The sequence below is a fragment of the Schistocerca cancellata genome, chromosome 3 (genome assembly GCF_023864275.1).
Source record: "Schistocerca cancellata isolate TAMUIC-IGC-003103 chromosome 3, iqSchCanc2.1, whole genome shotgun sequence".
NCBI lineage: Eukaryota > Metazoa > Arthropoda > Insecta > Orthoptera > Acrididae > Schistocerca > Schistocerca cancellata.
In genome coordinates, this window is record NC_064628.1 from 126,529,259 (window position 1) to 126,601,347 (window position 72,089).

The window sequence follows — 72,089 nt, forward strand, 5'->3', positions numbered from 1 at the left end:
TTGCAAAATATTCTATCAGTTCTTTCTCAAATTTCAGCCCCTGTAATTCAGTTATCATGCTCCAATTTAATTTTATGTACGTGTTCTGCTTTACAGTCTAACTTTTCTTCTATAATCTCTAAGAATTCATCTACTGCTGTGATATACTTAAATCATAAATCTAATCTTTTTCCAGTCTATCCATTCTACCATTTAACTGTGAAATCTTTTACACTACTGTCCATTTGGTCTAATCTGTTTTCAGTTTGTGTAAATCCATTATTTATATGAGTGAGCTTGTTGTCTATTTGAGCAAATCTGTTATTAATGTGAGAAAAGCTGTCTAACATCATTTGCATTAATGCTTTCATAGTCATATTTTCCTCTATCAAAGTCATGTTCTTAATCTGAAAGTTACTTACTAAAATAATATTAGACAAATTAGTATGCTAATGGATAAATATTACTCTTAATTACACGCATGTCTGTTGTTGATTGGAAGTTAAATTTTAACTGAAAATGCTGTAGTATTGAGGTTCCCTATCTGATTTACAAATGCCTTTACGGCCACAAATCATGTCACTTTACTCACTCCTAGTCTATCTGTAGTGGGTCAAGGTGCATCACATCATCTATCAGCTGCTGTCACTGCAGTTGGTGCAGCTGCATTCTGTTACTGTTGTGAAGGTGACTACATACTGTGTATTGCAAATGTCATCTCATAGCGATATGCTGATCTCCAACTCCATGGGTGACAACGGAATCTTCACTGCATGACAGCTCCATGAATGACTGCCAACTTGCGCTGAACTGCTCAAAATGTTGGTTGCAGTGTCTGGTTCTGCTTATCTGAAGTCTTGTTAGTGGATAATGTGCTTGTGCATGTTCTCATCCCCCTCAGGAGACACCGCCTTAACGAAACACTGTCCGTGTGGGCGAGGGGGTTTGTGTGATCCAATGAAGTGGAGGGCTATGCCGGCGGTGGTGTAACTACCGGCAGGGCCTCCCAAGCCGGACAGGTCTCCATAGAGGATCCAGACAAAGTGTGTCTCACAACGTCCCGTGTAGTGTCCTGTCCTATCCTATTCTGTTCCGTCCCATCCTATACATTCCCTTCATTTCCTTTTCCTCCTTGTGATTGTGTGGCAGCAGACACAGTCCCCTAATGTGGACAGCGGAAGATCCTTGGAAACCAGAACAACGTTGATGCACATAGGACTTACTGCGAAGGGATGGATAGCATTCTGTAGTCGTGGTGAAGACAAGCTTAGGCCCTGAAATAAAACCTTGGCAGGTGTCCAGGCCATGAGGTGGCAGCCCCACCAGGACACTCGGGGGCTGTGGGCTGATAACCCGCACCACCAAAAAACACATATCACAGAAACTAAAAGGAGAAACAGCCGGATGGATCTTAAGGATATGACCTTTGGCCTGAAAAGGAAAACCCGTATCGGTTTTTGGAATGTAAGGACGTTGAGAGAGGCAGGAAGGCTAAGACAAGTTGAAAAAGAGATGGAGAATTATCGACTAGATATATTGGGACTAAGTGAAGTAAGGTGGCCAGAATCTGGGGAATTCCAAACACAAAATTGTGGAGTGTTGCTGTATGCGGGTCAGACCGGTGAGGACGCGATGCACAAGAATGGTGTAGGGCTCTTACTATCTAAAAGTAGCAAGAAGAGCTTACTGGAGTCGAAACCAGTCTCAGAACGGATAATAACCACACGATTTAAAACAAATGTGCAATATGTCACTGTAATTCAATGCTATGCACCTACTGAAATAGCTAAAGGAGAATTAAAAGATGCATTTTATACAGAGCTTAACGGAGTTCTTAGACAGATAAATTCTAGGGACATAAAAATTTTAATGGGTGACTTGAACGCAAAAGTTGGTTCAGAAAATGAAGGGCTTGAACATATCTTGGGCGTGCATGGCATGGGGATCAAGAATGTAAATGGTGAACTGTTGTTAGATACATGCGCTCAACATGACCTAGTCATTGGAGGCACATTGTTTCCACATCGTAACTGCCATAAGATAACATGGGTTTCTCCAGACCACGTTACCAAAAATCAAATAGACCACATAGTCATAAGCCGCAAGTTCCGACACTCTCTGTTAGATGTCAGAAATAGAAGAGGGGCAGACGTTGGAAGTGACCACCACCTAGTTTTGGCAGAATTCAGACTGAAGATAGTGGCAAATAGAACCAAGCTCAATCATAGGTGCAAGAAAATAGAGGTGGCAAGATTAAAAGACCAACAGATCAAAGAAACATTTGCCCTTGAACTACAAAACAGATTCCAGGTCCTCTCTGAAGAAAACTTTAAGGAAGAGGGAATTGAAACGTGCTGGCAAAAAATCAAGAACTGTTATTTAGATGTGGGAGAAAAAATCCTAGGATTTAAGGCACATCAAAGGAAGGAATGGATCTCCGATGCTACGTGGAATGAAATCAGCCACAGGAAAGAACTAAAACTTAAGTTAAATTTTTGTAAGACAAGAGCGCAGAAGAGCGAAGCGCATAAAGTGAAAACATTGCTACGTCGAGATAAAAGGAAATGGATAGATGAGCAAGCAAAATTAGCAGAAGAGGCAGCAAGACAAGGAAATATGAAAGACCTCTACAACATTACCAAACGGTTGTCAATGAAGAACTTCAGACATGAAGGACCAGTTAAGAACAAGAATGGTGTGATGCTTACAACTCAACAGGCACAGCTACAGAGATGGGAGGAGCACTTCAGGGAACTGTTAAATTGTGAAGACAACCAAGAGAAACAAGTACGAGATGTTCCAGAGGAAGTCGAAGAAGGCCAAAATATAAATTTGCAGTGCCCCACAATGGACGAAATTAGGATTGCCTTGAAAACACTAAAAAATTCAAAGGCTCCAGGCCTAGACAACATAGCACCGGAGCTCTTAAAAGCCAATACTGAAAGTACTGTTAAAATGCTCCATCCTTTGCTGAAGCATATTTGGCTTGAAGAGAAATCTCCAAAGGAGTGGAAAAATGGCTTGGTGGTAAAGCTCCCAAAAAAGGGAAATTTGTCAGACTGTAACAACTGGCATGGTATTACATTGTTGTCAGTGCCCAGTAAGGTCCTCACCAGAATTATTTTAAACAGAATCAAAGAATCCCTTGTAAAGCGACTGCGTAAAGAACAGGCCGGTTTTAGGGCACAACGCAGCGGTGTTGATCTTATTAACACTCTTAGGATCATCTTAGAGCAAAGCAAAGAATTCCAAGCAACCATGTACCTGACATTCATTGATTTTCAAAAGGCCTTCGATTCCGTGAAACATAAAGTGCTCTGGCAGGTGTTGCGGAAGTATGGCATACCACAGAAGATCTTAAACATCATAAAAGATCTATATGATGGCTACGAATGCTGCATACTCCACAAGGGAAATATGACAGAGCCCATAAAAGTAACAACTGGAGTCCGGCAGGGTTGCATTTTGTCACCAACACTTTTTCTGCTCATTCTAGACTCTGTTATGAGAAGAGTCACAGCAGGCAGGAGACAGGGAATCCAGTGGGGGATCCACGAACGTCTGGAGGATTTGGATTTTGCTGACGACATAGTTTTATTAGCTCCAAGGCTGACTGATATGCAAGCTAAATTAAGCTTGCTGAAAGAAGAAGCAGAGACTGCTGGCCTCAAGATAAATACAGGCAAAACAAAGGAAATGAGAGTAAATTCAGGTAACATGGAGATGCCCCTGTTAATAGGTGAGCAGCGAGTGGAGACTGTCAACTCATTCCTGTATCTGGGTAGTATAGTGGCGGAAGATGGTGGAGCTGGAGATGACGTGAAAAACCGCATTAAAAAGGCAAATGCTGCCTTCATACAATTGTATCCAATATGGAAAAATAGAAATATCACATACAAAACAAAAATCCATATTTTTAATACAAATGTGAAGGCTGTCCTTCTGTACGCCAGTGAAAGCTGGAAAATGGATAAAAAGATAACAACCCAGTTACAAAGCTTCATAAATAGATGTCTTCGACGCATCATGAATATCTGGTGGCCAGAAAAAATATGTAATGAGGAGCTCTGGCGAATAACAAACCAGATACCTAAAGAAGACCAGATACGAGAGAGAAAGTGGGGCTGGTTGGGGCACACCTTGAGAAAACCAGATGGGGCCATCGAGAAAAAAGCATTGGAATGGAATCCCCAGGGAACAAGGAAGAGAGGAAGACCAAGGGGCACATGGAAGAGGACAGTGGAAGGGGAAGCAAAAAGAGTTGGCAAGACCTGGGCAGAATTGAGGCAAATGGCCAAAGACAGAGACGGATGGCGAGTTCTCCTGGATGCCCTATGCCCCCATAGGGGCCAAAGGAATTAAGTCAAGTCAAGCATGTTCTCATAAATATTATCACAGAAGAAGCTGAGTAGCACTGTCACCGTGGTGTAGCGGTTCTGATACTAGACTATTGCATGGAGAGCTGTGAGTTCAACACTCACCTGGATTGTAGAATTTTAATTTATATATTCAGTTTGAGTACATTCTAGAAGTATCCACAAATGTCAAGAATCATTGTACTGGAATGTTCGGTAACTGTATATATACCATGTGTGTTCTGGCCGGAGGCAGTTCGCTCCACGCTCTTGTATGTGCAAGTACTGAATAAACCTTCGTTAAGTGAAGTTAGTGATCATCATTCATCTAATTACACCTTCTTCTATGTGAAGTTGGGTATTGGAACTTGTGATAGCACACATTTTTGACGACACAGTGGCTCCCATCAGGCCACTACAGAGTCGATGTTTACATGGTGAGAAACCCGAAGTCGAGGCATATTCAACAGATCACAATCTATAGGAGACAGAAGAAGAAGAAGAAGAGGACATTACGATGACAGCAACTGTGTGCCACCACATGAGACATCCTTCTGGGTTCTCTGGAGACAATGGCCAAGATCCAAACATGTGGCTGAAAGAACATGAGCGTAAAGCCAGATTTAACAAATGGGATGACACTGTGTGTTTGGCTAACGTATTTTTGTTCTTGGAGGGCACTGCCAAGAAATGGTATGAGAACAACGAGGAGAAGTTCAGAAGCTGGGAAGTATTCCAGGTGGAACTGCGCAATTATTTCAGTGACCCACAACAACAGAAGTGCAAGGCTGAAAATAAATTAAAGTGCAGGGCACAGCATCCAGGAGAAACTACAGCATTCAAGATGTCTTGGAGCTGTGTAAAATAGTGGATACTAGAATGAAGGAGGAAGATAAGGTTGCACATCTCATGAAGGTTGTTGCTGAGGACATGTATCAAGCCGTACTCCTGAAGGAGGTTTTGACAGCAGACGACTCCATAAAATGGTGCCAGTACAGCGAGACAATGCCTCAAAAAAGAATTACGTTGTATCAATGTCTGTGATGGAGGAAGGAATTGATTTCACAAGTGTTCTTCGTCAGATAGTGAGAGAGGAAGTTCAGAAGGCACTTGGATTGTATGGCGAGCAAAATACCAAGACACTTCAAGAGGTCATAAGGGAGGAAGTGGAACAGACATTGAACCCAGTCTCTCATCCTTCATTTCCCTTTAAAACGGTGAAAAAGTCAAGACCCAGGCAAAGTTACATTCCCAAAATGCTGCATGAGGAACCAGTTTGGGCACCAAGGAAGACTGACGTCTGGAGAGCCCAGGATAACGAACCAGTATGTTTCCACTGCGGACAACTGGGACATGTGGTGCGCTATTGGCAAGACCGATCTTAGCCGACGCCAACTCCAGGATGATGAAGATGAACAAGCAGATGTGGGTGAAGGACGATGTAGGTCACCATCGCCGCAAGCTAGACACTGGAGAGGACACTCCTCAATGCACCGATCAAGGTCTCCATCACCGTTTAGAAGCTCCAGCTAATCACCTAGACGCTGCAACCTGGAAAACTAAAGGGTGCGACCTTCCTTGGAGGTGAAGCCACTGAAGAGAAAAATCCTCCGCCATCGATCACTACAAAAATGATAGGAAACTATGTTGATATCCTCACGGATGGCCGAACAGCCCAAGCTCTTGTGGTCTCTGGAGCATCATATTCAGTCATTTCGGAGAAGTACCATCGTCAGTTGCAGAAAACCGTATTTGTTGACAACAAAACATCTCTGCTGAAGGTGGCTAATGGGAAATACGTAAAACCTAAAGGAAGATGTGTCATTCGCGTGGGTGTAAGTGGCCATACACAGCTCTTAGAATTCATTGTCTTACAAGAGTGTAGTCATGACGTCATTCTCAGATGGGACTTTTTGAAAGCTTCTCAGACAATTATAGATTGTGGTCGTTCGAAGATTACGCTACACAAGATGAGATACTGTGGACAGGAAAATGCGCATCAAAGTGTGTGGAGACTACGTGTGCTGGATGAAATGATCATTCCTGCAGTCAGCACTAGAAAGGTGACTGTCATGTGTCATGCCGTGCATCAACACATGGATCTTGCAGTGGAATGTAAGAGAAGCATAACACTGAAGTATAACTTGGTCATCCCAGCCTCTGTCATCTCTAAGAAGAGATTCGGTGAATTGTGGATAGTTAACTGTCGCTGAGAACTGCAGATCCTTCCAAGACGCATGTGCGTAACAAACGCTGAGCTGTTAACTGCCAAACAGCTGAGCATCATAGAAGCCTCCCATGCCGAGTCTTTGGGCGAAACTGGCGCTACCACTATGAGACAAGATCTTCTAGCTCGACTATCACCATATCTCACTAAGGAACAACAGAAGAAGCTACTTGCCACTCTTCAAGAGTTCTCTGAATGCTTCAATCCACAGGTGAAGAGCAAATTAGACAAATAAATGATGAAGCACTGAAGACCACCAACACTTTGATGAAGATAGTGACTGTCTCGATGCACTCCAGGATCTCTCTGCTGAGCAGAAGGACGCCAAGATATCTCAAATTATGCTTTCCTTACATTGGTCAGAGGATGTGAAAGGACAATTTGAGGTAGTTAATGGATTACTTTGCAAGAAAAACTTTGACCCGTTTGGAAAGAAGTGGCTTCCAGTGATTCCTAAACACATGCACTTAGACGTTCTACAGTAATTCCATGACACACCTGAGGCTGTACATTTAGAATTTATTAAGGCACATGATAGGATCCGCAAGAGATTTTTCTGGCCTGGTTTATTTAGGAGTGTCCATCACTATGTGACACACTGTTGAGAGTGCCAGAGGTGAAAGGCAGTTCCTCAGAAACCACCTGGCTGACTCATACCAATTCCACCAGCCAAAATACCTTTCCAGCATGTTGGGATTGATCTCCTCAGATGATTTCCAACATCTGCTAGTGGCAACAGATGGATTATTGTTTGCACTGATTATCTGACATGCTATGCCTTTACAGAAGCCGTGAAAACAGCCGAAGCATTCGAAGTAGCCAAATTCATCGTGGAAGGCATTGTATTAAAACATGGTACCCCAAGGTCACTAATTACAGATTGAGGGAAAGTTTTTCAGTCGACTCTTATGACAGAGATAAACTGTCGGTGGAACATTACTCATCACATTACGACTGCCTACCATCCGCAAACTAACAGGCACACTCAACACCTTAATAAGACCATGGTCGACATGCTATCAATGTTCGTCAATGTTGAACAGAGCAACTGGGATGAGGTGCTACCTTTCGTGACATTTGCCAAACAAGACACCACAGGATTTACGCCATTTTTCCTGGTACATGGGCGTGAGGCGACTACGACGATGGACACTGTGTTTCAGTTATATCCTGATGACAAGGACGATGACTACATCGGCCTGGTGTTAACCAGAGCTGAGGAAGCTCAGCAGCTAGCTCGACTCTGCATGCTGCAAGCTCAAGAAACGATCGCCAAAGGTGTGACGCAAGTCACCACCCTGTTGTCTACCAGCCTGGTGACCTCGTCTGGATCTTCACTCCCGTTCAGAAGGTTGTTCTCTCTGAGCAGCTCCTCAGGTGCTACTTTGGACCTTATAAGGATGTAAAACAGTTGTTTGATGTTACTTATGAAGTTGAAGATTTCAACCCCGACACAAGACAGCGAAAGATCAGAGATACGGTCCACGTCCTTCGAATGAATCCCTATAAAGGTCCTGCAACCCAGGGTAAATTTGAAGCTCCAGCGACAGGCAACAAGTGGAAAGGTGATGAACAGCGTAGCTGCAAAGGAAGTTCTAAGAAGATCACTGCCAGGGCAAACATCAGGAGTCGGAGTATGCAGGACCAGTGACTCGTTCCCAGACTAGGAGGACATAACATCAAGACACTGTTCTCTTAAGGAGGGAGCAATGTCACAGAAGAAGCTGAGTAGCATTAGTCACCATGATGTAGTGGTTATGATACTAGACTGTTGCATGGAGGGTTGTGAGATCGAAACTCACCTGAACTGTAAAATTTTAATTTCTATATTCAGTTCAAGTAAATTCTAGAAGTATCCACAAATGTCAAGAATCATTGTACTGGAATGTTCTGTAACTGTATATATGCCATATGTGTTCTGGCTGGATGCATTTTCCTCCACGCTCTTGTATGTGCAAATGCTGAATAAACCTTCGTTAAGTGAAGTTAGTGTTCACCATTCATCAAATTACACCTTCTTCTATGTGACAATATAGCACAAGTTCCTCTTGGTAGTGATTGTATAAATTGTTGGATGTCTTCACTTGAACCACTCAGATTGACTATGAATGGTCCTGATTTTGCTAATATCTTCAATTGCAATTAACAATCGTTTGTAAAATATTATTGTTTCTTGTTAGTCTTATTGTTTATTTGCTTAGCAGCATCTTATTTATTGAGCTGCTATGCAGAACTCCCTCATAAAATTTCTTATAAATGAATCATAAAATGTTAATAAACTGTTCAATTCTTTTTCTCAAATAGTATGTGACATGTTCTTGATGTTTGAAGAACTTTTCCAGCAATTTTAATGTTATACAGTTGCTCATCCTTGAACAGCTTATGTCAGTGCAATCACTTAAAATTATGACTGCTGAACTTTTTATTTTTATTAGTTTTGAATTTTGTGTAGTCTTGTTAATAATGGTCAGTTAATGTCACAATCTTGGAGTACACTACTTGTTATATCTTCAAAATTGTTGAAAATAATTTTCAGAATTCCAATGTCGCTCATTAATTCTTGGCTCAGACTCCTTCACCTGGAGCAAAATTCTTCTTGTAAGGTGTTCACCACATGTGAGTGTTCTGCAGGCTACAGTTACAATGTATTTTGACCCTGCACCTTATTCTTCAGAATGTAAACTACTTATATTAATCGTTAAGTAGTCCAGGACTGAAGTGTAACAAACAGATTTACTGCTTATTATATAAATTGAAGGTGGAGGGGAAAGAAAGGAAAGGAAAGGGAAGGAACTAATGACATCAGCTGCATTGGGACTTTTGCATAATGAGCAGTGACAAGTGAAAATGTGTGCTGGGCTTGAACCCAGGATCTCCTGCTTACTAGGCAGTTGCATTAACCACTTCACCACCCAGACAAAATGTTTATCGCAAATGCATGGACAGTCTCTGAATGCTCCTCGGCCAACTCACATTCCCACCTAGCAGCTCCCGTCCATATTCCCACTGGAGGTCTGACAGAAAAGACACCACTCATTCAAATAATTGATTCACCTTGATGGACAATGAATCCACGACCTTCAGTGAGAATGCACATTCATATTTGACCTCCAGCAGGAATCTAAAATTGAAGAACATGAACAGGTACTGCAGATAGGTCACACTAGGTGGGAATGCGAGTTGGCTGGGGAGCATGCCGAGATAGTCAACACATTTGCAATAAATACTGCATCCAGGTTGTGCAGAACTGAACGCAACTGCCTAATATGCAGGAGATCCTGAGCTTGAGTACCGATTTGGTACACATTTTCACTCATTGCCACTGATTCCGCACAAAATACAATGCAACTGATATCATTAGTTCCTTTTCTTTCCTTTCCTTTCTCCCCCTCCACCTTCAATTTACATAATATGTATCACAGCTGTGGATTTCATGAGGTGTCTGTTCTTTAGGACTTGTCTAAAAGAAAAGACACCACACATTCATATAAAATTTATTGCTGTATTTCAATACAAAAGACCTTTACAATGTAAAGATCTTAAATGGCTGAATCCATCTAATATCCAACTGTCATGCCTTTTTTATACAACAATTTAATGTTATTCCAAGGAAGGTCTCTGCTTGATATATTCTGTGGAGGTCTCTTTGCAACACCTGTGCAGAGTTAAAAGCATCGGTCACTGTGTCCACAACACAACACAAAGACCAACATAAATCTCAAACAGAAATTATGAAATAAAGGCAGGAACTCAATCTAGTATATGTTACATAAATAAATCACTGATTTACCAAATTGAAACCTTTTTTAGCGGTAACTCATGTCAATTCAGTGAAACAATGTAGTATGTTTTCTCATTCATAATCAATGCCAAGAACACAGATATTTTAAATTAAAAAAAAAAAAGATATTCATGATATCTCCCAAATGAAAACTTCAGAATTTCTGTGATGGCTCAACCAACATGATGAGGCCATGTTGGTTAATGCTACAAAACCTGATCACAAACATCCAGAGAGTTCCCCCCCGAAAGTGGTGAAAAGGTTGTTACCTCTCTTTAGGAAGCATGGTTTTGTCTGATTTCTTGAAAAATATAACTCCAGTGTGGTTGCACCCACAGTATCACTATGTGTATATTCAATATATACACATAAGAAAAATACAATGAAAAAACAGTAGGGAGATGTATTAATGGAGATTAAGCCCAGGAAGGTGTTGGGATGTGAGGATTTGTTGGAGAGCAAGTTCCACAGTACTGGTTATGAGGATCCAAACAGCCCCTGTGGTGTAACAAGCACTGTGGTCATTTGAGTCTTGTTGTAGATTATGTTCAGCAACTGTGTAGTGGATGTCCACAAAGCAGACAATTCGCCTATACCCACTCATTTGCTCAGCCAATTTAGCAGTTTTCTTGCTTATACAAAATGCTGTGCAATGGACCCAAGGTAGTTCATAAACAACATGTGCAGTTTTGCATGATCAAAGGCACAGCTAATTGCTTAACCACACTTCTTGTCAATGTAGCATAGTGTCCTAAGTTAAGTACTACATTTTGGACCTCTGTGTACTAAGTTTCATTCAAGTGATCTGGTAACCTTATCCTCTATTTCATCTTTATTTTTTGTTTATTGTCGAAAACCAAATAGAATACCTTAACAAAGTCCATGAAAAATTCTTGCTATAAGGAGAACTCAGATGGTGTGATATGACATAATGCTTCCAGGAAATAGTTAACTTGGCACTGTAAAAGGCAGTAGAGAGGGAAAGTTACAGGATATGATTATGGAACAAAGATTACTGATGCTGTTGGGTGTAGTAGATACACAGAGCTGGAAATGAGATGGAGAAGGATGAAAGAAATGGAGAATTGTAGCAAAAATACATCTAAAAACAGTGGAGTTACACTAGGTAATGGTAGAATTGTACATCGTATACAGTTTTTGGCATTAGAAATTTCAAATAATGGCAGAATGAGAGGGTATGAGGTCTTGTGATATTTTATTGATAAGGACTTCAAAAAAAGAAACCATCTGATTAAGAGGAATAGTACCATACTAGCTTGATATATAAATGAACTAGTGTATTGGTAAAGTTGAAAAGTAAGATCATTTTGAGAGTTAGAACTGTCTTATTATGTATGAAGATTTATTACAAAGCATATCTGTTGTGTTGTTTGCATGAAATAATCCTTATGGACTTTATGTGGTGATGAGAACAGTAGCAATACACCTGATGTCATTGAAAGTGCCTCAAAGAGGCTGCTGTGCCATATGCACTCTCAGTGAATATCAAGGACTATAACATAGTACAGTAAAACTTGATCAAAGTATAATTCAGAAATCTGCCCAAACTGTACAAGTATTTCAGTCCCAACACTTTTACATGTTATTTTTTCGTAAAAGGGGAAAGTGCCTAATGCAGATATGGAATGGATATTTTAAGACTTCATTAATAATTAATTGTATAATGTGATAAGGAGCTTATACAGTACTACTGTATTACAGTATTTATGCATGACTTTACAAGGACACTACCTTTAACACAATGGCTATACAGCCCTGACAGTACTGTTAAGCAGCACAAATTGGCACAGCGCAGTGCTGAGTGTGTGGACATCAAACTGTGCCATTCTGTGGAACAACAAACATGTTATGTCCAGTGTTGGAACATCAAAGGAAATGGTTCATCCACGAGCCCTGTGTTTGACAGTGTCCCTCATTTTCCATTACTGACTCATGTAGGCACTCACTGGAACATTATTGCACACTTACAAACGCTCTGCTACAATCTGTGTTGTGAAAGAGGTGGGTATTGTCCCATTAAACAATGGTTTCACCTGAAAAGGTCAAGCATTCCAAATAAATGAACTATGCATTATTTTTTGCCAGTTTCAGTTGACTAGTAGACCTTTAAGTGATAACATGATGTTGAGCAAAGAGAATGTGTTGCTAAGATTTAACCAAAAGCTTAAGGTAATTGAGACGACTGAGGAAGAAGTAATGTTGCCTTTCAAATGCAGTAAAACACAAATTTATGAAACCTTAAGAAACAATAATAAGATACAGGATGAATGGTTGTCATGGAATGAAAAGAAAGGTGAAGAAGGCAGGAAATGAAGAAATTAACAAGTAGTGTGAGAATGGTTTGTAAGTGTGTTGACAAAAAACTTAGCTTTGTCCGGACCCATGTTATGGAGTGAGGCTCTGAAAGACACCTAAGAGCTTGAAAATACCATGTTTAAGGCATCCACAGGATGGTTCGACAGTTTTAAAGCCAGGTGCAAGATTGAGTGGAATGAAATGTGTGGGGAAGTTAAAAGATATGCAGGAAATTATAGCAACACAGTGGAAGACAATGTTGTATGACCTAATTGGGAATTATGACCTGAAAAATGTGTTCAGTGCCAGTGAAATAGCACTGTTTTATCATGCACTGCCTTCAAAATCTCTAGCAATTCGTGGTGAAAAGTACACTGGCAGAAAAATGTACAAGGAAAGACTCACTGCACTGCTGTGTGAAAACATGTTAGATGAAATGTAGAAGCCACTGGTGATTTGAAAGGCAGAAAAACTATTTTGTTTCAAAAACAGAGACATCAGTATGCTTTTAATCAAATGTCAAAGCAATAAAAATGCATGGATGGTGAGTGGTCTTATCGAAAAATGGCTGGGCTCTTTCAATGTCAAAATGAAAAAAGGAAATCACCAAATTCTCCTTTTCTAAGACAATGCAGTAATCCAGCTATCAAATGTGGACTGGATTGTTTCCCACCGGGTTCAACCAGCCTCACACAACCCATGGACCAGGTGGTTATATACACATTCAATTCCCATTATAGGCCATTATTGATGCAGTCTCTTGTTCTTAGTGTCAAATAAGCTGAAAGTGCATTTGCTCTTGAAAGTCCAATTTTTGTCTTGGATGCAGTAAATTGGATTGGCTTGCTTCAAAAAAGCAAAGTTTGGAGGTCAACAACAAGACACTTCTGTGGCCATAGAAGCCCAAGAAAATGCAGCAACAATTGCTGAATTAATTAAAATGAGAAACATTTCATGTAGTGTAAATGACTACAATCAAAGTGGTGACTCACTCCACTTTTACATCAACAACAGATTTAATAGAAATCTGCAACACAGAGGATGAACAGGAAGAAACAAAGAAAGAAGAAGAGGAGAAAAATGATGTCACTAGAAAAATTAACACGCCTGAAGAAGCTATTGCATGCATAAACAATGTTATGCAATTTGTAGCACACACAAATTCTCCCAAGCTGTAGAAACTATTGTACAGTGCAAATAATTGTGTAGAAAAAACCTATTTTGAACAGGAAATTGAAACAAGTTTCCCTTCTTGATATGTGGCAAAAATCTTATAAACAAGGGAGTAACATTTATGTACATACAACAATAACCAAATTAAAAAGTTACAGTAAAAACATAGAAATGCCATATTATTTATCAATCAGTGTAATAGTTTAATGTTCTATCGTACAATATACAGTAAATGAACAGCTACTGAGAAGGAGTAAAGATACATCAGTACATTCATAATTACAAATTTATACTTTTGTGCTTGATACCTGACAAATTTTATGTAGCCTAGTGAGTTTTGTGTAATCTGGAAGCTTGCTCAATTTGGAAAATTATTTTGGTCTCATATGATCCTGTTTTGAGCAAGTTTTACTGTGCACAGTAAACACAAGGTGTTCAAAAAGTCTCTCCACAGTGCCATATGATTGTCAGCCGTGCTTGCCATATGCCGCAGTGAATATACCGAAATGAAACTCAGTGAAATACAAGTTATTAATTTATTGAATATTCATTTTTACCTACAAATTTTCACATTAAATGTTGAAAGTGTTCCCCACTTGAAGAGAAGTAACCCAGGCAAGCAAACAATCATACGGCACGCGTGGCTAACAATCACGGGCACTGCAGAGAGACTTTTTAACACCCCGTACACTATCTATCTTGTCTGATGTATAGTCAACTTGTAATAAAGTCAGACTGTAACCTGTAAATCAATTTATCAGAATACTAATTTAGTAGATGTTGGCATCGAATCAAGATTTAAGAAGATTTCTTATAGTCAGGAGTTCAACAACTACTACAGGGCAGACATGTACTTTTATTAATAATACACATATCGACCAAACTCTCACACGTGGAATTAATGCAGAAAACTGTTTCAGCCTGCTTGTAATTTGGTCATGGGTAAAACTAATCATCTTAACAATGGAAATAGTGCTCCCTTTGTGCATTATAAGTCAAATGTTAGCTGAACCAGTTGAAAAGAAATTATTTACAAACTCAAATAGCTACAAGTACTCACAGTTTTCTATCCCTTCACCTCCTCTCTCACAGTCTTTGTTGAATAGCCGAATGCCTGCCACAATTTGAGAAAGTTCAGTAACACGGTGCTCTTTCTCTTTATGTGGAAGGCAGAGAAATTTTTCCAATTCACTCAAAGGGAAAACACTCTGAAGTGCATCTGATGTAAGATATGAATAAAATTACAGTGAAAACTGTGTTTCATAGAAACTCCCAACATGTGTACAGCTAGAAAAATAATTGATCTTACCACTTGTTTCTTGTAATACAGAAATATTTGTAGGACTTCCTAGCCCAGAGTAAATTGTTACTGCAATTACAAGTTTTCTATATATTTTTTTCAGTGCTTCTCTTGTCCTTGCTGTTATTTCTGAAATTTCCTTCAATATCACACTTGTTTTCTGTTTCCTTTTTGTGCGATTAGTTATCACTAGATTAGCTGTAAAGAAGATGTGTGGTATTTAAGATATAACACAACAGTTTTGTTTTATTAGGTCAACATGACTTTATTTCATTGTTTATTTCTGATTTTAAATACATTCACATTACACTTAACTATATCTAAGTCTTTTTTGGCCTAAAATAAGTAAGGGGGACCAGAAGCCAGGATAAGGGATGGATAACAATTGGGATTAATAAGTTTCTTGTCCTAAGAAGAGAGATGTCTACTTAATCCAGACGATAATCTGTAGTCAAGAGTTGAGTGTGTGTGTGTATGTTTGAAGTTTACGGGCGCTAAAGAGCGTGGTCATCAGCGCCCAAACGCATAAAAACAGGAACACATGCAGCGAAGGGACTAAGACAAACAGCGAACAAGGAGAATGGCTAAAACACACAGACCTGGCGCAGTTCCAAATCCTCACACACAGAGGCAAAATGAGAGGAGAAGGGACACACTAAAAAGGAAAGGAAACACAAGGAAAAGAGAACAGAAACCGAAGGGAAACAAGGAGGTAATCGTGACTGGCTGACCTCTTACCTAAAACCTGGGTGAGCCAGTCACCCAGCAGCACATTAAAACCCTCTCCCTAAAATCCGAGGCAATAAATTGGACAGGACACAAAACCGTAAGACCTTAACTACAGTCATTGCGTCATCTTGTAAAATAGAGGGCAAATCCGGTGGCAAGGAAACCACCGCCCTCTGGTCAGAGAATAAAAGACAGTCAAGTAAAATGTGGCGGACAGTAATCTGGACGCCACAAGAACTGCAGATTGGGGGTCCTCCCGCCGGAGTAAAAAACCATGCGTTAAGGGACTGTGCCCGATGCGGAGGTGAGTGAGGAGAACCTCATCCCGCCTGCAGGACTGGTAGGACGTATGCCATGGCCGCGTGGTAGCCTTGACCAGACGCAGCTTATTGTCACCGACTGCCAGCCACTCCTCTTCCCACTGACGCATAACACGAAAACGCAGGAGGGAGGTAACAGCATGGAGGGGGACGGCACATTCAACAACGTGAGGGAGGGAACATGCATCTTTGGCAGCCACATCCACCAGTTCATTTCCCCTAATACCCACGTGCCCCGGCACCCAGCAGAAGGACACCTCCTTCCCCTGCCGTTGCAGGTGGAGGAGGGCATCATGGATGTTCTGGACGACCGTATCCGCTGGGTACAAGTGTTGCATGGTCTGAAGGGCACTCAGGGAGTCAGAACAGATGAGGAACTTAAGACTGGGAACACACCTCATCTGCTCCAATGCCCGCAAGATCGCAAACAATTCGGCATCAAAGATGGTAAACGCCGCAGGAAGCCGTAACTTGACGACTCGATCAGGGAAAACAACAGCACAACCATCAGAGACCCCCTGTTTAGAGCCATCCGTAAATACTGGTACATGGTCAGGATGCTGGTTTAAAATATCATAAAATAAGGAGATAAAAACAAACGCAGGAGTGCAACTCCTCCGGTACTCCGACAAGTCTAAAAGGACGCTGGGCCTCTGGAGCAACCAGGGAGGCAGGCGAGTAAAACCTTGTCGTTGGGGAGCCACACGCTTCACACCAAGGGACTCAAGCAAATGCTTGGCACGAATCCCAAATGGTCTCGTTGCCCTGGGATGACTGGAAAAGAGACGTTCCATAGACGGTCGGGCAACGGCAGGGTACGCAGGGGAGGTAGGACAGGCAAGGAATTGACACACCTGTCGCACCATGAGGAGTTTCCGCCGGATGGCGAGCGGCGGTTCCCCTGCCTCAGCACACAGGCTGGGGATGGGACTGGTACGGAAGGCACCAGTGGCCAGCCTGATACCCTCATGGTGTACTGCATCAAGAATCTTCAGATATGAAGGCCTTGCTGACCCATACATGGTGCAACCATAGTCAAGACGCGATCAGACAAAAGCCCTATAGAACTGCAGCAGACGCGCCCAATCTGCTCCCCAGGACCGATGGCTCAGACACTTCAAAATATTCAGTGCCTTCAGGGCCCGCACCTTGAGGTCTTTAAGGTGAGGCAACCACGACAACTTGGAATCAAAATTGAGGCCCAGGAACCGCACAGTGTCGCTAAAAGGAAGAATGGTGTCCCTCAGACGCAATTCAGGGGAGGTAAAAAGACGTCGAGAATGATTAAAATGAACACACACACATTTGTCTGCAGAAAAGGTAAAACCCGTCTTCGCAGTCCATGCCTCTAATCGCTGTATCATAAGCTGCAACTGCCGACTAGCAGTGACAAGATTGGAGGAAGAACAGAAAACAGCAAAATCATCCACAAACAAGGAGCATTGGACAGGACTCCGGATAGTGGACGTGATACTGTTAATGGCGACGGCAAAGAGGGTGACACGTAAAACGCTTCCCTGAGGAACACCATTCTCCTGCACATACAAATCAGATAGCACATTACCAACCCTATAACGAAAGAGGCGGTGGGAAAGAAAGGACCGAATGAAGATGGGGAGACGGCCACGTAAGCCCCACTCATGGAGTTGATTGAGGATATGGTGGCGCCAAGTAGTGTCATACGCCTTATGAATGTCAAAGAAGACACCAAGACAATGCTGGTTACGTAGGAAGGCCTGCTGGATGGCCGCCTCAAGCAGGGTCAAGTTGTCGATAGTGGAACAACATCGCCGAAAGCCACACTGAGAGGGGCTAAGGAGCTGCCTGGTCTCGAGCAGCCAAACCAGGCGACGGTTGACCATGCATTCCAATGTCTTCCCGACACAGCTCGTCAAAGCAATACTTCGATAACTGCTGGGATGCGTTCGGTCCTTCCTCGGTTTGAGGAGAGGAATCAAAACCGCCTCCCTCCACGAGTCAGGGTATGTGCCGGATAACCATATCATATTAAAACAACTCAGGAGAACTGCCTTGGATGGCAGCAACAAGTGCTGCAGCTTGCTGTACCGGATTTGATCATGACCAGGCGCAGTATCATGAGCCACAGACAGTGCCGAATCCAGTTCCCACATTGTGAAGGGGCAGTTGTAGGGTTCAGAATTTGGTGACCGGAAGTCCAAGTGACCCCTCTCGATGGCAGTTCGGTAGCGGCAGAAATCTGGATCACAGTTAATAGTGGCGGTACATTCCGCAAAATGCATGGTCAGTGTCTGGGCAATGTCTCTCGGCGCCGTGAGGAGACATCCCTGATGCAGTAATGCCATGACAGGTAGTTGGCTGCGTTTCCCGAATATCCTCCTGATGGCTTCCCATACTTTCATAGAATTAGTGGTGCGGGAGATGGAGTTCAAGAACAATTGCCATGACCGTCGTTTGCTCTCTTTAATCACTCGCCGCGCTTTGGCTCTTGCCACCCGAAAGGCCGCAAGATTGTCAGCGGAGGGACGGCACTTGAAGCAGTGCAGAGCTGCATGGCGGGCTCGGATGGCGGAGCGGCACTCAGTGGTCCACCAAGGGACAGGACGCCTCTTGGGATGACCGGATGACCATGGAATGGACAATTCAGCAGCATGGGAGATCACGGCTGTAACATGGTCTACCCATTCGTGGACGCTGGCAAGGTGTTCCAAAACAGCCAGTTGGCTGAAAAGTGTCCAGTCAGCTCAGCAGAGGTGCCACTGAGGCGGCACTGATAATGCCACAGCCTCATCCAGGAGGCGAATCCAGAGGGGGAAGTGGTCACTAGAATGGAGGTCAGCAACAACCTCCCACAGAGCAGAATCCGCGAGTGCAGGAGAGCAAAAGGAAAGGTCAATAGCCGATGACGACCCGGAAGCAGTACAGAAATGAGAGGGAGCACCAGAGTTGAGGATGCACAGTTCTTCAGACATCATGAGGCTTTCCAGAATGCGACCCCTGGGGCAAGTAGTCGGAGAGCCCCATAAGACATTATGAGCATTGAAGTCCCCCAGCAGAAGAAATGGGTGGGGGAGTTGGTTAATAAGATCAGTGAGAGCCTGAGAGTCTATTGCATCCTGAGGCGGTAAGTAAACTGAACAGACTGTGAGCCTCCGACCCACAAGAAGGTCAACTACAACTGCTTGCAAGTCTGTAACGAGAGGGAGCTCAGATGAGGGGTGCATGTCACGGACAAAAACCGCAACACCACCCTTTGCCCTTTGCCCCGTCAGATCATCTTTCCGATATACGGTATAGCCTCGTAAAGAAGGAGCACCAGCAGCCCGAAAATGTGTCTCTTGGAGACATAAGCACAAAGGGCACTCTCGTACAAGGAGTTGTAATTCGGCCACATGCGTCCTGAACCAATTCAGGTTCCACTGTAATATGGGAGCCAGTGATTAGGGTGGCTGAACTTTCACCCTTCCTCTGTGCTTCGGAGGAGAGCCCGTACCCACCGGAGATTTAGTCCTGGGGCGAGAAGATCGCCCCCGGTCGACATCAATGTCCATCAGCTCCGGTGACGACCCACGGGAGATGTCAGACAGTACGATGGCCTCGTCATCGGACCAACCCTGACTAGTCTCCTCAGGTGGCAAAACCTTCACCTTCGGCGTCTTTGTCTTGGAGGGCTTAGAATGCAGAGCCTTGTCAACAGGTGGAGCTTTACTCGCCTGGGCAGAAGGCGCCATAGGGGGAGAGGCAGGAAGTACCCCAATGTCAGCAACCACAGCCTTGTCCGACGTTGCAGGGAGAGCCGCAGGTTGCAAAACAACCGCAGCAGCACAAGTGCACTGGCAAACGCAGGTATTAGTGCTAACACTAGCAACCTCCGTTTGCGTAGCAACAGTAGCCATTTGTACCGGTTTCTTCAGAGCGGAAGCGAAAGATGTTGTAAACACAGGAGGTTGCATGGCCTTAAAGAGCTTCTTGGCCTCACCATAGGGGATGCGCTTAGATGTTTTAATCTCCTGTATCTTCCGTTCTTCGAGATAGATGGGGCAGACCCGGCTCCAGACAGGGTGACTCCCAGAGCAATTCACGCATTTCACAGGCGATGAACAATCGGCTCCTTCATGGGCAGGCTGACCACATTTACCACAAGTGGCTATCCCATTGCACCCCAACGTAGTATGCCCAAAGCGCTGACATTTAAAACAGCACATTGGGTTGGGGAAATATGGCCTTACTGGCAAACGTAAGAACCCCGCTTTAACATGCTCTGGGAGTCTCGGGCAACTGAACGTGAGAATAAACGAGTCGGATTTGACTAGGGTCCCATCGACTCGTTTCATAATATGCTGCACGTCAACAATACCGTCATCAGCCCATTCAGACTTTAACTCATCTGTGGGGATATCCACCAAGTCCCTACATGTCACAACACCCTTACTATAGTTCAGAGTGGAGTGGAGCTCGGTCTTGATAGCGTACTCTCCGAGACAGGTTGCTTTCCGAAGAGAAGCGACTTGACGGGAACTAGAAGTCTCAACTAACAGAGTCCCATTGCGAAGTCGCTTCACAGATTTAAGTGTTCCTGCAATTCCCTCAAGACCCTTGTGGATGTAAAAGGGAGAAACCCTCTCAAAGCTACCCTCCTTCCGTTTAATAATCAAAAACACATTCTGAATATCAGCATGTGCTCTGTTACGACAGTCTGATAAATCTCGATCAACACCAGGCGCTGGAGGACTCGCAGCACGAAGTCGCTTCTTCGATGGGGTGTGTTTTCCTACCAGTGGCCCACCCAAGCCACTGGTAGGGGGAAATGTAGAGGTCGAAGGCTCCATTGCGGTCCCACGAGCAGCTAGGGAACTAAAGGTCCGCTCAGACAGAGCCCCGCGTGCCTGAGTAAGCCTTATACAACCGGGGTGCGGCAGGTGCCCCAGAGGTTGCCCGTTTGTGACTGTTCCACCCCAACAGCCATGCATCTCTTAGGCGCGGAGCACACCAGAAGATTGAGGGGTTGTTATAGAGGTTGTCTTTCCTCGCAATCCAGGCGGTCAAGCCAAGATTACCATTCCCCGCAGCACACAACATTCCACCGCCGCGCCGCACGGTGGTCGTTGAAGTATGCTCAGAGCTTACGGTGACAGGGGACTGGCGGCGCTTACCAGTTCCCAGCTCAGGAACCCCGGGGTCGCCAAGCCCGTACCCAGCAAATGAATGCTGAGCCCCTGGGGGCTCAAGAGTTGAAACTTCATTACCAACTGTACTGTAAAATACTGCAGTCTGTCACTAAAAATAAAACACGTGCACTATTCTCAAAAAATAAATTCCCAAATAATCAGTGAAAACAACTTAGAGCATATCAAACAAGAAACAAACAAAGGCAAAATGAAAATCAAACTGATACTCCAAAAAACAGCTCTGACAGAAGTGGCAACAAATTTAAAACTATTGCCACCAACTTCAATAATTACTTTCTCCCAGAGGCAGCATACATTATGTTCACTAACAAAGAAATGTATACAGTTGCATTGGATTTATCTGAGCAGATAGACACTTTACAGAACATCAGCCCTTAGGAAAATTACAAAATCCATTAAATACAGTAAGTAAAAAGTAGTAGGTAATTCTGTTGGCTATGATGGTGTTTCCAGCAGACTATTAAAATCTTTTACTCAGGAAATGTACAAAATAAAACAGAATCTTCAAAATGGGGAAAAAATCACTATAGGTGTACCGTAGGATTCAATATCAAGTTTGTTCTTGTTATACATAAATTATTTTCGTTCATATATCCAAGAAGTAGGAAACATTATTTTTGCTGACAATGCAAGTATTTTAATCTAGCCTATTGGAGTAACTTCCAACACTTGATAATGTAAATAATGTTTCTTGAAAAGTAATATCTGGTTCTCTGCAAATGGACTGTTACTGAATTTTGATAAAACACAATATGTATGATTAAGTACTGCAAAGAGCCTGAGCACACAATTGGAAATAATTCATGAGGGTAAATCAATAAATGAAGGAGAATATTCCAAAACCATACGTGTTTATATTGAATTAGATGTCACATGTTCTTAAACATCTAAGTTCTGCAATTTAAGCTTGCAGATAATACCAGATTGTGGAGATGGTCAAAATATTGATCGCCTTTCTCTATTTTCATTTGTACATGTCTTACACCTTTTTGTTCAGGGGTGAATCATGACAGGAAAAAAGTGTTTGTTGACAGAAGCCTGTAATAAGAACAGTGTGTAGTGGCACTCTAGGACCCTTGCACACAGCTCTTCAAACAGCTCAACATACTGACAATAGCCTTAAAGTACATTTACCCCTTACAAAGTTTGTTGTCAACAATCAATCACAGTATATAGATAAAAGTAATACTCATAAATATGATACTAGAATGGGAAATGATTTACACTACCCATCACTCAAGTCCTAGATGTATTTAGATATGTGTAATTTCCACGTGCACCAGGTGTGTTTGGCATTGCACAAAGAGGCAAAGAGGTGTATGTGACTATGCAAAGTGATGTATGTCTATGCTTTGTGTGAAATGTGCCACTGTAAAACAGTTGTGTGCTTATCCATGGAGCTGTTCATTCAGTGCTTCGTTTGCAATGTCTTAACTGCTGAAAGATATTTTTTTTTTCTTTTCATACATTCAAATTTTCCTTTGTGTAAATATTTTTGCAAAGTGGTCTAATGAGAAATGCATGGAATTTGAAGAGGGTAGTTTTTTTAAGAGGGTAGTTTGTGGCTGGTTAATTCTATGGATTGTATAGAGGGAGTATGACAAAATGACTCTCTACAGTTCCTCACAAGTAAGAACAATACAGAAACAACGAAGGCATACCTGAACAAAGTAAAAAGGCTAAGTGCTTGTAACATATACATGTTGAAGAGGAGGCTTTGCTGAAGATGAGCCTTGATACACTGGAGCCACCTAGGTTTTATTACAATCTGCTTTGATTCATGAACAGTTTGCGTTCATGAGAGCAAATAAAAGAACATTCAAATAATACTTATTGTTGAAACGTAATGTAAATGGATAGATAAAAAATCTACTAACCAAGCGGTGGCAGGGGAACACATACACAAAAGTATTTAATGTTTACAAGCTTTCAGAGCCAGTGGCTTCTTCTTCTGGCAGAAGAGTTGTAGCAGAAGGAAGGGGGATGCAGGAAAAGGACTGGAGAGGTTTAGGGAAAGGGGTACAGTTCAGAATAGTCACCCAGAACCCTGGGTCAGGGGAAACTTATCGGACGGAATGAGAAGGAAAGACTGATTGTTGGGGACTGCACTGGACGAGATTTGAAAACCTGAGAGCTTAAAGGTGGAAGACAGGGTAATATGCAAGACAGAGACTACTACTAAAACACCATGCATAAGTTAATAAGGGTGAAAAGCTGAGTGCATTGTATGTAACAAAGGTGGGAGGAGGGATGGCGAAAAATAGATAAGTCAGAAAATGAAAGATGTAGAAAACTAAAATGGAGTGATAACAGGAGTAGTATAGAAGGTCTACCTGTCAGGAGTCAAAGCAGGAATAGCACAATGGGGTGTAGGGCTTTTCATCAGGAAAGAAATGGAACCCAGTGTAGTTGCAATAAGGTATGTAAACGAACGACTGATGTGGATAGATTTGACAGTGTCTAGCAAGAAAATTAAGATTGTGTCAGTATATTCGCATTGTGAAGGGACAGATCACGATAAGATGGATAGTTTTTATGACGCACTCAGTGATGTAGTTGTTAGAGTAAAGGACAAGGACAGTGTTCTGCTCATGGGTGATTTTAATGCCAGGATTGGAAATCGAACAGAAGGGTATGAAAAGGTTATGGGTAAATTTGGAGAGGATATGGAGGCCAACAGGAACGGGAAACAGCTCTTGGATTTCTGTGCGAGTATGGGCTTAGTAATCACAAACTCCTTTTTTAAACATAATAACATTCACTGGTATACTTGGGAAGGCAGGGGAACCAGATCTATCATTGACTATATAATAACAGATCAGGAATTCAGGAAGGCTGTGAGGGACACACGTGTATTCAGGGGATTCTTTGATGACACTGATCACTATTTAATCTACAGTGAGATTGGTATTGTGAGGCCGAAAGTGCAGGAGGTCAGGTCCATGTGTAGGAGGATAAGAGTGGAGAAACTTCAGGATAAGGAAATCAGACACAAGTACATAACAGTGATCTCAGAAAGGCACCAGTTAGTTGAATATAGTCAATTGCAGTCACTGGAAAAGGAATGGACAAGGTACAGGGACACAGTACTAGAAGTGGCCAAAGAATGTCTTGGAACAGTAGTGTGTAAAGGTAGGACGAAGCAAACAGCTTGGTGGAATGACACAGTCAAGGCAGCCTGTAAAAGGAAAAAGAAGGCATATCAAAAATGGCTACATACTAGAACTCAGGTAGACAGAGAAAGTTACGTTGAAGAAAGAAACAAAGCCAAACAGATAATTACAGCATCCAAGAAGAAATCTTGGGAAGACTTTGGAAACAGGTTGGAGACCTTGGGTCAAGCTGCTGGAAAACCATTCTGGAGTGTAATTAGCAGTCTTCGAAAGGGAGGTAAGAAGGAAATGACAAGTATTTTGGACAGGTCAGGAAAACTGCTGGTGAATCCTGTTGATGCCTTGGGCAGATGGAGGGAATATTTTGAAGAATTGCTCAATGTAGGTGAAAATACGATCAGTAATGTTTCAGATTTCGATGTACAATGGGACAGGAATGATGATGGAAATAGTATCACATTTGAGGAAGTGGAGAAAATGGTCAGTAGATTGCAGTGCAATAAAGTGGCTGGGATGGATGAAATTAAGTCGGAACTCATCAAATACAGTGGAATGTCAGATCTTAAATGGCTACACAGGATAATTGAAATGGCGTGGGAGTCGGAACGGGTTCCATCAGACTGGACGAAAGCAGTAATCACACCAATCTTTAAACATGGAAACAGAAAAGATTGTAACAACTACAGAGGTATCTCTCTGATCAGCGTTGTGGGTAAAATCTTCTCAGGCATTGTTGAAAGGAAAGTGCGAGTATTAGTTGAGGACAAATTGGATGAAAATCAGTGTGGGTTTAGGCCTCTTAGAGGTTGTCAGGACCAAATCTTTAGCTTACGGCAAATAATGGAGAATTGTTACGAGTGGAACAGGGAATTGTATCTATGTTTTATAGATCTAGAAAGGGCATATGACCGGGTTCCTAGGAGGAAGTTATTGTCTGTTCTACGTGATTATGGAATAGGAGGCAAACTTTTGCAAGCAATTAAAGCTCTTTACATAGATAGTCAGGCAACAGTTAGAGTTGACGGTAAATTGAGTTCATCGTTCAGAGTAGTTTCAGGGGTAAGACAAGGATGCAACCTGTCTCCACTGTTGTTCATATTATTTATGGATCATATGTTGAAAACAATAGACTGCTGGGTGAGATTAAGATAGGTGAACACAAAATAAGCAGTCTCACATATGCGGATGACTTAGTTGTGATGGCAGGTTCTATTGAAAGTTTTCAAAGTAATATTTCAGAGCTAGATCAGAAATGTAAGGACTATGGTATGAAGATTAGAATCTCCAAAACAAAAGTAATGTCAGTGGGAAAGAGATATAAACAGATTGAGTGCCAAATAGGAGGAACAAAGTTAGAACAGGTGGACGGTTTCAAGTACTTAGGATGCATATTCTCACAGGATGGCAACATAGTGAAAGAACTGGAAGCAAGGTGTAGCAAAGCTAATGCAGTAAGCGCTCAGCTACGATCTACTCTCTTCTGCAAGAAGGAAGTCAGTACCAAGACTAAGTTATCTGTGCACCATTTTATCTTTCGACCAACTTTGTTGTATGGGAGCGAAAGCTGGGTGTATTCGGGTTACCTTATCAATAAGGTTGAGGTTACAGATATGAAAGTAGCTAGGAAGATTGCAGGTACTAGCAGATGGGAACAATGGCAGGAGGGTATGCACAATGAGGAAATCAAAGAAAAACTGGGAATGAACTTTATAGATGTAGCAGTCAGGGCGAACAGGCTTAGATGGTGGGGTCATGTTACATGCATGGGAGAAGCAAGATTACCCAAGAGACTCATGGGTTCAGCAGTAGAGGGTAGGAGGAGTCGGGGTAGACCAAGGAGAAGGTACCTGGATTCGATTAAGAATGATTTTGAAGTAATAGGCTTAACATCAGAAGAGGCACCAATGTTAGCACTGAACAGGGGATCATGGAGGAATTTTATAAGGGGGACTATGCTCCAGACTGAACACTGAAAGGCATAATCAGTCTTAAATGATGATGATTTTTTTTGTTTTTTACCTATCAATTTTTTTCCAACCATTTTTTCAGATCATATAGACCACTCTTGTGGCAAGAAATTCTCGTCCACTCATTGCCTCTTGTTGACCGTAGTCTGTTCTATCTATTTTCCTGCAAACTTTCCTGATTTTTCATGAATTTTTTCCCTGTTTCTCTTCCATTTTTCTATCTTTTTCCACCCTCTACCTCTCGTTTGTGCCACTCCCACCATTTATAAGATCCACACCGTCCTGTCTTGCCATCATGAATCCCATCACACATTATACATCCATTCTTTCCGGAAACATGCTTTTGCACTATCAAAATTAAGGTCACACATTCCGTTTCTTGAAACCTGCTTGTCCTTTGGAGTTACTCCCAAAGGCCTAACATTGAAAGTCCCTGTTTCTGGATGTAACCCTACTCTACACCAGCCTCTTTTACAGTTTAAAATGCTGGCCGCGGTGGTCTAGCGGTTCTAGGTGCGCAGTCGGGAACCACGTGACTGCTACGGTCGCAGGTTCGAATCCTGCCTCGGGCATGGATGTGTGTGATGTCCTTAGGTTAGTTAGGTTTAAGTAGTTCTAAGTTCTAGGGGACTGATGACCACAGATGTTAAGTCCCATAGTGCTCAGAGCCATTTCAACAGTTTCAAATACTGCAATCTCTTTCACTTACCCAATTCATCTGTGACTTAGATGCCTCATTTGCCGGTTTTTGCTGTATCACACTTCTCTCCTTCTACAAAATCCTGCAGTTATCTGCCCCTCATATTTCTCTGGATGGTATCATCTGCCAAGCCAACTTCAGACTGCAACAACATGCCAGGCTTCACCTCAAAAAGCTATTCCACCACGTTTTAAACAACCTCAACAGTGGTATTTCCCTACCTGTCACTCTGCAGTTCCCCAAACAACCACAGCATCAACCACCACTCCTCTCCTACAAACTGAGCCTGGCCATCCTCCTTAACATACCACATCCTTCACCACTGCATCCCAGACCTGTAATAACTCATAATCACAAGCACCAGTCACAACAGTACAGTGTTCTCAACCTCTCATCCAAAGCATTCCCCCCACCCCACCTCCCAAATTATCTGTATTATATAAGGGTCTCACTTTCAGCCCTAAATCTGATTTTTAACCATGCTGCTTCAGTGAAGAACCTACTTTCCTTTGCATGTAATGTCAACTAGAAATATCGCTTTGCAACCCAATCCCAAAACCTTTCCAATAATAAACCTGACATTGAACCCTGCCTTGAACAGTTCTGACCACAATCCCAACTCGATCCACAACCACTACCTCAGAATCATCCCTTACAAGCCTTCCAAGAATTCCGCACATCCGGCATTGCTTCACAACCTTTATTCAGGACCCTACAACATGACCCTAACCTATCCTCTGCAGAAATCCAGGCTCTACGTTCCCTAAAAGCTGATGACTCTATCATTATCCTCCCAGCAGACAAATTATCTATGACTGTGGTACTTGACTGACAGGAGTATGTTAGTGAAGGTCTACGCCAGCTATCTTACACCTCTACACACAACATTTGCCATCCCTGTGAGTCAAACTGGCCTGCAGCCCTCCTGAAAACCTCAGGCCCCTCACAAGGGCTTACACCCAATCCACAGAACTTCTTACCTCACACAAACCACGCACCCCCACATTTTACCTTTTCCCTAACATCTAAAATCCACAAAGCCAATCATCTTGGCTGTCCTATAGTTGCGGGATTAAAAGCACCCACTGAACATATATCTGTCTTAGTTGATCAACACCTGCAACCCATAGTACAAAGACTTCCCTCTTATATTAAAGATACCAACCATTTCCTAAATCAACTAAAATCCATGCCTGTCCCACTCCCACCACACGCCTTGCTTGTCACCACTGATGCCAACTCCTTCTATACCAACATCCCCTATGTACATGGTCTGTCTGCTGCTGAAGCGCGGGGTAGCCGTGCGGTCTAACGCGCCTCGCCACAGTTCGTGCAGTTCCCCCCGTCAAAAATCATCATCTTTTCTTGCTCTTTCTTTATCTATATCACTGACATCTTTCTTCATCCACTGAAAAACAACTTCATCAAACTTAGGGTCATTAAAACTGACACTTTTCTGTAAGCACATTTTGTACTATACTGAAGAAAACAGGTATATAGCTCACAAGATGCAGTCCAGGAGGCTGCAACCTGTGTCAGTAACACATGTCAACAACAAACAAAGAAGGCAATAATGCAAATGAGAACAAAATATTATACGGTTGGTGACTTAAGGACAGCAGGGGGGGGGGGGGGGGGGGGGAATATAGAAGCATTCCTCTAGAACTGACCTTGGAGAGCGAGTTTGAAGATTTTCATGCCATCTGAGAGACCACAGCTCATGAGTTAAGTGCTCTATCACAATGTTGCTACATGACTAGCCAGTCTTGTGCCAGTGACACAACAACAGTGGGTGTAAGTGAGTATGTGACTTGTACGAAATTCTTATCTCTGAAGGTGAACTTCATCTGAAAATGAACCACAATGTTTCTTTTCTAGTTTCCTTTCCACTGTTCAGTGTCTCTTCTGTCTAGTGAAACAGAATCTATCTGACAATCTTTTTGTTGTGCCTATCTGCGATTTACCATCTCCACTATACAGTGAATAGCAACTACCCTTTTCATAATATTGTTACACACAATACACGATTTTCCATTGTTTCATAGAATCTATCCTCTTCCCTATATTACTTTAGTTGAATAGATAAAAAATCTACTCACCAAGAGGTGACAGAACACCTTTATAATTAGGCAAGTTTTCGGAGCCAGTAGCTCCTTCTTCCAGCAGAAGGGTTAACGAGGAAGGAAGAGTGGTGAAGGAAAAGGACTGCAAAGGTCTAGGAAAAGGTGCAGATTTTGGGAAAGTCACCCAGAACTGCAGGTTGAGGTGACTTACCCGTACCAGATGGGATGAGAAGGAAGCAGTTCCTGTTTGGTAAGTCTCCCCTAACCTGCAGTTCTGGGTGACTTTCCCAAAAGCTACCCCTTTCCCTAGACCTTTCCAGTCCTTTTCCTTCACCCCTCTTCTTCCCCCTTCAACCCTTCCTCCTGAAGACTACTGACTCCAAAAGCTTGCCTAATTATAACCTTCTTTTATGTGTGTGTTCTGCTGCCGCTTGGTGAGAAGATTTTCTATCTACCCAATTACATTATTTTCTCTTATATATATTGTAATAATATTGGACATTGCATTGGTAAATATTTAGGTCGTCTGTATTAAAGGGAAAAATCTTTCAAGAAAAGTGGAAAATTATGAGGCAGAATTGATTAGCTTTCCTCACCTTCAGAAGAAACATCATTATAGACACACACAATAGTACATGCACTACCCTAACTTTAAGAACTAGTTGTTACTCTCTCAGGGAGGAGAGAGTGATGGATTAGAGAAGGTTAGAAAGTAAGGGAAGGCCACTCTGAAATCACTCTGACTTTAGGTCATCTATCTCTCTCTCTCCTTCTGAAGGGAGATGGATACTGTATGCACTTTTACGTATGTCTCACTGACATTTCTCCTGAGGATAAGTACTGGGCAGGAATTCTGTCTCATGATCTTAAACGTTTAAGTGAAACATCTGAGCCTTATAAATAAAGTATGAACAAAAGGTAGGCCTCTTTACAAAAAAAATGTAAATTATATGGGAAACATGACACTGCGCCATGAATTAAGAAAGAGAGGATTAATAGAATATATACATCAACAACAATTTGACAACATTATCTTATATTGCTACAGTACACTACAAGCTTATCTAACCAACCACAAGAACACTTGTGTGGTAAAATAAAATAAACATAGAGCAAAATAAAAGTTTAGTTCATACAAATAAAAAGAAACATAGCACAGCAAAAGTTTTTAAATAGAAACAGACAGTTTGCAGCAACATAAAAATGGAAAAAAAGGCAGGACAAAAAGAATGTTTGAATAGGGGCAAAGTAAGAGATGAAAATGACTGTGTTACTGAATGCAGTTAATAATGGAAGAAAGCCAGATGGGATAAAAAGCCAGATAGATGGCTGGACACCATCAATTTCCAGAGATGTTGGCACTCAAATATACAAAAAGTCAATGTAATTATTAATTTTTTGTTGATAAATATCAGCTTAAACTGCACTGTAAATGTGTCTTTGGCCATTAGCACAGAAATTTTTTTTTGTTCATATGTGTATTGGCAATATCAGTACAGCCTGTGTAAACGTCTTTGATAATATCAAACAATGGAAAATTCAGGATGGAATGAAACAATATTGTGAAAAGAAAGTTGCTACTCACCATATACACTCCTGGAAATGGAAAAAAGAACACATTGACACCGGTGTGTCAGACCCACCATACTTGCTCCGGACACTGCGAGAGGGCTGTACAAGCAATGATCACACGCACGGCACAGCAGACACACCAGGAACCACGGTGTTGGCCGTCGAATGGCGCTAGCTGCGCAGCATTTGTGCTCCGCCGCCGTCAGTGTCAGCCAGTTTGCCGTGGCATACGGAGCTCCATTGCAGTCTTTAACACTGGTAGCATGCCGCGACAGCGTGGACGTGAACCGTATGTGCAGTTGACGGACTTTGAGCGAGGGCGTATAGTGGGCATGCGGGAGGCCGGGTGGACGTACCGCCGAATTGCTCAACACGTGGGGCGTGAGGTCTCCACAGTACATCGATGTTGTCGCCAGTGGTCGGCGGAAGGTGCACGTGCCCGTCGACCTGGGACCGGACCGCAGCGACGCACGGATGCACGCCAAGACCGTAGGATCCTACGCAGTGCCGTAGGGGACCGCACCGCCACTTCCCAGCAAATTAGGGACACTGTTGCTCCTGGGGTATTGGCGAGGACCATTCGCAACTGTCTCCATGAAGTTGGGCTACGGTCCCGCACACCGTTAGGCCGTCTTCCGCTCACGCCCCAACATCGTGCAGCCCGCCTCCAGTCGTGTCGCGACAGGCGTGAATGGAGGGACGAATGGAGACGTGTCGTCTTCAGCGATGAGAGTCGCTTCTGCCTTGGTGCCAATGATGGTCGTATGCGTGTTTGGCGCCGTGCAGGTGAGTGCCACAATCAGGACTGCATACAACCGAGGCACACAGGGCCAACACCCGGCATCATGGTGTGGGGAGCGATCTCCTACACTGGCCGTACACCACTGGTGATCGTCGAGGGGACACTGAATAGTGCACGGTACATTCAAACCGTCATCGAACCCATCGTTCTACCATTCCTAGACCGGCAAGGGAACTTGCTGTTCCAACAGGACAATGCATGTCCGCATGTATCCCGTGCCACCCAACGTGCTCTAGAAGGTGTAAGTCAACTACCCTGGCCAGCAAGATCTCCGGATCTGTCCCCCATTGAGCATGTTTGGGACTGGATGAAGCGTCGTCTCACGCGGTCTGCACGTCCAGCACGAACGCTGGTCCAACTGAGGCGCCAGGTGGAAATGGCATGGCAAGCCGTTCCACAGGACTACATCCAGCATCTCTATGATTGTCTCCATGGGAGAATAGCAGCCTGCATTGCTGCGAAAGGTGGATATACACTGTACTAGTGCCGACATTGTGCATGCTCTGTTGCCTGTGTCTATGTGCCTGTGGTTCTGTCAGTGTGATCATGTGATGTATCTGACCCCAGGAATGTGTCAATAAAGTTTCCCCTTCCTGGGACAATGAATTCACGGTGTTCTTATTTCAATTTCCAGGAGTGTAGTTGAGTTGTTGAGTTGCAGATAGGCACAATAAAAAGACTGTCACAAATATAGCTTCGCCCAGTAAGGCCTTCATCAAAATTGGATGACATACACACACAATAATAATATCTGTTCATATTGTGAAAGTGTAGGTGTGTACTGATACTAGTCAGTTACATACAAGAAATATGAAGAACAGGAAATTTGAGTATATTTGAGAAGTATGAAATGTATTTAGTAAAATCATCATTCAATTTTATGTTAGTGCATGTGGTTTACTGAATATATACAACAAATTAAACTTATAGTTTTGTTAGAGCCACATGCAAAGAAAAAAGAAATTTACAAAACATCCCTCGGGCTGTGGCTACGCCATGTCTCCACCATATCCTTTCTTCCAAGAGCCCTAGACTTGCAAGTTTCACAGGACGATTTGTGTGAAGTTTGGAAGGTATGAGGCAAGCAAACAGTGGAAGTATAATTGTGTGGATAGATTGTGAGTCATGTTTGGCTAGCTCAGTTGACAGAGCACTTGCCTGTGAAAGGCAAAGGTCCTGAGTTCAAGTCTCAGTCCAGCATAGTTTTAATCTGTCAGCAGTTTCATATCAGGGACACACTGCTGGAAAGCAAAATTTCATTCAAGAAATTTACACTCTGTTAGAGCCATGGGAAGTGAAAAGAAAATCTTTACCTTATCAGAACCACTGGAAAAAACAACTGGTGAACTAGTTGGTAAACATATTGTTGAATTGGAAAGGCTGTTGCCATTGAGACTGCACATTGCCAGGACTTGATTTTATCACTTTTGTTTGTAAGTACTATTGGTAGGAAGTTTTATAGAGTTCACAAACTGCAAATATTAATAGCTTAATTTATAACAAATTCTATGGCAGATCAAGTCCATCTGATGAATCAGATACTACCTACAAAGGAATAGCAGACTATAAAAAAAGGAAGGGAAGGACAGGAGAGAGAAGAAATGAGAGAGTGGCAAAGGAAGGGAGACAATTAGAGAACGGAGGGGAACGAGAGGGGCTAAGGTTTTTTTCCCAAAAAGGCAAAACTTTATGTATTTTGTGTGGTCTAAGATAAGCACTAAAATATTTGCAAGATAATGTAAAAACTGTTCCTAGTTTTATTTGTCTTCATATACACTATTCATACCTTTAGGTACAAAGTTTGTATCAAAATGAACCTGCATTTTTAAAGTTGCCAAAGAGGGAGTCTTTTGACAAAGTTTATCTACACAAATTTGTACCAAATGTTCAGCAATATCTTTCCGAGATTTGTCCTCTACAACAAAACGCTGAGTTGGGTCCAATGCTATCAGCTCTACCTGAAAGAAAAGATACATACAATAGAAAACCTGGGATGGAATAAGAACAATATGAAAGAAGGTAGATTGCTACTCACCACACAAAGGAGACTGAGTGGATGACAGAAACATTTAAAGTACATTTAAAAGTAGACTAAGCTATCAGACAATGTGCTTCTTTAGATATAGCAAAACACACACACAAAAACAAAAACACATTTGCACATGGCCACTGTCGTCTCTGGATGCTAACACTCGACTGCAGTGAACAGCGCTCTCAGAGCTGGTTTGCATACAGAAGAGGTGTGGGGGAAGGATAACAGAGTAGGGTGGGGAAAGGTGCTGTACTGCTGCCTGTGTGGCAGTGATAGAATGGTTCGTGGCTAAGTGCTGCACCAGGAAGCTATTCTGACTTGGTAGATGGGGTCAAATGGGGCAAAAGGTGAAAGGATTTTTTGAAGTGCTCCGGAGGAGAGGTGTATGAGATGCAGCGGCGAAGGCACGGAATGGGAATGGGATAGAGCTATATGGAAGACAGGAACTAGTGAAGGATGAGGCCAGGGGAGTTACAGAAATCCCTTGCCCCATGTCTCAAACCCTGTAACAGACCTAGGTGCAAGATCTGTCTCCCCATCTTCCCATCACCATCTACTCTAGTCCTGTCACAGACATGTCCTATCCTATCAAAGGCAGGGTCACCTATGGAAGCAACTACATGGTCTGAAACTTAGCTGCAAACATTGTGTGCATTCTATGTGCACATAAACACTAACAAGTTGTCTACCATCATGAGACAGCTGGACAACCCAGTTGCTGAGCAAGTCACCCAACAAGGTGTAATTGACTTCAGTGACTGTTTTATAACCTGTGCCACCTGGATCCTTCCCAGCAACACCAGCTTTTCTGAATTGTGCAGATGGGACCTCTGACTACAATATATCCTTCATTGTCATAATCCCTTTGGCCTCAACCTTCGTTAATCCCTGTCCCCACATAGCTCTATCCCACTCCACATCACACATACTTGACAACCCCCTAAAATGCCTGCATAGTTGTTTCCTCAACTTTTCTTCTCTGCTCCTCCCATTCTCCCCTCTCCCTCCACACCCACACCCTCTCACCTCACCCTCCTCAGAACAATCTCTCAATGTTGCACCCAACACCTCACAACACTGTCCTCATAGCATCTCTGTGTACTACCACAGCTAGCACTACAAAATATTCCCCCATCCCTCCTCTGCTGCCCCTTTCCCTCCATGATCCACACTTCTTCCGTATCCCCACTACCCACCACAGCCAAGATCACTGCTCACAGCAGTCAGACCTCAGTGCACAGAGAAGACAATGTCCATGTGTGTGTCAACCGTGCTTCTGTGTGTGTATGCACTTTTTTATGTCTGAAGAAGGACTTTGTCTGATAGCTTTGTCTACTTTTAAATGTATTTTAAATGTTCCTGTCTGCCACTCAACACTTCCTCTATGTACTGAGTAGCAGTCTAGCTTATTTCATACTGCTGAACGGAAACAAACTACATTTCAATGTTTAAAATGATTCCGGTTGCATTTCATGAAAACAGCCATTCTGATTCATACAGAAATAAAGTTTTATTTGTAACATCAAATTACTTCAGGTTTAAACACTACCACGGCTTGAATATAAAGTACATTACTGTAGTAATCAACTCCGTTAGTGACATGGAGCTGTCACAGCTGTTGGAGTTAGTTTCCTACCTGCAGCCCTCACGACTGTGGTACCATGCTCTACAAGCTGTCTCTGCAAGCAGCACTCGGGGAAGAGGCCATGCCCCTGGAGCGCATGTCTCATCACCTGGTAGGACCCTGTGACTACTGACCATCTATAACTGTGCTTCCACCACACAGAGCACACATTCTCTCATGCACTTGTTTGATAAACGCATCACTTCACTGGCTGCTATCAGTTGACTGTCTTGGCTCTCACTTCAGACTATGCATAAACTTTTAATTCGGGCTGGCTACCTTCTACTTGTGTAATTCTGATCTTACAAGTTATTGCATTTACTGTGTACCTCTACTGTATCAATATATTTTGCCCAATAAATTGTGCTCATAACTGCAGACTTAAACAATTATGTTCTCTTCATAGTGAAATATAAACAAACACTTTCTACAGACCTCACCTTTAGCCCGAAACCTAAGTTCAAACATACTAGACTTGTGAAAGAACTTCTTTCTTTTACTCATTCTCTGCCCTGCACCCCATTGACAAGACAGTGTGCACCCACTGATAAAAGCCAGTCAAATCTCACATAGAAAATTGTTTAAAACAGTTCCAACTTTCCTCCAACTGTGATCCTCCTGCCTTTCCACCCAGCCATCCCTGTTATCACTTCTAGCCAGGCCATATCTTCCTTTTCTAAATCCCATCCCAGTGAGTCCAAATCACTCCTATGAGACACACAGCTATCCATAAACCTGAAAACCAACCCAGACTTTATTATCCTTTCTGAAGACAAAGGCTCCATCACATTTCTCATGAATCACATTGACTTAAAGGCTGAGGGTCTCTGCCTACTTTCTGGCACCCATCCCAGAGTCCAACAGGATCTCCAACAGCTCACCAAGGCTTTACGTCCATCCCAAAACCTGGCACCTGAATCCATCTACCTCTCATAGTGGCAACCCCCTGCATTCCTACTCTTGCCTATGGCCCACACTTCACAAACACAACACCACAGGTCTCCCAACTGGTCATTCCACTGTGACTGGGTACAATGCTTCCACAGAACAAACCTCTTCTTTGTTTATCAACACCTCCAAGCTATTGCCCATAACCTCTCACTCTACATTAAAACTCTGCTCATTCCCTTCACCTCTTTTCCACAGTTCCTGTCCCACTACCACCAGATTCATAGTTGGTCACTGTGGATGTGATGTTCTTGTACACTAACTACCTTTCCCAAACTCCTCCTGATAGCAAACCCTTCGTCTCTTTCCTAATCCTCCTAGCTACCCACATCTTGACCTACAATTACTTCACTTCTGAAGGACATATTTATAAACAAATCCATGGTACTGCTATGGGTATTCAAATGACACCACATAAGCCAACTTTTCTGTTCAATAAACACCTAATTGCCATTGTCTGATGCAGATTCGCTGATGATATTTTCATGATCTGACATTATGGCAAGGACAACCCTTGCTCTTTCATCTATAATGTGAACATGTACAGCCAAATCTCCTTGACATGTTCCTTCTCATCTCAATTAGTCAACTGCCTAGATGTCGATCTCTACTGCTCATGTGGCTCCATAAATACATCTGTTTATTTCAACTGGACAAACCACCAACATTACCTTACGTTTGGCAGCTGTCACCCATTCCATGTCAAAAAGTCTCTTCCTAACAGGCTCATTACCCATGGATGCAGCATCTGCAGTCAAAAGCAGAGTTGTCAAGATATACTAATAAGCTTACCAGAACCTTTATTGAAAGACAATATCCAGTCCAGTTCATCCATTAACAAACCTCCCACAACATCTCCTCTGACACCAGTAAACCTGTTAAGCAGCCACCGACCAGCCAGCCTTTGACCACCACTGACCAGCAATACTTCGATCACCCAATATCACCCTAGCCTCAACGACATCCTTGACCAGGACTTGGACTACCTCTCATCATGATCTGAGATGAGTGATATCTCACCCACATCACCAAAGGTAGTGTCCTACCACCCACCCAACCTACAAAAACTCCTTGTCCATCCTTGCTCCTGATCTCGTACTGCATTGATCATGCCCTTGTGGTGAGCCCAGGTGCAAGACCTGTCCCATACACCCACCCATCACCTCCTAAGTAGTTCAGTCACAGACATCTCCTACACAATAAAAGGCAGGGCCATGTGTGAAAGCAGCCATTTATATATCAGCTATGCTGCAATTACTGTAAAGCATGCTATGTGGGTATGACAAGTAACCAACTGTCTGCTTACATGAATGGACACTGCCAAACTGCAGCAAACCATATACTTGACCATCTGGTTGTTGAACATGCTGTGCAAAACAACAAAAAGTGCCTGCAATAGCTGCTTCACTATGTAGGCCATTGGATACTCCCTTCCAGCACATTTTTCTCTGAGCTATGAAGATGGGAATTGTCTCTCCATTACATCATGCATTCTCACAACCTTCCTGGCCTAAACCTCCATTAGCTTGTTCCCACAGCCTACCGTCCCTTTCCCATTTCCTTCTGTCCAAACCACTCCTTCCATGTTCGTATCAGGTACTATCCTACTACTCTCCCCCCTCCCCAGCTCTGTGAACATTCTCTCTCTCCCTCTCTCTCTCTTTCTCTCTCTCTCTCTCTCTCTCTCTCTGTCTGTCTCCCTCTCCCCTCTCTCTCTCTCTCTCTCTTTCTCTTCATATCCACCTTTCTCTCCTCTCCTCCCCTCCCTCCCTAACTCTCTACCTCTTACATGCTCTACTCTCTGAACTCCTTTCCTCTTGTTGTATAGCTGCTGAGTGATCTCTCGAAAGACATGCCTCACACTGTTCCGCTACTCTCTCCTTGGCTTGTGCATCCTTCCCTGCCCCTTCCCACCTCAATCTGCTCTGGGTACTAGTCTCAGTAACTGATAATGATAATCAGTCTCACCATGACCATGGGATGTTTGTGTGAGTGGGCGTGTGACTGCATGCACTTCTGAAGGATCATGGCATCGTAATTCAGAATAACATAGGCACTGTAATACAGTACTGTATTCATCCACTGTCAGCGGGAAATCAACTTTCAAGTAAAATGTCTCCCCTGCACAGGAATATACATAATAGATGTATCAGTATGCATTGTAGACACATGGTTGACGACATATAGAAGTTTGGGTCTGGCTCGGGTAGTCTAAAGGTAAGACGACCATTCGCAATAAGTGGGAAATCTGGGTTTGAGTCCCAGTCTGGCACAAATATTCATTGTTGTCTTTCCATTACGCAGCTGATGATTGTCCATATTCCCAAATGAAAATACATTTTATGCACTTGATATGCATTATAACACCCTATACCGCAAAAGACATGTCAAAAAGATTTTGTGGATGGCAGCAGATGAGGGGATAAGAAATGGCACCACAACATTAACATATGAGCTCATGTTTGAAGAAAAATAAGACTTTAAATTTTGTTCCAGTAGTATCATGTAAGTAACTGGTGATTTTTCATACTCCAGTAGAATTAAAAAGAGCTCTTATTAGCAGTCCAGAGTAATAACTTTAAGATTTGAGCTATACGTAAATGTAAGGGAAGCAGCACATTAAAAAGGTCAATTTGCTTTTCTACTATGCTGCCATGATGAGAAGGTGATCCCACAATTTTCCATCATTAATTATCACATAAATACCACAGTAACCAGAAGAGTTTTCCAATGTACCAGTTTTGCCCTGCTGCAGAAGAGAACACACTTCAGCAGAAAACAGATGGACACAAAAGGCTGTAAGCTTCTAGCCATTCACTTGCTACTGTCGTGGTCACTTTTGGCTTTAGACTGGGACTGGATTGACACAGGAATTGTGGCACAACTATCATCATCAAGACAGAGAGCCACAGAGAAACAGAAATGGAAAATCAGTAGGCTTTCACTACAACAGTGTGGGGCAGGAGGCAAGATGAAAAACTTCGGAATGTACTGAGATCAATGTGACAGCAAGAAACTTCAATGCAAATGCCATTTCAGCACTTAAGAAGAGTCTAAACTTTGCTCCTTCACCAAGAAGTATCCCTTTTGCTGACATATTAAGTGGTGTTGAACAAGCAGTTCATAGTTTCCTAGTGAGACTGCAGAAGTAATTTATAGAGAAACGAACCGCATACTTAAATTAAAATCCAAGCCACCAGCAGCAGCAAACATGACTTTAGCTGAATTCAATGGCTTCCACGCTCTCTTCAATGATCATCTCACTGTCATCCTGTAAGCTGACAGAGGCAATAATGCCGTCCCAATTGCATGAGCCAACTAAAACGTGAAAATCTGACAGATGCTGGAGGTAGATACATACTAAAAACTGCCGCAGAACACAATATCCATAGTAATGAGGAAGAGTTTGGGACATTTTGAGGACATCGCCTTGGACACAGCTCCTAGAAAGCCCAGTTGTTTTTATCACTACAACTGACAACACCTTTGTCATATGGCTTCATGGACATGAAAAGCAGGAAGAGTTCCTGAAGCACATCAACAACTTCCATGACCACATAAAATTCGCAATAGAAGTAGAGGACGATAGTTCCTAGCCATTCATGGATGTCCTTGCAACTATAAACCCAATGAATGTCTCAGTCACAGCATTTACCACAAGCCCACCCACACAGATCGGTATCCGTATGCCACCAGCTGCCACCACGGGCCCAGAAACAGTCTGTTCTGAGGACCTTGATACACCGAGCTTAAACCATCTCAGACATCAAATACCTGCTGAAGGAAATAAGCCACTTACATAAAGCTTTCAACAAAAATTGTTACAACAACAAACAGGTTTTTTAAGCAGTTTCATCAAAGCCATGACAGCAGAAGATCTCCAAACAATAGACAAAGAAGATTGAGTTTTTAACATTTTGTGCCTCGGAGGATTAGATGGCTCCTGAAGAAACATAAAATCAACACAGTCTTCTTCGGGCCCCCACCAAAGATCCAGCAACCAATGAAGCCTGTGAAAGACAATGTAGGCCTCAGAGCACCTGGAGTACACAAAATACCTGTAGGTGTGGACAGTTTTATGTCAGTCAGACTGTCCGCATTATTAAGCAGTACTACACAGAACTTCATGGGTGTTCTGGGATAGCATAATAAATGAAGCAATAGAGATCAAAATATCAGACAACACCCTCAATAAAGGTGTGGACTGTGGTTGAATACGGCCTGGGATCCTGTGATTGGGGAGCTGAAATGTGTGTGGCAGTTGTGCCACCAAAAAATTGTCATATATGGATGGTGCAGGACTGGGTACCAGTAACATCAATGGTGGCGGTACAAGTATACAAACATGGCAGCACCATTTGCATGACAGTTAGTAATTTGAAAATGACAGAGCAGATCTCTGCTGAAAGCTCTTTGGCAGTAGACCACTTGACGTGGCTTGAAAGCCGGGAATATTTTATTAATGGATATCGCCATGAGAGCACGCATACATACATATATGTAAATAATTAATTATACCTAAAAACAAAGATGATGTGACTTACCAAATGAAAGTGCTGGCAGGTCGACAGACACACAAACAAACACAAACATACACACAAAATCAACAAACTGTTGCCTCATCAGGAAAGAGGGAAGGAGAGGGAAAGACGAAAGGACGTGGGTTTTAAGGGAGAGGGTAAGGAGTCATTCCAGTCCGTGTGTGCGAGTGTATACCCGTCCCTTTTTCCCCCTAAGGTAAGTCTTTCCGCTCCCGGGTCTGGAATGACTCCTTACCCTCTCCCTTAAAACCCACATCCTTTCGTCTTTCCCTCTCCTTCCCTCTTTCCTGATGAGGCAACAGTTTGTTGCGAAAGCTTGAATTATGTGTGTATGTTTGTGTTCGTTTGTGTGTCTGTCGACCTGCCAGCACTTTCTTTGGTAAGTCACATCATCTTTGTTTTTAGGTATATTTTTCCTACGTGGAATGTTTCCTTCTATTATAACCATATCATAAATAATTCATTAAAATTATTTAGCTGTTGAGCAACATATAGAAATTACAGTGACTAAGAAGTACTCAGCACCAATAATATTAACTTGTAGTTTTATTAATATGTACCCTGCGAGATCCAGTTTTATATTTATTTTGATCCTGTGTAATATCATGTACAGTGGATACACTTGTAATGTAGGACAAGAAAAGGAATTAGCTAAGTTTTATGTACACACATTTTTGTTTCAGTGGATAGGTTTGTTTTAAAGAACAACTGTACACAAATGTGTAAAACCTCCATATGAAAGACTGTACTAAAATACACTGCTACACAAAAAAAGTGAAGCATCCTGAAAACAGGGTCAGATCTCAAAGTAACTGAGTATGTATACACTTTATTGATGAGTATGTAAATGATTAGAGGTGCAACTCTCTGTGATATAATGGCCATCACAGTGCATTAGTGTTGCTCATATTTATTGTTGATAACAGTTCTGGTGTGGTATATAAGAGATGTGAACAGTGTGAAACACACAGGAGAGGGATTAATCAAACTCCTACACTGACTGATTAGAGTCAATCTAGCAGCAGGAGCCATTCCTAATGTTTGGAGGATGGTAAAGGTTGTTTTCATTCTGAAGCCAGGGAAACTGATCATACCGAGGCTAAGGATATGAAACCAAACTGTCTTCCTTTCTTTTGAATACATTAGAAAAACTGGTTAATGTGCAAGTTGGGGAAAGGAAGTTAATGAGGTCTCTTTATATGAAAAACAACACGCATATCAACCATGTAAAGTAAGCAAAACAGGTGGGAGGGAGGGGGGGGGGAGTTGTGGAGCCACATAGCTCTGACCCCCCCCCCCCCCCCCCCCGGCTCACTACAAATACAATAGCAAGAAAATTTTCAAAACTGTTAAGTCTGTTGCAAATGATCTTTCTACTATTATTTTTTTTATTTGGGGGGGGGGGGGGGGGGGAATTAAGGATAAACAGGTGTAGTATTTGGGTGGCTGCAGCTCCCCCCCCCCCCCCCCCCCCCTCCAGTTCCTATCACTTCCAGAATCGTCACTGAAGTAAACCGCTCCGGTATACTGGCGCGGGGTTGTAACCTAATAACGGAAATGAAAACAACCAGCTGAGCTGAGAAACTCCAAATTTAAAAACCATCACCAACTACGTAACAGAAAAAATAAATGTATCGGTCCGGCTAGTCACATAACAGTATCTGAACTTGTTTTCTTTCAAAAACCTTAACAATTTAAAACAAAATTACGACCTTTTACCACTTTCCGTATTTAAAAGGGCATTTTATCCTGGGGGTAAGTTACGTTAACACACTTACCACATACTGAGCTAATGCGTCCGATAAATGAACACCCCTGTCGGCACATTTGCTAGCAGTTTCCCGCACAATATTTCTTATTGTGTTCTCAATTTGTAAAACTCTAGACATGATTAAGAACTGAGATCCTGCACACTTTACAAAACAAGACTTAAGACGGCTACGCCGAAGACTGTGTCTTGGCAACCAAGATAAACAGCGTAAATATTCGTCTCTTTTCTTTATTTGTCACTTGGCCTTCGGGCCTTACCCACACAACTATTTTTTAAGGTTTGTATACACTCCTTAACTGAAAGGGACAAAATTTAACGAATAACATTTAAATAACAGCTGTAAAACAGCTTATTAGTTCTTAAGACTGTATCTCAAGGTGAGACAAATGAATTACAATCCCAAGGTGTAGGTGTTGTTTTATCATACCCTTTTTTGTTCCTGTAGATATACAACTATAATAAAATTACATTTATACTTTGCAAACCATTGCGAACTGCATGACAGGGGTACTTTCCCTTATACCTCTCATTACGGCTTCTTCCCGTTCCATTGGCGCATGTAGAGCGGGAAGAATGAGTGTTTAAACGCCTGTGTACGTTTATTCGTGATGTCTTGGTGATCCCTGCAGGAGCGATAACAGTGCGTTCCTACATTCCGTGGTTAAAGCTGGTCCTTCAAACTTTGTCAGTAGGCTTTCACGAGATAGATTGCATCCATCTTCAAGCGTCCGCCAGTTCACATTTTTCAGTATCACAGTTACGCTCTGCCATAGGTCGAACAAACAAGTGATAATTCGTGCTGACCTTCTTTCTACTGCATTCTTTGTCAGTTCCTTTTGTACGCGTCCCATACTCTTGAGCATTACCTTAGGATGGGTCACGCAAGTGTTTTGTGACTCCTTTGTAGATTCATTGAGTTTTCCTTTACAGTTCAGTCGGCGTAAGCTGATCCTCGAGATGCGTCAACTGCAGTGTATTGTTGACTCCTGGCTTCTGCAAAAATGTAGGAAGCCACATTATTTCACCAGCTAAATCGGATGCTGCAACGTACTTCGCTTCCGTTGTAGACCTGGCAACATATTTTTGCCAGCGAGATGTCCGTGTAACAGGCCTTGCCATATGTCTTTATTCCATCAAGGCTTTTCTTTAGTTTGCAGACTAAGACTGCAGTGTCATTAATGTAACCTTCTGGCTGTTCCACGAAAATATCTTCTTGCAAATTACTGCTGAGAAAGGCAGTTTTCACGTCAAATTCCTTCATGTCCATTTCACACACTAGAGCCAATGCTAAAAGAATACGAATTGAATCACACCCAACAAAAGGTGAAATAATTTCTCCATAATCAAGTCCGGGTTTCTGAGAATATCCTTTTGCACATACCTCATTATACCACCATCTTGTGTACATTTAATTTTTTAAAACTATTTACAACCGACAGCTGATGATCTGGAGATACTAATCCACCAAGTCCTACGTATTATTTCCAATGAAGACGTTTCGTCTTTCATTGGTCCATACTGCTCCTCGGAGTCTCTGGGTGCCATCGCCTCCTAGAATATTTGGTTCATCATTGACTGCTGCGCAAGCCACATAAGTTGGGAACGAACTTGAGGGCGAAGTTCGCTTAGGTTTCTAAGTTTGATTCCAACTTGAGTAACTTTCTCTGTAGCGACTGCATCTATACTTTCCAAGGCTGTTGAATTTCATCTTTAGAAACAACAAAACATGCTGTCATGTATTTTTTTCCTACAACTATCAATAATTCACGTACAGTAAACAACAGGTAGATTTTTTCACGTCATAATCACGTGCTTAGTATGATAATTACCGAGTGACGTCACTATTAGTCATCACATTGACACTAAATAATCAGTTTACATTGTATTTTCCTGCAAATTTCAGTTGGATATTATTACATAAGTTTTATGATTGGGTTCTGCTTTTCACATCTGAGAACAAATTCACCCTAACTCCAGGTTTGGCTAAATGGCTGCTTGTTTCATTTGATTTGACCGTTGAGATCAAAAAAGAGAAGCCATTATTCACAGTGATCGCCAACACCAGAAGTGGCGGTAATATCTGTGTAAGTATCGCACTCAGTTTTTTCAACTTTATCATGTTCAAGCCGAGAAAAACATCTCGTAGATTCATCATCATCAAGAAAAAAGAACCCCTTGTCGCCTTCCTTATGTCTAAGCGAAGAAAAAATGGTACGCAAAATATACTCGTAAATGATTCCATTTACTTACGTTCACATGAATAAATATTTTATTCGGTCTTCTGAAGACTATATTATGCGACAGAAAACACTCATAAGCGTCAGGTCAAGCACGACAATACGACTTTCCACACTTGCGTTGGGTCGGACGCGCAATAATGGCAGTTTAACCTGAAATAACAAAACAAAATTGACTCCGATTACACTATTCCGTGTAAGTAGACAATAAAAGCAAATGTTTTGCTGTAGAAGGTTCCAGAACAGGCAAAAGAAAATTCTCGAGGGTCATTTTTATCCGACGCTAGCACTTACCTATTTGTATTACGTGATTAAAAAATGTAAGACTTAACAGCCGCGTCTTTGTTGTAAACACGTACGCCGGACTAGAAAACCTGATCTTGAAGGAAACTATAATTCAGTATACTTACATCGGTATGCCTTTAATTTTTTATGTGAATACTCTTACGCTTTTTAAATGAAACAAACTTTATCATTCTACACTTTTATTCTTCATGTCTAAGTTTGAATTTATCAACTATATAAGGAAAAGACAGAAAGCTGACACATTAAGTTGCAGATGGGCACAACTAAGAGAGACTTACACATTAGCTTCGTCAGAAAAGTAAATGAAACGAATTGAGCGTATGGCATCGTTGGCTGGGAGACCACGTCCGGGGAAGTTCGGCCGCCAAGTGCAAGTCTTATTTCAGAGAACGCCACGTTGGGTGACTTGCGCGCTGGCGATGAGAATGAAATGATGAGGAGGACAACACAGTACCCAGTCCACGAGCGGAGAAAATCTCCACCCCGGGCCTGCTGCACGGGAGGCAAGTACGTTACGACCCATCTAACCATGCGGCCGCCAGAAAAGTAAACAGACACACAAGCAAGCACCCCTCACGCACACATGACCGCCATTTCCAGCATCTCGGACCGGAATGCTCGCCAGAGCTGCCGGAACTGGAATGCCCGTCCAAGCTACCGGAGATGGTGGTCATGTGTGGGCGAGGTGTGCTTCATCTACATCTACATCTACATCTACATACCTACTCTACAATCCACCATACGGTGCGTGGCGGAGGGTACCTCGTACCACAACTAGCATCTTCTCTCCCTGTTCCACTCCCAAACAGAACGAGGGAAAAATGACTGCCTCTGAATTGCTTCTATGTCCTCCCTCAATCCGACCTGATAGGGATCCCAAACGCTCGAGCAGTACTGAAGAATAGGTCGCACCAGCGGTCTCCTTTACAGATGAACCACATCTTCCCAAAGTTCTACCAATGAACCGAAGACGACTATCCGCCTTCCCCACAACTGCCATTACATGCTTGTCCCACTTCATATCGCTCTGCAATGTTACGCCCAAATATTTAATCGACGTGACTGTTTCAAGCGCTACACTACTAATGGAGTATTCAAACATTACAGGATTCTTTTTCCTATTCATCTGCATTAATTTACATTTATCTATATTTCGAGTTAGCTGCCATTCTTTGCCAATCACAAATCCTGTCCAAGTCATCTTGTATCCTCCTACAGTCACTCAACGACGACACCTTCCCGTACACCATAGCATCATCAGCAAACAGCCGCACATTGCTATCCACCCTATACAAAAGATCATTTACGTAGACCGAAAACAACAGCGGACCTACCACACTTCCCTGGGGCACTCCAGATGATACCCTCACCTCCGATGAACACTCACCACCGAGGAGAACGTACTGGGTTCTATTACTTAAGAAGTCTTCGAGCCACTCACATACGTAGGAACCAATCCCATATGCTCGTACCTTAGTTAGGAGTCTGCAGTGGGGCACCGAGTCAAACGCTTTCCGGAAGTCAAGGAATATGGCATCCGTCTGATACCCTTCATCCATGGTTCGCAAGATATCATGTGAAAAAAGGGCGAGTTGCGTTTCGCAGGAGCGATGCTTTCTAAAGCCGTGCTGATGCATGGACAGCAATTTCTCTGTCTCAAGGAAATTCATTATATTCGAACTGAGAATATGTTCCAGAATCCTTCAACAAAGTGATTTTAAGGATATTGGTCTGTAATTTTGAGGATCCGTCCTTCTACTCTATACAGGCGTCACCTGCGCTTTTTTCCAGTCGCTCGGGACTTTACGTTGGGCAAGAGATTCGCGATAAATGCAAGCTAAGTAAGGAGCCAATGCAGTAGAGTACTCTCTGTAAAACAGAATTGGAATCCCATCAGGACCTGGCGATTTATTTATTTTGAACCCATTTAGCTGCTTCACAACCCCAGGGATGTCTATCACTATGTCCTCCATACACGAACCTGTACGAGACTCAAACGGCGGTATGTTTGTACGATCCTCCTGCGTGAAAGATTTCTCAAATGCTAAATTTAAAATTTCAGCTTTCGTTTTGCTGTCTTCCGTTGCCAGGCCAGACTGATCAGTGAGTGACTGGATGGAAGCCTTCGACCCGCTTACCAGAATTTCCTTGCGTTTTCAATAACATGTTTCGCTTTCGTCGTCGTTTTGATGGCAAAAGCTTCAACTTGTTGTTTAACCTTTGAATACTTTGTTGTGTAACATCACGCCATGTAACCATGTCTGTTTGGACAGTGTCAATGTCTGTTCTCAATTGTTTGTGCCTGTAACGAGCGTTTGAAGCGTGATTTGCGTTTTCTTAGCTTCAGTTCACATTTGATCTAATTGGCCTTGAATATTTTTACGCGTTTCTTGTATTTCGTTGTTAGTTTCTTTCAGCCCCAGTTTTAATTCATTTTGCCCTTGTGTTATTCGCCCTTCTAAACGCTTTTCTGACTCCTGAGGCCGGCCGGGGTGGCCGAGCGGTTGTATGCGCTACAGTCTGGAACCGCGGGACCGCTACGGTCGCAGGTCCGAATCCTGCCTCGGGCATTGATGTGTGTAATGTCCTTAGGTTAGTTAGGTTTAAATAGTTCTAAGTTCTAGGGGACTGATGACCTCAGAAGTTAAGTCCCATAGTGCTCAGAGCCATTTGAACCATTTTGACTCCTGAGATTGTTGTAATAAACGTTGCAACATTCCGAATATGTTGGCGTTTTCATCTACACCATTTTCACCTGTTGCCATCTGTTGTAACCGTTCCCTATCTCGTTTTTCGTGAACAGTTTCTGTCACTTCCGAACATAGTGTATGACCACTAACACTCGTTCATTCATGCAATTGCAAAAGTGCCTGATTCAATGTGATACGTTGGTTCAATTGCTGAAAATTACTATCTACAGACTCAGGGTCTGATTCATTAGCAACGCCGTTCTTATGTCCATTGTATGGACCATATTGAACACCTTGTGTTACCTTTTGGGTCTCATTCGGTACTTCTACGTGTTCTGTCTCGTGTTGTTCAAGCTAATCTACCTCTTGGGTGTCCAACTCGATCCTATCAAGATCTTCCATGACTTCTCTTTGTCTTAATGTATTGTTTTCTGTCATTTTGAGCGTTCAGTAAGCGTTGCTCTTCGCGAATTTTTCGAACCTGACTACGCATTAACAATTTATCATAAGACTTGATTCTACCCCAAAATATCATCCACAGTCCTGTATTCAATATTTGAACCCGTTTCCTGGTGTTTTTATAGCGTTTTGGTTACTGGAGTCAGAACTGAGTACAACGCAACTCGACGATGTGGTGCGCCAGAAATTCAAAAATACATTAATACAATTCTATCTGCACTTCCCACACCGTCGAGTCATGTTTACATTTACATTCTTTTCTCCAATTTGCGTCTGCATATTGTTTGGGAGGATGATGTGTTTTGTACCTATCAAAAGCAAACTCTCAATCTATCAGAATGCTGTAATTTCGAATCCTGGCAGGGTAGCCATTTGTGAGTTGCGCAAATGGACAAAACATCTGAACTGTCATTCTTAGATAAATATGAACCTGGCCCTGTAATGCAGCTATGTGCTTTCAGGGGTCAAGTGAAACACAACAATCATGTTCAATTATTTACAATACTCAACAACAAATATTTAACTCTTTGACATATTGAACTAGCGATTATTAAATTCGTTATCTCTACATATGAAAAATTTTATCACAGGAAAGAAATATCAAAATCTTCAAAAAAAAAATGGTTCAAATGGCTCTGAGCACTATGGGACTTAACTTCTGAGGTCATCAGTCCCCTAGAACTTAGAAATACTTAAACCTAACTTAACCTAAAGACATCACACACATCCATGCCCGAGGCAGGATTCGAACCTGCGACCGTAGCGGTCGCGCGGTTCCAGACTGTAGCGCCGAGAACCGCTCGGCCACCCCGGCCGGCCCCAAAATCTTCATCAGCTAACTTACGCCTACGATGGCGTACTGGTTAACACACTGAGTTGGTGGAGAATAATTTCACTTTTTAAACCAATGAAAAACTCTCATGTACTCAATGTGAGGTTAGGTTAGTATCCTAGCTTTTGATATTCCAAGGTCAAAGCGTAAGCAAATTGGATTGAGCAAAATCTCGACTCAACATTTACTGTAGCCTAATGCGCGATGGTACTTTGCCAAGCAGGATATGCAATGGCGTTGTCTTCGTGTTGAATCTGAAACGCTAATTCCCTACTCTGGCCTTGACTTAATCCACTCAGTCTCAACTTTCCTGCTTTCCGTACAGAGATTCCTGCAGGAGTAATTAATTACCTCTTTGCCATCTGTCGCTATGACACGTGAAGCATATCGTCCACACTTCGCAGAAGCAAAGCTCTCACTGCCCTCACAGTTTTCCACACACTTGTGCAGTCTGCCGCGAGACGAGAGAGATTTCTAGAAATTTAGTTCTCAAAATGCTTCTGTATAATGGGGATCTCCCCACCGTGTCGCGTCTGTGTCGCCCAGTACGGCTTCAGTCAATAGCTGTCTCGTTAGAGATGAATTTTATTTTTATTGCCAGGTCGCCGCCAAGCCCTGTTAAAGTCATCCACCCACTTACCCTCGGTCCCAGCCATATTTATGTTAAAAAAAAATAATGTATTGTTCTGACCTTATCCCTTTCTACGCTGAAGCTCGCCGTTCTTTTATTAAGTAGGGTTTTCCAATGTCATTAACCACCTGCTCGGTTCGTCTCCAAAATGCGTTTCACTTTAACTTACTTATGCATGCCCCTGTCCTTATATTCATAGATAATGTTTCGTTAGTTTTCGGAACGTGAGTTTACTGCAATTGCTTTTTGTTGATATAATACAATTATTATTTTCTGAGGATGTCATACTGTATTGTACTGTCGTTATGGATCAAGCTTGTGTAAGGTCCGAAAAATCCGGATGCCTTACACAGCTATTTGTTAGCGGCAAATGAATTTCAATGTAATTATGCTAAGCCATCTCACTCAAGTTCTAGGGAGTGGACTAAGATACTGGTATTCGATATAAATGACGTAAGTTTCGTCGTTCAGTGTCTAGGGAGAGGATCAGGGTGTGGATATGTGTCAACAACAATTAAATTTAAAGTTATGAACATTTTTTCATTTATTTAATCGTATGGCTAGGGTCCCCCGTCGGGCAGACCATAAGCCGGGTGCCGGTCTTTCAATACGACGCCACTTCGGCGACCTGCATTCAGTCGATGAATTTGATAGGGACAGCACAACACCTAGTCCCTTGGCGGAGAAAATTCCCCGAGCCAGCCGGGAATCCAACCCGGCCCCAGACGATTGACAATCCGTCACGCTGACCATTCAGCTACCGGGGGCGTACTTTTTCTTTTGTCATATGAAGTGTCATCAGAGACCACAACCAGGCAGACATATAAGCAGTTTTCCATATTTTTCCACATTTTTCATATTTTTCCACATTTTCACTTATTTTCCATATTTATAATGTTTTTCGGTTTTTTCCGCAATTCAATCAACTTGTAGGCATTATTCTACATTTTTTATAGTCTGCATGTAAATGTACGAGAAGTATATGCCCTTTTGCATATTACCACAACCAGTTATGTAACAACAAATACGTTGTAACAGAGACTTTAAATGTTAAATAAATACCACAGTGCGACACATGAACAAAATAAACTTTTGCTACATCATTCCTACATTACCAGTACGTATGAGTGACGTCATAGTGTATTTGTTAAAACATGCATGCGGTTAGAAATAGTGATGTCAGAGCAAAAATCTCCAAAGAGTTATGACGTCACAGCACAATTCTGATATTTACTGATTTCCAAGATTGTTAACCAAAGGTTTGTTATGTGTATAAGAATTAGCACAGCGCTACAAAATACACACCTAGAAAAGTGACCATGTCTCCACTCCAACCACCACAACAAAAACGTTAGGTGCCTGTAGTGGTCTCCGCACTTTAAACGCCAATGTGTAGAGTCTCACCGCGATGGCGAATACTATGCTAGCCTACAACCCGGGAATGTCTGAGAAATTTGCATTGATTTAGGTGTAATCGTCCCCATCGTGACCGACCTGGTTGGTAAAGCCATCCCACCCATACCAAACAGGCCTTACACACAGGTGAAAATGTGAGGACGGTGATGCAGATAAAAGTGAAAAACACTCCCTGCCTTTCTTTCTAGAACAATAGCAACGAAGATCCCCAACCATCCTGATTTTAATATTAAGGATACTATGTGGGCGACGTTATACTTATCAACCTGCTCTTCCAAGCGTAATGAAGAAACATAATGACTTTTATAACAGTTAAACAAAATAAATCCTGTGATATTATTAGTAAATGCGACATTACTGTAAGAATAGTAAATAACTACGGAAAAATCAGAAGTGTATACACTCTCCAACCACCCAAATGAGACTGAGCAATGGCTACAGTGCAAAAAAAAAAAAAAAAATAAACCGTCTCTACGTGCCAGTCATTGTTTCCCCAACATCACGGCACCTCTGCCGCCATACGTTTCATGGGATCGTTTGAGCGCCGTCTGTCAACAAGCAGTTACGGTTACGGTCAGTAATCGGCACAAAATCTCGATTACATCGTGCTCTCAGCCACCTATTTGAAAAGACGAACGGCTCTGTATGAAGCATGTAGTCAGCGAAATACTGCCATACAGACGACACACGAACATTGACTGTCGGAAAAATGTTATACACTTACCTGATAAATGTAGAATCACTGTCATCTCTTCTTGATTTCCATTGGTCCCGTGAGATAAAATATAGGCGCCACTGCTGCCTCCAGTCAGCCCAGGAAATAGCGCCAAGGCTGCAGTGAGCCAAACACGTCCCTTTAGGAAAACACTAGCCCCGGTAACTACCGACACAAACATTTACAGGGTGTTTCAGAAGTGATGGTCAATAATTCACACATAGAAAGCACATGCCAAAAGTAGCTAAAAAGCTGCAATAAATATGGGTCCACAAATCAACAGTTGTCCAGATACATCACATTTTCTGTTGCGATTCATCAGTGTCTCGGAACACATGACATTTCTAAACGTTAAAGTTGTTGTTGTTGTGGTCTTCAGTCCAGAGACTGGTTTGATGCAGCCCTCCATGCTACTCTATCCTGTGCAAGATTCTTCATCTCCCAGTACCTACTGCAACCTACATCCTTCTGAATCTGTTCAGTGTATTCATTTCTTGGTCTCTCTCTACGATTGTTACCCTCCACGCTGTCCTCCAATACTAAATTGGGGATCCCTTGATGCCTCAGAATATGCCCTACCAACCGATCCCTTCTTCTAGTCAAGTTGTGCAACAAATTTCTCTCCTCTCCAATTCTATTCAATACTTCCTCATTAGTTATGTGACCCACCCATATAATATTCAGCATTCTTCCGTAGCACCACATTTCGAAAGCTTCTATTCTCTTCTTGCCCAAACTAGTTATCGTCCATGTTTCACTTCCATACGTGGCTACGCTCCATACAAATACTTTCAGAAACGACTTCCTGACACTTAAATCTATGCTCGATGTTAACAAATTTCTCTTCTTCAGAAACGCTTTTCTCGCCATTGCCAGTCTACATTTTATATCCTCTCTACTTCGACCATCATCAGTTATTTTGCTCCCCAAATAGCAAAACTTTACTACTTTAAGTGTCTCATTTCCTAATCTGATTCCCTCAGAATCACCCAACTTAATTCAACTACATTCCATTATCCTCGTTTGCTTTTCTTGATGTTCATCTTATATCCTCCTTTCAAGACACTGTCCATTCCGTTCAACTGCTCTTCCAAGTCCTTTGCTGTCTCTGACAGAATTACAATGTCATCGGCGAACCTTAAAGTTTTTATTTCTTCTCCATGGATTTTAATTCCTACTCCGAATTTTTCTTTTGTTTCCTTTACGCTTGCTCAATATACATATTGAATAAAATCGGGGAGAGGCTACAACCCTGTCTCACTCCCTTCCTAACCACTGCTTCCCTTTCATGCCCCTCGAGTCTTATAACTGCCATCTGGTTACTGCACAAATTGTAAATAGCCTTTCGCTCCCTGTATTTTACCCCTGCCATCTTCAGAATTTGAAAGAGAGTATTCCAGTCAACATTGTCAAAAGCTTTCTCCAAGTCTACAAATGCTAGGAACGTAGGTTTACCTTTCCTTAATCTATTTTCTAAGATAAGTTGTAGGGTCAGTATTGCCTGACGTGTTCTAATATTTCTACGGAATCCAAACTGATCTTCCCCAAGGTCGGCTTCTACCAGTTTTTCCACTCGTCTGTAAAGAATTTGCGTTAGTATTTTGCAGCTGTGACTTATTAAACTGATAGTTCGGTAATTTTCACATCTGTCAACGCCTGCTTTCTTTGGGATTGGAATTATTACATTCTTCTTGAAGTATGAGGGTATTTCGCATGTCTCATACATCTTGCCCACCAGATGGTAGAGTTTTGTTAGGCCTGGCTCTCCCAAGGCTGTCAGTAGTTCTAATGGAATGTTGTCTACTCCCGGGGCCTTGTTTCGACTTAGGTTAAAGTAGGCGATCGAAATGTTGTCAAGCTGTCTGAATGCAACACTGAACTCATCTCTGAAATGAGTTGCGAATCCTCTGAAGCAGTCCTGGGGAATTCTGTAAATGCTGGAAGGCTGATTCAATCTGCAAGCGTAATTTCTCAAGAGAGTTGACCTCGGCAGCGTAGACCAGGCTTTTGACACGCCCCACACACAGAAATCCTTGGGATTTAACTCCGGAGATCTTGGAGGCCATGGCACAGGCCCTCCTTTGCCTATCCAACGCTGACTATACGTCCGTGTTAGAAGCCAGAGCATTCGTAAATGAAAATGTGCTGGAGCACCGTCATGCATGAGCCACATGTTCAGGCGTTGCTTCAGTAGGACACCATCATGTACATCTGGAAGTATAGCCCACAGAAACCGTGTGTACTGCTGTCGGGTTAGTCTCTGTGGTAGGACGTATTGTCTCCGACCAGTCCCGCCTAGACGTTCAACGAATAACGCTGCTGATGTGATACGTGTGTTGCCTGAGGATTGACATCAGCCCAATGTGACAATTATGGTAGTTAAAAATACCGTCACGTGTAAATCCAGCATCATCCGTGAACAGAATACTGCTAACAAACAGGGGATTCAGGGTTGCACCCATTGCCAGAAATTCTCTCTAGGAGGGAAGTCTGCATTGTTGAGGACTTGGAGATGATATGGATAGAGTATTTACCGATGTAAAATCCGCCAACACACTGCTATGACACAGGACACGCTGTTGGATAGCAATAGACCTTGTTGAAGTACTCGTACGTTCGTGTACAATGCGTAACACCTTACCTCAACATCGGTTGTTATGATTTTGGTTTGACCTTCTCGTACATGGTGTGTGAAACTCCCGGTTTCTCTAAGGCGCTGATGTAACCGGCTAAATGTATACCTGTCGGGCTGCCTGCGGAAAGGAAAAGCTTCTTCGTACAATCGTGCAGCCTAAAGGGCACTGCCATTCTCTTTGCCATACATGAGGTGCATGTCAGCGGACTCTTCATTGGTGTAATCTCTGTCCATGGTGTGCCCACGTTCGTAACTAATTGTGAGGGCGGTACAGCTAGTGCACGGAGAGGGAAAAGGGAGTAGTTGCGCATGCGTGAACAAACAGATAGTCGATCCCAAACCTTGAGATACTAACGTACATACCTTGGTATCCACGGGCATTTACAGTTGTTCCCGACTGAAATTAATACGATACCTCGGCAACGGTTGATTTGAGGACCCATGTTTACTGGAACGTTTTAGCTACTTTTGGCCTGTACTTTCCACGTGCGAATTATTAACCATCACTTCCGAAACACCCTGTATACAACCGACAATACTCAAATTGCGAACACCTCGCGGTTATTGGCTGACAGCAACAGCCGGGCAACAAGCGAACGGTAACTCGCAGAAGTCTCCCCTTCCACATAAAATGGTTGCAGACGCCTGTAACACCCACGCTTACTTATTGTAAGTCACAGGCAGGTGGTGAGGACGAGATTAGGTTACAGCGAAGACAACGTACTACGACGGCGCTGTATTAATCACACAGAGACGCATCTCGCTAATTCTTGGAGAACCATGTAAACGAGGCTAGGGACGCTTATGTTCTCGATATTTGTTTCGTTGGCTTTGTTCTGTAAGCTGTTGGCTGCACCTTGGTACTAGTAAAATCTTTCGTTGCCTGCAGAAATGTGAGAATTTTGTAACACACCCGTTACTAACAGTGAAGAAGGCTCTCTCTAAATCAGTCACTTAATAATAGATTTGCTACCGGTAGGCTCGATCAACACACGGGTATTATTATGGAGATGCCCAGTGCTCCCAGGAGAGAAGACGACGTTGTTCTTTTCGCGAAAATTTGTAGAACTGATATCTATTGCCGATTACATACATTTCACATAAGATAAAGGCAAAAAATGGCTCTGAGCACTATGGGACCTAACTGCTGAGGTCATCAGTCCCCTAGAACTTAGAACTACTTAAACCTAACTAACCTAAGAACAGCACACAGATCCATGCCCGAGGCAGGATTCGAACCTGCAACCGTAGCGGTCGCGCGGTTCCAGACTGTAGCGCCTAGAACCGCTCGGCCAAGATAAAGGCAAATAGATAGCGTTTTTTATCCGTCAAACTATTTTTGGGGGTGGCACAAGACACCATACGGTGGTTTGAGGAGTGCGTGTGTTCAAACAAATAGAGAAAGAAACGTCACGATCGCGTTACCAACGTGTGTGCATTACATGTATTAACAGGCACATCAAAAAACACGAAGAATCTGCGACATATCTGCAGAAATGGCAAACTTTTCAGTGTGATAGCTGATCGGACATACACTTGTGTGAAACCCAGTCGAACTCCCATCTTACAGTAAAAAAGTCTCGACCTATTTTTACCAGTGACACAAGAAGAACGACGAGACAGTCCTCATCATAATTACGAGGGTCACTCATGATCACATGAGCAACTTAAAGACATACAGCGACCTAGAGTTTGTACCACCATTAACTTACAAGAACCTGCGACATGTGTGAACGAGAATTCGTCTGACATTAGTTTGAATGTAAACATTAGACTAACTTCTCATCCTCTCAACAAAACCGGCTTCCATCGAAGAACGACGACACAGTTCTCGTGATAATTACGAGGGTCACTCCAAAAGAAATGCACACTATTTTTTTAAAAATCCATCTTTTATTCTATATGTTTGAAAGTTTTACAGTGTGTAGATACATCCTTTAGGAAAAATATTTTCATTTCTCCACATAATTTCCATCCCTCTCAACTGCCTTACGCCATCTTGGAACCAGCGCCTGTATACCCGCATGGTAAAATTCTGAACCAACCTGTTGGAGCCACTGTTTGGCAGCGTGCACAAGGGAGTCATCATCTTCAAACCTTGTTCCACGAAGAGAGTCTTTCACTTTCCCAAAGAGATGATAGTCACATGGAGCCAGGTCAGGACTGTAAGGCGGGTGTTTCAGTGTTGTCCATCCGGGTTTTGTGATCGCTTCCATGGTTTTTTGACTGGCATGTGGCTGTGCATTGTCGTGCAACAGCAAAACATCCTGCTCTTGCCGATGTGGTCGAACACGACTTAGTAGAGCTTGAAGTTTCTTCAGTGTCGTCACATATGCATCAGAATTTATTGAGGTTCCACTTGGCATTATGTCCACAAGCAAGAGTCCTTCGGAATCGAAAACACCATAGCCATAACTTTTCCAGCATAAGGTGTGGTTTTGAGTTTTTTTTTTTTCTTGGGTGAATTTGCATGATGCCGCTCCATTCATTGCCTCTTCGTCTCTGGTGAAAAATGATGGAGCCATGTTTCATCACCTGTCACAATTCTTCCAAGAAATTCATCTCCACCATTCTCTTACTGTTCCAAAAGTTGACTGCATACCGTTTTTCTTGCTTCTTTGTGAGCTACTGTCAACATCCTTGGAACCCACCTGGCACAAACCTTTTTTAACGCCAACATTTTCAGTATTCTGCAAACACTTCCTTCCCCTATCCCAACGTAGCTTGACAATTCGTTCACTGTGATGCGTCTGTCAGCAGTCACCAATTCGTTAACTCTCTGCAAACTGTCTGGAGTGTGTGCAGTATGAGGCCTACTGCTGTGAGGACAATCCTCAATATTACCGTGCCCGCTTTCATCACGTAATCTGCTTGCCCACCGCCTAGCTGTACTGCGATCGACAGCAACATCTCCATACACCTTTTTCAACCTCTTGTGGACTTTTCCCACTGTCTCGTTTTCACAGCACAGGAATTCTGTGACAGTTCGTTGCTTCTGACGAACGTCAAGTGTAGCAGCCATCTTGAAGACATGCTGAGACGCGCGCCACTCACTGGAACAGGTTGAACTAAGTTTGAAAACAAGCGGGAAGAATTTATCTACACTCTGTAAAACTTTCACACATGCAGAATGAAAACTGTATTTTTACAAAAGTAGTGTGCATTTCTTTTGGCGTGACCCTCGTATAACGCACACCTATTAATCCACCCTGGTAAGTGTTTCAGGCTTTCGGGCAAAACACACTACGAAATTCTGAAAAGTGTTATGTAAGTGATTAATAATTATAGATTAGATCGATCTTGACGGGTATTTTACGCCTGCGTATTGACAGTAGCGCTGCATATTGTTCCAGGCTATGGCCATTTTAACTAAAGCCAGTTCCTCCACATTGTAGAAAACCGTATCTTTGGCTGGTTAAATAATCCATTGCGACAACACTCACCAAGAAAACATTCTCCTTGCTTTGCTAAGAAATAGTGTTGACAGTCTTCCCCGCAAATGGTATAGTATAGGAAATGGTAGAGAGAGAAATGTGCATCATCTAAAAAATAAATGCACTTATAGTCGTCTCCACATGCCTCACCAGCTTAGCTCTCGGGAACCAAATGCCAGCAACGTCGGTAAGAGCACGAGTGAGATGCAAAATATCACTATAGCACTCGCTCGCTGAGTAGTGGTTCGATGATAAGTATATGAACCCACGCCGGGTAATGAAAGCAAAAAAGACCTGTAGGTCGTTAATGTCAAGACTAGATACAAGAGAGCAAATGACACCGCATATACACTCCTGGAAATTGAAATAAGAACACCGTGAATTCATTGTCCCAGGAAGGGGAAACTTTATTGACACATTCCTGGGGTCAGATACATCACATGATCACACTGTCAGAACCACAGGCACATAGACACAGGCAACAGAGCATGCACAATGTCGGCACTAGTACAGTGTATATCCACCTTTCGCAGCAATGCAGGCTGCTATTCTCCCATGGAGACGATCGTAGAGATGCTGGATGTAGTCCTGTGGAACGGCTTGCCATGCCATTTCCACCTGGCGCCTCAGTTGGACCAGCGTTCGTGCTGGACGTGCAGACCGCGTGAGACGACGCTTCATCCAGTCCCGAACATGCTCAATGGGGGACAGATCCGGAGATCTTGCTGGCCAGGGTAGTTGACTTACACCTTCTAGAGCACGTTGGGTGGCACGGGATACATGCGGACGTGCATTGTCCTGTTGGAACAGCAAGTTCCCTTGCCGGTCTAGGAATGGTAGAACGATGGGTTCGATGACGGTTTGGATGTACCGTGCACTGTTCAGTGTCCCCTCGACGATCACCAGTGGTGTACGGCCAGTGTAGGAGATCGCTCCCCACACCATGATGCCGGGTGTTGGCCCTGTGTGCCTCGGTCGTATGCAGTCCTGATTGTGGCGCTCACCTGCACGGCGCCAAACACGCATACGACCATCATTGGCACCAAGGCAGAAGCGACTCTCATCGCTGAAGACGACACGTCTCCATTCGTCCCTCCATTCACGCCTGTCGCGACACCACTGGAGGCGGGCTGCACGATGTTGGGGCGTGAGCGGAAGACGGCCTAACGGTGTGCGGGACCGTAGCCCAGCTTCATGGAGACGGTTGCGAATGGTCCTCGCCGATACCCCAGGAGCAACAGTGTCCCTAATTTGCTGGGAAGTGGCGGTGCGGTCCCCTACGGCACTGCGTAGGATCCTACGGTCTTGGCGTGCATCCGTGCGTCGCTGCGGTCCGGTCCCAGGTCGACGGGCACGTGCACCTTCCGCCGACCACTGGCGACAACATCGATGTACTGTGGAGACCTCACGCCCCACGTGTTGAGCAATTCGGCGGTACGTCCACCCGGCCTCCCGCATGCCCACTATACGCCCTCGCTCAAAGTCCGTCAACTGCACATACGGTTCACGTCCACGCTGTCGCGGCATGCTACCAGTGTTAAAGACTGCGATGGAGCTCCGTATGCCACGGCAAACTGGCTGACACTGACGGCGGCGGTGCACAAATGCTGCGCAGCTAGCGCCATTCGACGGCCAACACCGCGGTTCCTGGTGTGTCCGCTGTGCCGTGCGTGTGATCATTGCTTGTACAGCCCTCTCGCAGTGTCCGGAGCAAGTATGGTGGGTCTGACACACCGGTGTCAATGTGTTCTTTTTTCCATTTCCAGGAGTGTATGAACCCACGCCGGGTAATGAAAGCAAAAAAGAGCTGTAGGTCGTTAATGTCAAGACTAGATACAAGAGAGCAAATGACACCGCATATATTTTAATAGTGGAAAAGCGATGCATTCTAGAGAGACATGGTGACAAGCGAAATTGTCATAATCCCACTAGTTCTGTGTGCATGAGGAAGTGATAATATTATTTATTTGGACTCTTAGTGCTGTTGTTTTGTCTCACAATTCGTGTGAGTTGCAAGTCATATGTATTTGGACTTGTGAAGTATTTAGTGCAATGTGAAGTGGTATTATTCCATAAACGAAAAGCGATACACTCAGATCACATATTGACGCTACCACATAATAAATCTGGAAAAGTTCGCTGACACAGAATAAAAGGGCTCTGTGCGCAACAGAAATAGCATACATTTTATCTACATGACTTAGATTAGCACCTAATAACATTGTTTGGCTTTTGTCTAACTTTTTAAACCATTTACCTTATTTTTAACCATTTTTCGGTTGTTCTCTCCGGCAGTACCAGTTATGGGACTACACTGCTATCATTACATGTACAGATGACTGTTTTGAACGAGAACTAATCCACACTGGAGAGAGGCAAGTCCGGAGAGGCTGTGAGTGCTAATAACATCCATGCTGTGTAGAAGGTACACCCTGCACTGCTGATTCGTCAGGGATGACCGGCATCATTATCTGTCAGCCAGCCTGCATCTGTCACTGCCCTATGGTTTTAGTGTTTAAAATTTTCTGTCACCGATTATTATTCTTTAAATGTCCGCCCCCGGTAGCTGAGTGGTCAGCGCGACAGACTGCCAATCCTAGGGGCCCGGGTTCGGTTCCCGGCTGGGTCGGAGATTTTCTCCGCTGAGGGACTGGGTGTTGTGTTGTCCTAATCATCATCATTTCAGCCCCATCGACGCGCAAGTCGCCGAAGTGGCGTCAAATCGAAAGACTTGCACCAGGCGAGCGATCTACCCGACGGGAGGCCCTCGTCGCACGCCATTATTATTATTATTTTTTAAATTAATAAATACACTCTTGTCATAAAATGGAACTGGACAAATGCGACAGTTCTTAACAGTTACTGCTGAGTAGTTGTTCTTCCTAACAGCATCTCATACGATCAAACCAGTTGCATCTTTACCTGTGATTACTCGCACTTTAGGTTCTTGTGCTATGCACGGCTTTGTTTAAAAAGAATAGCTCGAAGTAGTCACAGGGTCGAGCCGCACACATCTGCTTTCATCCCCTCCAGGTAATTCGCTGCAAATAATAATCTGTAGCTGCGATCCTGCAGTCAAATAGTCTATCCTTTTGTTCGAATTTCGAGTTAATACAGTACACAGAAATACAAAATAAAAGTTAAATGAATAATTTAATAACAAGGGTTCTATTCTAACGTCTGCAGTTGATGAAGATGATACAGAATTATGTTGAATACTGTTTATTCAAAAACGACACCTCAAAAATGGTTCAAATGGCTCTGAGCGCTATGGGACTTAACATCTTAGGTCATCAGTCCCCTAGAACTTAGAACTACTTAAACCTAACTAACCTAAGGACGTCACACACATCCATGTCTGAGGCAGGATTTGAACCTGCGACCGTAGCAGTCCCGCGGTTCCGGACTGCAGTGCCTAGAACCGCACGACCACCGCGGCCGGCAACGACACCTCAAATAAACGGGAAGTGGTCCTACGATATTGAGTTAAAATACAGTAAAATGCAGTAAAGTTATGTCGAGAGCGTAACGAGAGTGGTAGCAAAATCATCCAGACTAAATAGTCATTAAAGACTAGCGAAAACTAAGTCCATTTTGTGATAAAAATACATACAATACTCACTAGCGCAAAACAGTTCAGAGTTCAACATGAAGATTCACAAATTAACACACATGATATTAAGAATAGTAACTCATACTCTGTTTATTCTCAGTTGCCCAAAATAGTTCAGTGTTCAAAACGATGATTCAAAAATGGTTCAAATGGCTCTGAGCACTATGGGACTTAACTACTGTGGTCATCAGTCCCCTAGAACTTAGAACTACTTAAACCTAACTAACCTAAGGACATCACACATCCAAGCCCGAGGCAGGATTCGAACCTGCGACCGTAGCAGAACGATGATTCACAACCTAACACACACAGTGCAAAGAACAGTAACTCACACTCTGTCTATTCTCAGTTTCGTAAATCAACTGGCAAAAGCTAGTCTTACTACGGATCACATTCAGGCCACTCAAAGTACAGAGTCCTTTCAGAAGTTAAAGTATGGTAGCGGCCATTCACAGCCCAAAATCAACCACTTAGATGACGAAATCGCGCCTTTTACTCTAGACACATCTACCTTCTTCCAGAGGAATGTAAAATTGTGCCCAATCGCTTCCTGGAGCAAGTCACTCGAAAAGTTCCAGCCCTCCTCCCCCCCCCCCCCCCCCCGCAAAAAAAGGTTCAAATGGCTCTAAGCTCTATGGGACTTAACATCTGACGTCATCAGTCTCCTAGAACTACTTAAACCCAACTAACCTAAGGACATCACACACATCCATGCCCGAGGCAGGATTCGAACCTGCGACCGCAGCAGCAGCGTGGTTCCGGACTGAAGCGCCTAGAACCTCTCGGCCACAGCGGCCGGTTTCCAGTTTCCACTTGACCCCCGTAGTGTTCCGCTACTATCTGCATTCCCACTGGTTGAAGGCCGTCTCCACTAAAAATACATTGTCGTTAAGCCATACAGACATGATTTGATTCAAGTAGACCACTTTCCTCCACTAAATAACATTCAAATAGAAGAAATGCTGTAATCATTCGGATATACTCACACATTTACTGTAAATATAAGTAATAGTTTGTACATAAATAAGTAAGCCAGCATTCTTGGACAAGTGTGCTCACATTAAAAGAACAAAGAATTGTAGTTAAATCTTCTTTAAACAATTATTTAAGCCATTCGACGGAAGTGTCTTTGGTTCTCTTTTCAACTGTGGTGTTCGCTAACTTTTAGATAAGCACAGTATTTTAATAACACTTGCAATCAAGATTTAAATAAAGTTACTGGAAAAGTAGTAAACTGTTCATTACGCAAAAACACAAGTACGACAAAAAAATGAGGTATTGGCTGTGTTCATTTGCTGTGTAGTTGTGGCGGATACAATGTTATGACAAATATTTGCATAATAAAAAACAGACATAAAAAAGGAGTTAATCAAGAAATAAAATAGATACAGAGATGTAGTTTTCAGAGAGGGCGGCTGTAGTGCAATGCATTCATCTGAGATATCATTTGCTGAAATCGCTCGAAGCGACTAAAAGTTTTTAATTCAGAGTTTCATTGTGAAAACATTTATTCATTGTGAAATATTAACTTACGTAGTTTTAAAGACATTGAAATATTGTTGTGTCACTGGATGCGCCTCACCTGAGATCGCAGATGTATTCAGATTTACATTAACAATTGATTGTAAATGATTATAGACTCTGAAAGAGGTGTAAGAAGCCGTCTTTCAGTTTGTCTCTAAAGTCCGCTATTGCTGAGCGCACGGTCGGCCGTCTTACGCGATCGACGCGTCCTCGAAAATCTTCATATCGGGTTTTTCCGTTTCCGATAAAGCCGCTCGTCACTGCACCTGACCGTTCGGAAGCGGTCAACTAGCCGCGCTGACTGACCGCGGCGCGTCCAGGGCCCGCTATCGTACAGCCGTGCAACAATTCATCTTACCTCGTACTAATACTGAGCGACCGATTACCTCTCCTAAATACGCATAACGCTCCAAAATGGAATGAATGTTCTAGTGGAATGTTGTAACAGATTCGTGTAGACGACACATATATTTTCGACAAGTGCTATATTATTATCGAAAGAAGCTAAGAAACACATTTTGTGGTGTCACCGCCAGACACCACACTTGCTAGGTGGTAGCCTTTAAATCGGCCGCGGTCCGTTAGTATACGCCGGACCCGCGTGTCGCCACTATCAGTGATTGCAGACCGAGCGCCGCCACACGGCAGGTCTAGAGACACTTCCTAGCACTCGCCCCAGTTGTACAGCCGACTTTGCTAGCGATGGTTCACTGACAAATTACGCTCTCATTTGCCGAGACGATAGTTAGCATAGCCTTCAGCTACGTCATTTGCTACGACCTAGCAAGGCGCCATCACCGGTTACTATTGATGCTGTAAAACATGTACCGTCAAGAGCGATGTTCACCAATTATGGATTAAAGTTAAGTATTCCAGCAGCTACATACTATTTTTGCTACTATAAATTCCTTGTCCTGTTCCAGACCTCACGCCAGCCTGCGTGAGCTTAAACACGTGCCTTTCGGCTTCCTCCTAGTGGATTGGCTGTCTTGCCAGTCAACAACACATTTTAGGTTCTGTCTACAACACACACACTCTCTCTCTCTCTGTATCTCTCTCTCTCTCTCTCTCTCTCTACTGTTCATGACGTAGTTACTGTATCTTACTAAACTGTGCTCCACAGGTGGGGGTCTAATGTAAACTGTTATCTGTCTGTCTGCGAATTTAACGTGGAAATTGATTACACAAACTAGTACTGTTGGTGTATTTGTATAAAATAATGTATTCTGAGATGCCTACCACTACAGCGGATGTACGTATAAGCATGCTGAAGGTCAAAATCTAGATCAGTAGTCATCAAACTGCGGCTCGAGTCAAGTGTTCATGTGGCCTACGATCCTCACCCTTATTTTATAATAATTGGTTGTTTTATAAAGGGAAGGTACAAACAGCGAGCCGGCCGAAGTGACCGAGCAGTTCTCGGCGCTATAGTCTAGAACCGCGCGACCGCTACGGTCGCAGGTTCGAATCCTGCCTCGGGCATGGATGTGTGTGCTGTCCTTAAGTTAGTTAGGTTTAAGTAGTTCTAAGTTCTAGGAGATTGATTACCTCAGAAAATAAGTCCCATAGTGGTCAGAGCCATTTTTGACCCAAACAGCGTGGTCATCGGTACCATCGGATTAGAGAAGGAAGCGGGCCGCGTCCTTTCACAAGAACCATCCCGCCATTTACCAGAAGCGATTTAGGGAAATCACAGAAAACCTAAATCAGAATGGCCGGACGGAGGTTTGAATCATCGTCCCCTTGAATGAGAATCCAGTGTGCTAACCACGGAGCCACCTCCCTTGGTTTTATAGCGGTCTGACAGCTGATTACACAAACGTCAGCTAACGTTAATAACTTCTTAAGAGCGTATTTTTGTCAGCAACAAACAAAAGCACTTATACAGACAGTAATATTTTAACATGTGCTTCATTTTAAATGACGTAGGTGAATTCAGTGTGAGTTTCAACGTAACCTAATTGTAATCTCTCTCTGACATTTACAAAGACGTAATATGTGTGCATTCCAGAGAAGATGAGGCGAAATAAAGGGACGATGTTTCTCATATGCTCTAATTCCCATTCTGCTCAGCATCATTTCAGCAGATATACCTAGCAATAAATATTACATCGAATACGCTGGACATTCTTGTTTTATTACAACAGTAGATGGTATTCCACTAAGTAAGGACGCTGCTTACGTCAGGGGCGGAGGGTATGCATCGCTGCCCCTGTGGTGTTAAAAGAAGTGAGAGGGGGAATATTTTATTGTTTGACTTCCAATGCTGACAACTCAAGAACGTGCGTAACTATCACCGATCAATTGCTATTGTATAAATTTCAAACGGAAGTGACATGATTCGTGAATGCGCATTATACAGGCAATCTAACAGTACTGTTTATACCAAGCAATATGAAATCAAATTAAGGCGTTTGTAATACAATGCTACGAGTACAAGAAAAATGACATGTGATCGTATTATACGAACACGCGGTGTCTGTTCTTTCGGATGTCTGTTCTTCCCGCAGCTGTTTGTTATCGTGTCTCATATTGCAGTTACTTTTATTAAGTAATATAAAACACTAATTTATGTACACTGAAGCGCCAAAGAAACTGGTATAGGCACGCGTATACAAATACAGAGATACGTCAACAGGCAGAATACGGCGCTGCGGTAGGCAACAAGTGTCTGACGAAGTTGTTGGATCGGTTACTGCCCTACAATGGCAAGTTATCAAGATTTAAGTAACTTTGAACGTGGTATTATCGTGTGCGCACGTGCGATGGGACACAGCATCTCCGAGGTAGCGATGAGTGGCGATTTTCCCGTACGCCCATTTCACGAGTTTATAGTGAAATCAGTAATCCAGGAAAACATCACATCTCCGAGATCGCTGCGGCCGGAAAAATATCCTGGAAGAACGGGGCCAACGATGACTGAAGATAATCGTTCAACGTGACGGAAGTACAACCCTTCCGCAGGTTGCTGCAGATTTCGATGCTGGGCCATCAGTAAGTGTGAGCGTGCGAAGCATTCAATGAAACATTGATATGGGCTTCCGGAGCCAAGGGCCCACTCGTGTACTCTTGATGACTGTACGGCACAATGCTTTACGCCTTGCCTGGGGCCGTCATCACCGACATTGGACTGTTGATGACTGGAAACATGTTGCCTGGTCGGACGAGTCACGTTTCAAATTGTATCGAGTGGATGGACGTCTACGGGTATGGAGACAACCTCATTAATCCATGGCATGTCAGCAGGGCACTGTTCAAGCTGGTGAAGGCTCTGTAATGGTGTGGGGCGTGTGCAGTTGGAGTGATATGGGACCAGTGATATGATGAGATATAACGTTGACGGGTGACACGTAGGTAACCATCCTGTCTGATCACCTTAATGTATTCATGTCCATTGTGCATTCCGACGGACTTGGGCAATTCCAGCGCAACAATGCGACACCTCACACGACCAGAATTGCTACAGAGTGGCTCCAGGAACACTCTTCTGAGTTTAAACACTTCCGCTGGCCACCACACGTTATTGAGCATATCTGGGATACCTTGCAACTTGCTGTCCACAAGAGATCTCTACCCGATCGTACTCTTACGGATTTCTACACAGCCCTGCAGGGTTCATTGTATGATTTCCCTCCGACACTACTTCAGACAGTAGTCGAGTCCATGCCACGTGTTGCGGCACTTCTGCTTGCCCGCGAGTGCCCTACACGATATTAGGTAAGTGTACCAGTTTCTTTGGTTTTTGACTGTATGTTACCAATTAATAGCAGGATTCGTAGGGGAAGATGTGATAAAGTGACCAAAACGGGGAAAGTGAGCATTGCATTTTTTTTCTCCTGAACAGCGCTGCTGCATACCAAAAAGTGGCCACACTAGTTCTAAGATACACCATCATCAATGTCAGATTCACAGAGGAAATTGTTCCGTTATTTTTTTTCAAAATGTTTTTGTGTTTGAGTCATTTGATACGAGGGCAGTTCAATAAGTAATACAACACATTTTTTTTCTTGGCCAATTTCGGTTGAAAAAACCGGAAATTTCTTGTGGAATATTTTCAAACATTCCCGCTTCGTCTCGTATAGTTTCATTGACTTCCGGCAGGTGGCAGCGCAGTACGGAGCTGTTAAAATGGCGTCTGTAACGGATGTGCGTTGCAAACAACGGGCAATGATCGAGTTTCTTTTGGCGGAAAACCACCGCATCTCAGATATTCATAGGCGCTTGCAGAATGTCTACGGTGATCTGGCAGTGGACAAAAGCACGGTGAGTCGTTGGGCAAAGCGTGTGTCATCATCGCCGCAAGGTCAAGCAAGACTGTCTGATCTCCCGCGTGCGGGCCGGCCGTGCGCACAGCTGTGACTCCTGCAATGGCGGAGCGTGCGAACACACTCGTTCGGGATGATCGACGGATCACCATCAAACAACTCAGTGCTCAACTTGACATCTCTGTTGGTAGTGCTGTCACAATTGTTCACCAGTTGGGATATTCAAAGGTTTGTTCCCGCTGGGTCCCTCGTTGTCTAACCGAACACCATAAAGAGCAAAGGAGAACCATCTGTGCGGAATTGCTTGCTCGTCATGTGGCTGAGGGTGACAATTTCTTGTCAAAGATTGTTACAGGCGATGAAACATGGGTTCATCACTTCGAACCTGAAACAAAACGGCAATCAATGGAGTGGCGCCACACCCACTCCCCTACCAAGAAAAAGTTTAAAGCCATACCCTCAGCCGGTAAAGTCATGGTTACAGAATTCTGGGACGCTGAAGGGGTTATTCTGTTCGATGTCCTTCCCCATGGTCAAACGATCAACTCTGAAGTGTATTGTGCTACTCTTCAGAAATTGAAGAAACGACTTCAGCGTGTTCGTAGGCACAAAAATCTGAACGAACTTCTCCTTCTTCATGACAACGCAATACGTCACACAAGTCTTCGCACCCGAGAGGAGCTCACAAAACTTCAGTGGACTGTTCTCCCTCATGCACCCTACAGCCCCGACCTCGCACCGTCGGATTTCCATATGTTTGGCCCAATGAAGGACGCAATCCGTGGGAGGCACTACGCGGATGATGAAGAAGTTATTGATGCAGTACGACGTTGGCTCCGACATCGACCAGTGGAATGGTACCGTGCAGGCATACAGGCCCTCATTTCAAGGTGGCGTAAGGCCGTAGCATTGAATGGAGATTACGTTGAAAATAGTGTTGTGTAGCTAAAAGATTGGGGAATAACCTGGTGTATTTCAATGCTGAATAAAACAACCCCTGTTTCAGAAAAAAAATGTGTTGCATTACTTATTGAACTGCCCTCGTATATGATAAGTCAGTTATGCTCTTCTTGTTAGTCTCTCCCTGTATTTCTTACAACACACGTAGTTTGCAAACTACTGTATAGTGTCTGGTGGAGCTCATCTTGTATCACTCACAAACTGAAAGGAATTGATTGTGTGGCATTGATGGCCGGGAGACCCCATCCAGGGTAGTTCGCCGCCGAGTTGCAAGTTTTATTTCAGGTGACGACACGTTGGGTGACGTGCGTAACGGTGACGATGAGATGAGTATTCAGACAACACAACACCTTGCCTACGAACGGAGAAACCAACATAGCCAGGAATCGTACTCTGGCCCACTACCTGACAGGCAAACAAGTTACCACTCAGTTACGCGGAAACTAGTCGAGAGTGTTTTATAGCGAAGGTAGGAACTAGACCAGGGTTTACGTAAGAATATGCCCAAACAACTACCAGACTGAAATGTTAGTAATTCTCCACACGTTTCGCAGATTCTCTGTGTTTTTTTTCCCGTTAATATACGTACTGCATGTAAGTTGGTATGTGATCGTGATGTCTCTCCCTATTTTTTTAGGACACACATATTCCGGAAACACTGTATGGTGCCTGGTGGAGAGCACCTTGTGTCACTGACAAGAATAGACCGAGACTTTTTACTACAGAGCTTGGGAGTTAGGCCCAAACAACTGTCGCACAGGCTCACTAATTCTGCGCACATGTCGCAGATCCTCCATGTTTTTTAATTTCTCTTTTAATGTATGTAATGCATATAAGTTTTGTCACTCGATCATTAAGGCTCCCTCCCTGTACTTTTTTAGAGCACACATACTCCTTAAAGCACCTTATCGTGTCTAGTGCAACTCGCAATGCCTTTGTACGAGGCCTAATTTCTCTTATCTTAATGCGAAATGTATGTAGTCAGCTGCAAATGTCAGCTCTATAAACAACGTCTTCACCTCTCCTGGGATCATGAAGATCTCCATAAAACTCGCGTGTTATTACGCGGTTGACTTAGCTAAAGCCTTCTTCAATGTTAGTAAGGAGAGTGTTACAGTATTTTCAAAGGCAATGAAAGATTTTTTCTGGCACCAAAGAGCGGCCAGCACTCTTACAAAGTGCAAAGTAATATAAAGTTTAAATCCAACGAAATAAACACTGCGGACATTAGCGTTTCCAGCCTCATTTGGGCGTTGGAGTAGGACGACAAGCTGCTATTATCCATCCCACTCATTGATTTGTGTAACGAAGACCTTCCTGAATCTCAGAAGAATTGTGCTGGGGGCCCTATGCCAACGGTGCAGGTCAGTACTGGTCTCCAACAAACGCACCATTCCAGAACATTCCGGTGCTACTACAAGGACAGATTGTTGATGTGGTGGATGAGAAGCTGCTGATCCTCCCAGTGCTCTAACGCTTTCCACTTCAAATTATAATTTAACAGCCAGTGATTCAAAGCACTTAAATACTGGTATAGATTATCAGTGGACCGGGACTGGCGTGTTGTGTTAGAGATTGAAAATGCATCGAGAACTGCTGAAGTGTAGTTTATGGAGTTCGAATGGAATGAACTATGTCATGCAGAACCGTGCATCAGTCAACAGATGACCCCGAAGTATTTTCATGACCCCGAAGTACACTCCTGGAAATTGAAATAAGAACACCGTGCATTCATTGTCCCAGGAAGGGGAAACTATATTGACACATTCCTGGGGTCAGATACATCACATGATCACACTGACAGAACCACAGGCACATAGACACAGGCAACAGAGCATGCACAATGTCGGCACTAGTACAGTGTATATCCACCTTTCGCAGCAATGCAGCCTGCTATTCTCCCATGGAGACGATCGTAGAGATGCTGGATGTAGTCCTGTGGAACGGCTTGCCATGCCATTTCCACCTGGCGCCTCAGTTGGACCAGCGTTCGTGCTGGACGTGCAGACCGCGTGAGACGACGCTTCATCCAGTCCCAAACATGCTCAATGGGGGACAGATCCGGAGATCTTGCTGGCCAGGGTAGTTGACTTACACCTTCTAGAGCACGTTGGGTGGCACGGGATACATGCGGACGTGCATTGTCCTGTTGGAACAGCAAGTTCCCTTGCCGGTCTAGGAATGGTAGAACGATGGGTTCGATGACGGTTTGGATGTACCGTGCACTATTCAGTGTCCCCTCGACGATCACCAGTGGTGTACGGCCAGTGTAGGAGATCGCTCCCCACACCATGATGCCGGGTGTTGGCCCTGTGTGCCTCGGTCGTATGCAGTCCTGATTGTGGCGCTCACCTGCACGGCGCCAAACACGCATACGACCATCATTGGCACCAAGGCAGAAGCGACTCTCATCGCTGAAGACGACACGTCTCCATTCGTCCCTCCATTCACGCCTGTCGCGACACCACTGGAGGCGGGATGCACGATGTTGGGGCGTGAGCGGAAGACGGCCTAACGGTGTGCGGGACCGTAGCCCAGCTTCATGGAGACGGTTGCGAATGGTCCTCGCCGATACCCCAGGAGCAACAGTGTCCCTAATTTGCTGGGAAGTGGCGGTGCGGTCCCCTACGGCACTGCGTAGGATCCTACGGTCTTGGCGTGCATCCGTGCGTCGCTGCGGTCCGGTCCCAGGTCGACGGGCACGTGCACCTTCCGCCGACCACTGGCGACAACATCGATGTACTGTGGAGACCTCACGCCCCACGTGTTGAGCAATTCGGCGGTACGTCCAGCCGGCCTCCCGCATGCCCACAATACGCCCTCGCTCAAAGTCCGTCAACTGCACATACGGTTCACGTCCACGCTGTCGCGGAATGCTACCAGTGTTAAAGACTGCGATGGAGCTCCGTATGCCACGGCAAACTGGCTGACACTGACGGCGGCGGTGCACAAATGCTGCGCAGCTAGCGCCATTCGACGGCCAACACCGCGGTTCCTGGTGTGTCCGCTGTGCCGTGCGTGTGATCATTGCTTGTACAGCCCTCTCGCAGTGTCCGGAGCAAGTATGGTGGGTCTGACACACCGGTGTCAATGTGTTCCTTTTTCCATTTCCAGGAGTGTATTTTCCACCCATGGACATTTACTGTGCTGCCCTGACGCTATCTATAGCATCGGTGTACGATGGCGTGGCGCTCATGGTGAAATCTGAAGGTCGAGACACGTATCTGCGACACACCACCATTAAAAACTTGTTCGCCGTGCGGTTGGTGTTATCACTTGTGTTGGAAAGACTGAACCACAGACTGCCATCTCTGTACGCCTAGTGTGAGTGCAGATGATTTAGAACACTGCTTCAGTAAGGTGGCAAAAGAAGCTAAAGGAACAGCCATTAGTTTGAGAGAAACACACACTGAATCATATGCATACACTAAGCTTTACTTGATAAATTCTGTACGGGTGTGACGATTGAAACAGTGAATTTTTACTGATATATACCACTGCTGATGTGTAAGTAAGAAAATATTATGGCAAATCTTTGTTGTTTTTCTTATTTGACTACCCCTTCATTATATAATGTAAGGTGTAACCATTGCAGCTCAGTCGGTATGATGATTGCGCTATAGTGGCTACATATATTATTATTAGTATTATTACAATAATTATTATTATTACAGGTGTTCATTTTCCTGTAAAACCCCGTTGCTCACCAAAACCTCAAGTAGTCAGTATTATGGCGGGGTGAGTGGAAGAAGACGAGAAGAAGAAGACGAGAAGAAGAAGAAGACGAGAAGAAGAAAACCAGAAGAAGAAGAGGAATGGGATACTCCTCCCCAATAACAAACAATCTATAACTGTAGGTCCATCCAACAGTGGTAAGACAAATATTCTCAT

The 72,089-nt window shown here is 43.4% G+C and overlaps 1 long non-coding RNA gene across 1 annotated transcript; it reads right to left on the minus strand.

Annotated features, from left to right (window-relative positions):
* Window positions 1-14,932: 14,932 nt before the first annotated feature.
* On the minus strand, window positions 14,933-43,070 carry LOC126174961 (uncharacterized). Its single transcript, XR_007535501.1, has 4 exons — window positions 43,005-43,070; window positions 33,352-33,523; window positions 15,141-15,329; window positions 14,933-15,050 (listed from the first exon to the last, which is right to left on the minus strand). It is a non-coding gene; the product is annotated as an uncharacterized LOC126174961 (long non-coding RNA).
* Window positions 43,071-72,089: the final 29,019 nt, after the last annotated feature.